At 42.5% G+C, this 72,089-nt stretch overlaps 1 protein-coding gene across 1 annotated transcript; it reads left to right on the top strand.

Moving 5' to 3' along the window:
- Positions 1 to 13,601: 13,601 nt before the first annotated feature.
- On the top strand, positions 13,602 to 71,642 carry SERINC5 (serine incorporator 5). Its single transcript, XM_075854889.1, has 12 exons — positions 13,602 to 13,853; positions 39,614 to 39,781; positions 44,845 to 45,023; positions 47,349 to 47,431; positions 49,762 to 49,855; positions 50,987 to 51,198; positions 56,836 to 56,931; positions 60,352 to 60,478; positions 60,821 to 60,887; positions 70,725 to 70,764; positions 70,974 to 71,118; positions 71,410 to 71,642. The coding sequence occupies exons 1-12, from the start codon at positions 13,827 to 13,829 to the stop codon at positions 71,555 to 71,557; spliced, it is 1,386 nt and encodes a 461-aa protein (XP_075711004.1). The 5' UTR covers positions 13,602 to 13,826; the 3' UTR covers positions 71,558 to 71,642.
- The last annotated feature ends 447 nt before the right edge of the window (positions 71,643 to 72,089 follow it).

Raw genomic sequence — 72,089 nt, 5'->3', positions numbered from 1 at the left:
GCAATTTCTCCCGAGTAAAACAATACCCCACATGTGGTAATAACCGGCTGTTTGGAAACACGGCAGGGCTTAGAAGTGAAAGAGCGCTATTTGGCTTTTGGAGATCACATTTAGCAGGAATGGTTTGTGGAGGCCATGTCACATTTGCAAAGCCCCTGAGGGGACAAAACAATGAAAACGCCCAAAAAGTTACTCCATTTAGGAAACTACACCTCTTGAGGAATTCATCTAGGGGTGTAGTAAGCATTTTGACCCCACAGATGTTTCATAGAATTTATTAGAATTGGGCAGTGAAAATAAAAACAATCCTTTTTCTTCAATAAGACGTAGCTTTAGCGCAAATTTTTTCATTTTCTCAACAAATAAAGGAAAAAAAGAACCCAACATTTGTAAAGCAATTTCTCCCGAGTACGGCAATACCCCATATGTGGTATAAACTGCTGTTTGTGCAAACGGCAGGGCTCAGAAGGGAAGGACCGCCATTTGGAGTGCAGATGTTGCTGGATTGGTTTCTGGGCGCCTGTGGGCCCAAAACAGTGGAAACCCCCCAGAAGTGACCCAATTTTGGAAACTACATCCCTCAATGCATTTACCTAGGGGTGTAGTAAGCATTTTAACCCTGCAGGTGTTTTGTAGAAATTAGTGTGCACTCGATGTTGCAGAGTGAAAATGTGATTTTTTTCCATAGATATGCCAATTTGTGGTGCCCAGCTTGTGCCACCATAACAAGACAGCTCTCTAATTATTATGCTGGGTTTCCTGGTTTTAGAAACACCCTACATGGGGCACTAATCTGGTGTTGTACTGGTATAATACGGGCACCGTCGCTTCCAGCGGATATGTTTCCTAATTTTAGGTCCTTGATAAATCGCCTCTTGGAACAGAAGAAATGTTCCCCTCGGACCTATACAACTGCATATTTTTTTATTTCCTGACTTATTGGAGCCTTAACTAATTTTATTTTTCATAGACGTAGTCAATGGTGGATTATAATATGGGCGGACACAATCTTAAAAAACTATGCTGCCGCGCTGCCCGCTTCCAACTGAATCTGCGTCCGCAGGACGCAGATTCAGGTGGGTTGAATGCTGGAGCCTCGCTCCAGCATTCACTCTGCCGTGAGCGGCTCGGTGCAGGCAGGCACGATGTAGTGGCTGTCTGCACGGAGTCACTCACGGGACAGTGCAGAGGAGCAGAAGCATCCCCCACCGTCGTGGGAACCGGGATAGGTAAGTAATTATGTTTTTTTTATTTATTAGGTACGTACATATGAAGACATTATACTGTGTCACATCTATGGGGCATTATACTGTGTCACATCTATGGGGCATTATACTGTGTCACATCTATGGGGCATTATACTGTGTCACATCTATGGGGCATTATACTGTGTCACATCTATGGGGCACTATACTGTGTCACATCTATGGGGCATTATACTGTGTAGCAGCTATGGAGGCATTATACTGTGTAGCAGCTATGGAGGCATTATACTGTGTAGCAGCTATGGAGGCATTATACTGTGTCACAGCTATGGAGGCATTATACTGTGTCACATCTATGGGGGCATTATACTGTGTCACAGCTATGGGGGCATTATACTGTGTCACATCTATGGGGGCATTATACTGTGTCACAGCTATAGGGCATTATACTGTGTCACAGCTATGGGGGCATTATACTGTGTCACATCTATGGGGGCATTATACTGTGTCACAGCAATGGGGGCATTATACTGTGTCACAGCTATGGGGGCATTATACTGTGTCACAGCTATGGGGGCATTATACTGTGTCACAGCAATGGGGGCATTATACTGTGTCACAGCTATGGGGGCATTATACTGTGTCACAGCTATGGGGGCATTATACTGTGTCACAGCTATGGGGGCATTATACTGTGTCACATCTATGGGGGCATTATACTGTGTCGCAGCTATGGAGGCATTATACTGTGTCACATCTATGGGGGCATTATACTGTGTCACAGCAATGGGGCATTATACTGTGTCACAGCTATGGGGGCATTATACTGTGTCACAGCTATGGGGGCATTATACTGTGTCACATCTATGGGGGCATTATACTGTGTTGCAGCTATGGAGGCATTATACTGTGTCACATCTATGGGGGCATTATACTGTGTTGCGGCTATGGAGGCATTATACTGTGTAGAGGCAGCTATGGAGGCATTATACTGTGTAGAGGCAGCTATGGAGGCATTATACTGTGTCACATCTATGGGGCATTATACTGTGTCACATCTATGGGGCATTATACTGTGTCACATCTATGGGGCATTATACTGTGTCACATCTATGGGGCATTATACTGTGTCACAGCTATGGGGGCATTATACTGTGTCACATCTATGGGGGCATTATACTGTGTCACAGCTATGGGGGCATTATACTGTGTTACAGTTATGGAGGCATTATACTGTGTAGCAGCTATGGAGGCATTATACTGTGTCACAGCTATGGAGGCATTATACTGTGTCACATCTATGGGGCATTATACTGTGTCACATCTATGGGGCATTATACTGTGTCACAGCTATGGGGGTATTATACTGTGTTGCAGCTATGGAGGCATTATACTGTGTCACAGCTATGGAGGCATTATACTGTGTAGCAGCTATGGAGGCATTATACTGTGTCACAGCTATAGGGGCATTATACTGTGTCACATCTATGGGGGCATTATACTGTGTCACATCTATGGGGGCATTATACTGTGTCACAGCTATGGGGCATTATACTGTGTCACAGCTATGGGGCATTATACTGTGTCACAGCTATGGGGGCATTATACTGTGTCACAGCTATGGGGGCATTATACTGTGTCACAGCAATGGGGGCATTATACTGTGTCACAGCTATGGGGGCATTATACTGTGTCACAGCTATGGGGGCATTATACTGTGTCACATCTATGGGGGCATTATACTGTGTCACAGCTATAGGGCATTATACTGTGTCACAGCTATGGAGGCATTATACTGTGTCACAGCTATGTAGGCATTATACTGTGTAGCAGCTATGGAGGCATTATACTGTGTCACATCTATGGGGGCATTATACTGTGTCACATCTATGGGGCATTATACTGTGTCACATCTATGGGGCATTATACTGTGTCACATCTATGGGGCATTATACCGTGTCACAGCTATGGGGGCATTATACCGTGTCGCAGCTATGGGGGCATTATACTGTGTCACATCTATGGGGGCATTATACTGTGTCACAGCTATGGAGGCATTATACTGTGTCACATCTATGGGGCATTATACTGTGTCACATCTATGGGGCATTATACTGTGTCACAGCTATGGGGGCATTATACTGTGTCACAGCTATGGAGGCATTATACTGTGTAGCAGCTATGGAGGCATTATACTGTGTCACAGCTATGGAGGCATTATACTGTGTCACAGCTATGGGGGCATTATACTGTGTCACATCTATGGGGGCATTATACTGTGTCACAGCTATGGGGGCATTATACTGTGTCACATCTATGGGGGCATTATACTGTGTCAAAGCAATGGGGGCATTATACTGTGTAGCAGCTATGGAGGCATTATACTGTGTCACAGCTATGGAGGCATTATACTGTGTCACAGCTATGGGGGCATTATACTGTGTCACATCTATGGGGGCATTATACTGTGTCACAGCTATAGGGCATTATGCTGTGTCACAGCTATGGGGGCATTATACTGTGTCACATCTATGGGGGCATTATACTGTGTCACAGCAATGGGGGCATTATACTGTGTCACAGCTATGGGGGCATTATACTGTGTCACAGCTATGGGGGCATTATACTGTGTCACAGCTATGGGGGCATTATACTGTGTCACAGCTATGGGGGCATTATACTGTGTCACATCTATGGGGGCATTATACTGTGTCACAGCTATAGGGCATTATACTGTGTCACAGCTATGGAGGCATTATACTGTGTCACAGCTATGTAGGCATTATACTGTGTAGCAGCTATGGAGGCATTATACTGTGTCACATCTATGGGGGCATTATACTGTGTCACATCTATGGGGCATTATACTGTGTCACATCTATGGGGCATTATACTGTGTCACATCTATGGGGCATTATACCGTGTCACAGCTATGGGGGCATTATACCGTGTCGCAGCTATGGGGGCATTATACTGTGTCACATCTATGGGGGCATTATACTGTGTCACAGCTATGGAGGCATTATACTGTGTCACATCTATGGGGCATTATACTGTGTCACATCTATGGGGCATTATACTGTGTCACAGCTATGGGGGCATTATACTGTGTCACAGCTATGGAGGCATTATACTGTGTAGCAGCTATGGAGGCATTATACTGTGTCACAGCTATGGAGGCATTATACTGTGTCACAGCTATGGGGGCATTATACTGTGTCACATCTATGGGGGCATTATACTGTGTCACAGCTATGGGGGCATTATACTGTGTCACATCTATGGGGGCATTATACTGTGTCACAGCAATGGGGGCATTATACTGTGTAGCAGCTATGGAGGCATTATACTGTGTCACAGCTATGGAGGCATTATACTGTGTCACAGCTATGGGGGCATTATACTGTGTTGCGGCTATGGAGGCATTATACTGTGTAGAGGCAGCTATGGAGGCATTATACTGTGTAGAGGCAGCTATGGAGGCATTATACTGTGTCACATCTATGGGGCATTATACTGTGTCACATCTATGGGGCATTATACTGTGTCACATCTATGGGGCATTATACTGTGTCACATCTATGGGGGCATTATACTGTGTCACATCTATGGGGCATTATACTGTGTCACATCTATGGGGCATTATACTGTGTCACAGCTATGGGGGCATTATACTGTGTCACATCTATGGGGGCATTATACTGTGTCACAGCTATGGGGGCATTATACTGTGTCACAGTTATGGAGGCATTATACTGTGTAGCAGCTATGGAGGCATTATACTGTGTCACAGCTATGGAGGCATTATACTGTGTCACATCTATGGGGCATTATACTGTGTCACATCTATGGGGCATTATACTGTGTCACAGCTATGGAGGCATTATACTGTGTCACAGCTATGGGGGCATTATACTGTGTCACATCTATGGGGGCATTATACTGTGTCACAGCTATAGGGCATTATACTGTGTCACAGCTATGGAGGCATTATACTGTGTCACAGCTATGTAGGCATTATACTGTGTAGCAGCTATGGAGGCATTATACTGTGTCACATCTATGGGGGCATTATACTGTGTCACATCTATGGGGCATTATACTGTGTCACATCTATGGGGCATTATACTGTGTCACATCTATGGGGCATTATACTGTGTCACAGCTATGGGGGCATTATACCGTGTCGCAGCTATGGGGGCATTATACTGTGTCACATCTATGGGGGCATTATACTGTGTCACAGCTATGGAGGCATTATACTGTGTCACATCTATGGGGCATTATACTGTGTCACAGCTATGGGGGCATTATACTGTGTCACAGCTATGGAGGCATTATACTGTGTAGCAGCTATGGAGGCATTATACTGTGTCACAGCTATGGAGGCATTATAGTGTCACAGCTATGGGGGCATTATACTGTGTCACATCTATGGGGGCATTATACTGTGTCACAGCTATGGGGGCATTATACTGTGTCACATCTATGGGGGCATTATACTGTGTCACAGCAATGGGGGCATTATACTGTGTCAGCTATGGGGGCATTATACTGTGTCACAGCTATGGGGGCATTATACTGTGTCACAGCTATGGGGGCATTATACTGTGTCACATCTATGGGGGCATTATACTGTGTCGCATCTATGGGGCATTATACTGTGTTGCAGCTATGGAGGCATTATACTGTGTCACATCTATGGGGGCATTATACTGTGTTGCGGCTATGGAGGCATTATACTGTGTAGAGGCAGCTATGGAGGCATTATACTGTGTCACATCTATGGGGGCATTACACTGTGTCACATCTATGGGGCATTATACTGTGTCACATCTATGGGGCATTATACTGTGTAGCAGCTATAGAGGCATTATACTGTGTCACATCTATGGGGGCATTATACTGTGTCACATCTATGGGGCATTATACTGTGTCACATCTATGGGGCATTATACTGTGTCACAGCTATGGGGGCATTATACTGTGTCACATCTATGGGGGCATTATACTGTGTCACAGCTATGGGGGCATTATACTGTGTCACAGTTATGGAGGCATTATACTGTGTAGCAGCTATGGAGGCATTATACTGTGTCACAGCTATGGAGGCATTATACTGTGTCACAGCTATGGAGGCATTATACTGTGTCACATCTATGGGGCATTATACTGTGTCACATCTATGGGGCATTATACTGTGTCACATCTATGGGGCATTATACTGTGTCACAGCTATGGGGGCATTATACTGTGTCACAGCTATGGGGGCATTATACTGTGTCACAGCTATGGAGGCATTATACTGTGTAGCAGCTATGGAGGCATTATACTGTGTCACAGCTATGGGGGCATTATACTGTGTCACATCTATGGGGGCATTATACTGTGTCACAGCTATGGGGCATTATACTGTGTCACAGCTATGGGGCATTATACTGTGTCACAGCTATGGGGGCATTATACTGTGTCACATCTATGGGGGCATTATACTGTGTCACAGCTATGGGGGCATTATACTGTGTCACATCTATGGGGGCATTATACTGTGTCACAGCTATTGGGGCATTATACTGTGTCACAGCTATGGGGGCATTATACTGTGTCACATCTATGGGGCATTATACTGTGTCCCATCTATGGGGCATTATACTGTGTTGCAGCTATGGAGACATTATACTGTGTCACATCTATGGGGGCATTATACTGTGTTGCGGCTATGGAGGCATTATACTGTGTAGAGGCAGCTATGGAGGCATTATACTGTGTGGAGGCAGCTATGAGGGACATTATACTGTGTAGAGGCAGCTATGGGGGCATTATACTGTGTCGCAGCTATGGGGACATTATACTGTGTTGTGGCTATGGAGGCATTATACTGTGTCACAGCTATGGGGGCATTATACTGTGTAACATCTATGGGGGCATTATACTGTGTTGCAGCTATGGGGGCATTATACTGTGTCACATCTATGGGGGCATTATACTGTGTTGCAGCTATGGGGGCATTATACTGTGTCACATCTATGGGGGCATTATACTGTGTTGCAGCTATGGGGGCATTATACTGTGTCACAGCTATGGGGGCATTATACTGTGTCACAGCTATGGGGGCATTATACTGTGTCACATCTATGGGGGCATTATACTGTGTCGCAGCTATGGGGGCATTATACTGTAGCAGCTATGGAGGCATTATACTGTGTTGCAGCTATAGGGGCATTATACTGTGTCATAGCTATAGAGGCATTATACTGTGTAGCATCTATGGGGGCATTATACTGTGTCACAGCTATGGGGCATTATACTCTGTCACAGCTATGGGGCATTATACTGTGTCACAGCTATGGGGGCATTATACTGTGTCACATCTATGGGGGCATTATACTGTGTCACAGCTATTGGGGCATTATACTGTGTCACAGCTATGGGGGCATTATACTGTGTCACATCTATGGGGCATTATACTGTGTCCCATCTATGGGGGTATTATACTGTGTCGCAGCTATGGAGGCATTATACTGTGTCACAGCTATGGGGGCATTATACTGTGTCACAGCTATGGGGGCATTATACTGTGTCACATCTATGGGGGCATTATACTGTGTCACAGCTATTGGGGCATTATACTGTGTCACAGCTATGGGGGCATTATACTGTGTCACATCTATGGGGCATTATACTGTGTCCCATCTATGGGGCATTATACTGTGTTGCAGCTATGGAGGCATTATACTGTGTCACATCTATGGGGGTATTATACTGTGTCGCAGCTATGGAGGCATTATACTGTGTCACATCTATGGGGGCATTATACTGTGTCACAGCTAAGGGGGCATTATACTGTGTCACATCTATGGGGGCATTATACTGTGTCACAGCAATGGGGGCATTATACTGTGTCACAGCTATGGGGGCATTATACTGTGTCACAGCTATGGGGGCATTATACTGTGTCACAGCTATGGGGGCATTATACTGTGTCACATCTATGGGGGCATTATACTGTGTCGCATCTATGGGGCATTATACTGTGTTGCAGCTATGGAGGCATTATACTGTGTCACATCTATGGGGGCATTATACTGTGTTGCGGCTATGGAGGCATTATACTGTGTAGAGGCAGCTATGGAGGCATTATACTGTGTCACATCTATGGGGGCATTACACTGTGTCACATCTCTGGGGCATTATACTGTGTCACATCTATGGGGCATTATACTGTGTAGCAGCTATAGAGGCATTATACTGTGTCACATCTATGGGGGCATTATACTGTGTCACATCTATGGGGCATTATACTGTGTCACATCTATGGGGCATTATACTGTGTCACAGCTATGGGGGCATTATACTGTGTCACATCTATGGGGGCATTATACTGTGTCACAGCTATGGGGGCATTATACTGTGTCACAGTTATGGAGGCATTATACTGTGTAGCAGCTATGGAGGCATTATACTGTGTCACAGCTATGGAGGCATTATACTGTGTCACAGCTATGGAGGCATTATACTGTGTCACATCTATGGGGCATTATACTGTGTCACATCTATGGGGCATTATACTGTGTCACATCTATGGGGCATTATACTGTGTCACAGCTATGGGGGCATTATACTGTGTCACAGCTATGGGGGCATTATACTGTGTCACAGCTATGGAGGCATTATACTGTGTAGCAGCTATGGAGGCATTATACTGTGTCACAGCTATGGGGGCATTATACTGTGTCACATCTATGGGGGCATTATACTGTGTCACAGCTATGGGGCATTATACTGTGTCACAGCTATGGGGCATTATACTGTGTCACAGCTATGGGGGCATTATACTGTGTCACATCTATGGGGGCATTATACTGTGTCACAGCTATGGGGGCATTATACTGTGTCACATCTATGGGGGCATTATACTGTGTCACAGCTATTGGGGCATTATACTGTGTCACAGCTATGGGGGCATTATACTGTGTCACATCTATGGGGCATTATACTGTGTCCCATCTATGGGGCATTATACTGTGTTGCAGCTATGGAGACATTATACTGTGTCACATCTATGGGGGCATTATACTGTGTTGCGGCTATGGAGGCATTATACTGTGTAGAGGCAGCTATGGAGGCATTATACTGTGTGGAGGCAGCTATGAGGGACATTATACTGTGTAGAGGCAGCTATGGGGGCATTATACTGTGTCGCAGCTATGGGGACATTATACTGTGTTGTGGCTATGGAGGCATTATACTGTGTCACAGCTATGGAGGCATTATACTGTGTTGCAGCTATGGGGACATTATACTGTGTTGTGGCTATGGAGGCATTATACTGTGTAACATCTATGGGGGCATTATACTGTGTTGCAGCTATGGGGGCATTATACTGTGTCACATCTATGGGGGCATTATACTGTGTTGCAGCTATGGGGGCATTATACTGTGTCACATCTATGGGGGCATTATACTGTGTCGCAGCTATGGGGGCATTATACTGTGTCACAGCTATGGGGGCATTATACTGTGTCACAGCTATGGGGGCATTATACTGTGTCATAGCTATGGAGGCATTATACTGTGTCACATCTATGGGGGCATTATACTGTGTCACAGCTATGGGGGCATTATACTGTGTCACATCTATGGGGGCATTATACTGTGTCGCAGCTATGGGGGCATTATACTGTAGCAGCTATGGAGGCATTATACTGTGTTGCAGCTATAGGGGCATTATACTGTGTCATAGCTATAGAGGCATTATACTGTGTAGCATCTATGGGGGCATTATACTGTGTCACAGCTATGGGGCATTATACTCTGTCACAGCTATGGGGCATTATACTGTGTCACAGCTATGGGGGCATTATACTGTGTCACATCTATGGGGGCATTATACTGTGTCACAGCTATTGGGGCATTATACTGTGTCACAGCTATGGGGGCATTATACTGTGTCACATCTATGGGGCATTATACTGTGTCCCATCTATGGGGCATTATACTGTGTTGCAGCTATGGAGGCATTATACTGTGTCACATCTATGGGGGTATTATACTGTGTCGCAGCTATGGAGGCATTATACTGTGTCACAGCTATGGGGGCATTATACTGTGTCACAGCTATGGGGGCATTATACTGTGTCGCAGCTATGAAGGGCATTATACTGTGGGGGCAGCTATGAAGGGCATTATACTGTGTAGCAGCTATGGGTGGCAATATACTGTGGGGGCAGCTACGGGGGACATTATACTGAGCAATTACAAGAGCTGCAGGTCCAAGGGGGGAGACGCTGTGTAGCACTACATACAAGGGGGGATTGTTGTATAGCACTATATAGAAGGGAGCGCTGTGTATCACTATATCTAAGGGGGATTGCTGTGTAGCACTATATACAAGAGGGGGAGGGCTATGTGACGCTATTTACAGAGGGGGAGGACTGTGTAGCGCTATTTACAGGGGGCTGTGTGTGGTGCTATCTACAGTGTTTGACACAATTATATTCAGGAGCGCAGTCTATGGTGCTATAATATTTAGGGGCACAGTGTTTGTACTATTTTATTCAGGGGCGCAGTGTTTGGTGCTATTATATTTAGGGGCACAGTGTGTGGCACCTTGATAATATTATCTTTGTTTATAGGTGTGGAAATGTTGGAAAAGTGAGGAGCCAAAGACATCTGAGTGGCAAATTCTGCAGAAATTGGTCATGGCCGGGAAAAGTAGTCATGAAGTCTGGACTGGATGGAGAAGAGGAAAAAACTACGTCGTCACCTGTGAGTCACTAGATTTATAGACAATCTGTCATCTCTACTGACATGTTTATTATAGGAAATCCTTGTATTTCACAAAGTCTTTGTGCAGTCCAGGACTGATAGACAAATAAGTGTTACTATTCTCCTTGTCAGGAAAATGTGTCCCTACACGGTGCGATACTGTCAGCGATGGTTGGAGACAGTCAGTTTGTGGGGACACAGCCTTTTGACAAGGGGAGTAGTAACACCCATTTGTTAATGTCTGGACAAAAAGGAAGTGTTAACAATAGTTACAGGGCGGCGGTGGAGATGGGGGGCCCAACTATGGGTAACAGCCTAGGGCCTATGGTCTACTTAATCCGCCACTGAACGTAGTGGTATGAGGGCTGGTTTGGGACGAGCTGTAGTTATTATTGGTACCATTTTGGGGTACATGCAACTTTTTGATCCTAGTTTTTGGGATGCCAGGTAAACAAAAAAACGCAATTCAGGCACAGCTTTTTTTGTTTTTTTTATACAGCGTTCACCAAGCGTTATAAATTACATGTTAACTTTATTCTGCGGGTCAGTATGATTCCGCCGATACCTAATTTATAGCACTTTTTTATGTTTTACAACTTTTTGCAGAATAAAGCTACTTTTGTAAAAAGAATGTATTTTTTTTTTTCGCCAAGTTGTGAGAACCATAACTTTTTAATTTTTTTGTCGACGGAGCTGTATGAGGGCTTGTTTTTTGCGGGACGAGCTATAGTTTTTATAGGTACCATTTTTGGATACGTGCGACTTGTTGATCACTTTTTATTCCACTATTTGTAGGGCAAAGTGACCAAAAAACAGAAACTCTGGTAAAGTTTTTACGTTTTTTTTTTTTTACCCTGTTCACCGCGTGCAATAAATAATATAATATTTTGATACCTCAGGTCGTTACGGTCGCGGCGATAGAAAATACGTATTGTTTATTATTATATTTCAATAATAAAGGACTTGATAAGAGTAAAAGGGGGATTGTGTTTTATTTTATTACTTGAAACTTTTATTGTTTTCAAACTTTTATTTTTTGCACTTTTTCTCAAGTACCACTAGGGGACTTGAAGGTCCAACTGTCAGATTTTTTTTTTTCTAATACATTGCACTACCTACGTAGTGCAATGTATTAGATCTGTCAGTCATTCACTGACAGCAAGCCGATTAGGCTTCGCCTCCCGGCGGGGCCTAAATCGGCTTCCGTAATGGCAGAGCAGCAAGCCATTGTGTCTCCTGTTGCCATAGCAGCAGTCGCCAGTCCTGATTGCCTGTCAGGGCTGGTGATCTGCTAGTAACCGCTACGATGCAGCAATCGCTTTCGATTGCTGCATCGAAGGGGTTAATGGCAGGGGTTGGAGAGAGCTCCGGTTCCTGCCGTTACAGGTGGATGTCAGCTGTAACATACAGCTGACTTCCACCACTGATGACGCCGGATCAGCTCCTGAGCCGGTGCCATCTTGCCGGCGGCTACGGAAGCCGATCAGGCTCCACCGCCGGGCGGATCTTGACCAGTTTCCGTGCTAGGCAGACCGGGAGGCCAGTATTAGGCCTCCGGTTGCCATTGCAGCCACCGGAACCCCGGCAATTTCATTGCTGTGGTTCCGATGAGCTGCAAACACCTTAAGTGCAGCACTCGCGTTTGAGCGCTGCACTTAAGGGGTTAATGGCGGGGATCTAAGCTAATTTCGGTCCCCGCCATTACAGCCGGATGTCAGCTGTCCGATACAGCTGAGATCCGTCGATTATGGCACCGACTCAGCTTCTGAGCCGGTGCCAAACATTTGTCGTAAGTATATATTTTGCGGTAAGCACTGGCTTTCCATGACGTATACTTACGACAAATGTCGGGAAGGGGTTAAAAATACCTGTTACCTATTGAAATCTGGAAAAAATGTCCGTCTACCCACTTTGATGCCCAGAACCTGTTTGGGCCAGGCCGATATCGAATGATTTTGATGCGGGGCATTCCTCTCGGTTGGCAGTGTGAAATGAGTGGCCCAAAGTCAATTAGTCCCTCAAAAACACCAGTTACTTATTCAAATATGGAAAAAGTGTCCGTCTACCCACTTTGATGCCATCTTTCATGCCCAAAAGCTGATCGGGCCAGGCTGAACTCTACTGAATTTGATGGGAGGAATTCCTCTCTGTATCTTGGCAGTGTGAAATGAGTGGCCCAAAGTTATTTAACCCTTTACAAATACCAGTTACTTATTCAAATTTGGAAAAAGTGTCCGTCTAACCACTGTGATGCCAGCTTTTATGTCCTGTTTGGGCCAGGCTGACCTTTTTTGCGGGGCATTATTGTCTGTATGTTGGCAGTGTGAAATGAGTGGCCCGCGGTCTTTTAACCCTATAAATCACACTTTGTAGTGCCCACTTTATGCCCATTTTTGTGCCAGCTATTTTTGTTTTTAGGCTGTTGTAAAGTGTTGTCACCTCTGGCAGCTCAGTGCAACATATTTTATTATTAATACAAGTTTTCCCTTTAATATATTCTTAAAAACACAAAAATACTGAAAATGCGAGTAAGAAACTGCTGAATACGAAACCAACTTGAGCATCGTCCACTGGCCCATCCTCCGATCCTCCTGCCTTGCTGACGACAGCGGAAACTGCTGCTGCTCATTAGCCGCCTGGCATTGGGGTCCTGGAGCCGCACACAGCCCGCGGGTCACCCCGGGACAGAGTCGGAGCTGCCACATTACACGGGGACACGGTGTATGTATCCGCCACTACACGACATCCCTCACTGCAGACACAAAGAGCAGGAGTCTCCCGAGGAGAAGGCTCCAGTCCCTGTGTCCGCTGCAGCCATTGTAGTGCTGAGAAGTGTTACTGTGTACCAGGACCATGTCTGCTGGATGCTGCGCCAGGCAGGTAAGATCTCCTACTAGTACTACTACTCCTAGCTATGTCAGAACATGATGGTGGATCTGGACTATCCTGCTGACTATACGTGGAACCGTCAACATGGAACCGTCAACATGTAGGTGAGACGTTTGGGTGATGATTACAGAAATCTAGATCTGATGTGTTCTATCCCTTCTGCCATAAAGATGCCCATCCATGTCAAGGTGACCCCCCTGAGATCGATACAAATGTGTTGGGGTTTGTTTTGTTTTTTGCCATCAGACAATGTGACAAACTTTCCCACAAGAATTTTCTCCATGGGAACATTGTGTCTTTGTATCCTCCCAATAACAATAATGTATTGTTATTGGAACATAAACCCTAGGACAATAGGATAAAGCGTGAATGATGAGAGTTCTACTTCATAATTCCCTGGTCGGAGTCATGGACACACTCTGGTTTACAAATGTTTGTCACTTTTTGTCTATAGAGGTGCCAAGCAGGGCATCCAGTATTAGTAGTTGTGCCCAAGTGTGTTAAATGTCCTCCCCAGGAGCTGACCTCGGGCTGCTGCTTGCGTGGAGGGCTTGTTTATGCCCTGTTGCCTGCATCTGCTTTTGAGAAAGGATATAACAATCTTTATATAGCGCCAAAATTCTGCAGCGCTTTACAATTTGATAAAGTAACTAACAAGTAAAATGGGGACCAGCCTCTTGTGTTGGCAAGGGGAATATAACTAATCCTGCATGTACCCGCCAGTGTCTGAGCCAACGCAAATATAAATTGCATCGTGATGTGACAAGAGTAGTTAGTGAGAGCATAGTGGTGTGAAGCGACAAGAGTAGTTACCGAAGGACATAGCAGAGTGGAGTGATGCGACAGGTGTAGCTAGTTTAGGACATAGCAGAGTGGAGTGATGCGACAGGTGTAGCTAGTTTAGGACATAGCAGAGTGGAGTGATGCGACAGGTGTATCTAGTTTAGGGCATAGTGGAGTGATGTGACAGGTGTAGCTAGTTTAGGACATAGCAGAGTGGAGTGATGCGACAGGTGCAGCTAGTTTAGGACATAGCAGAGTGGAGTGATGCGACAGGTGTAGCTAGTTTAGGACATAGCAGAGTGGAGTGATGCGACAGGTGTAGCTAGTTTAGGACATAGCAGAGTGGAGTGATGCGACAGGTGTAGCTAGTTTAGGACATAGCAGAGTGGAGTGATGTAACCAGTGTAGGAAGTTATGACGTGGTGGAGTAGATATATATATTTGTGACCAGGTTGGGTATATGCCATTGACTGGTTATACGGCATAAGTCTTTATGAAGAAACGTTTAAGGCACGCTTATAACTGTTAGGAGCGAGTCTGATGTGACGTAATGATCATTGTTTGTACGGTGGCACGAGGGATCCCAGCGGTCCCATATAACGGACCTATAAGCACTCCATGTGCTGCTGTATGTAGCCTTCATGAAGCACCAGGTTCTCCCCTAGACGCCATGTTTCTGGGGTAGAGCACCTCTGTAATGCAGCGTGTGATGGAACGTGCTACCAATATTTCTTTCTTATGAAGCATGTGCCTCCATATAAAACCAAAGGCACGCGACGGTCTATGGGCGACGTACTACAAATGCAAAGCTGTAACTTGAAGCTCCAAAGCAAAACTATATTTCCCCCTCCAGTAAATCCTACTTGTCTATCGGACGTCTCTATGGTTTATTTACTTCCATCAGAGCTAAAGTTTCTGCAGCATTTGCATTGGTGATGATATTGGTAGAAGTCTCTGGATGAGTCACATCTTCATTTTCTTGGACAATGTCCAGTTTTGTTTTGGCGTGAAGTGGAGGACTCCGCCTGAGATCACTCCCATTTTCTTTGTGAGGTGTGCTTCCCAGCGTCTCAGTGTTTGGTATCCCTGTACAATAAATTCTGCTCTCTTGTACTCCCATTGTAACCACTGTCCGGGTCTGAGATGAATTCTGCGTGAAAAATTTCTTGTATTTGTATGTATATATATTAAAGGGGCGCACAATATGAAGGTGCATTGTATATATATATATAGATCTCATGCACCTTCATATTGCGCACCCCTTTAATTTAGGTTTTCTTTTACATCCCTATATCCATGGTCTCCGATCTGTACCTCTCCAGCTTTTGTGGAGCGACGTCTAGTTGCAGGGTGTCTGGGCATGCTGGGAGTTGTAGTTTCATGAAACTGGAGAACTACAGGTTGTAGATGACTATACTGTATGTTCACCCCCCTTTATGAATCTACACAGACTTTTAAATAGGTTCATCTATTCTAACCTCTGATGATCAATGTTATTGCCAAAGGAAGCCGCATCTGGCCGCTGCAGGGGGAATGTAGTGTTACCACGGCCAATCGAATGCATGGACGGGCTGGCTCCACCAGAGAGATTTCCGTTTTGGCTCATAGAGGGGGTCCTCCATAACATCCATATGCCCTAGTAGAGCTTACGGACAGAGGTTTTCTTCATTGCACAACCCGCAAACTGCAGTTCAAATAATAATATCTGCGTATCATTCTACTGCCCTGTACCTCAGTGGATGGTTCTGGCGGCTGTACACCAATATACAGCACTTGTGGCAAAGTTATGTATAGACGGACACCATTTTTGTAAATATGTCTGATAATGCCCCATCTTTGGAAACCCGCCATCAAAACGTCTGCTCTTAAAATATGACACTGACTGTTTTATGGACATCCTGAAGTCTGGTGGCCTTTGATATGCTACAGACTGATGTAGTCTATGGCTTCTGATCCTCTATATGGCAACCAATGGGAATGTGAAACGTATGTGTCTTATCAGATCATTCCACTGCCAATGGGCCTGGTAGGGCGTAGCTATTGGGGTGCAGAGGTAGCAGTCGCACCTGGAGCCGGAGTAGACCCAAAAGCCCCTCAGCCGCACCAGTATTATAAATTATATATGGTAGGTGGGGGCCCTGTTATAGATTTTGCATTGGGGTCCAGAGCTTCAAGTTACACCCCTGGGGCCAGCATGTATGTTTAGTAATTGTTGAAAACCACTTGAAATTTCCTCCTCAATTATGTCCATTTTGCATAGGGATTTTTAGGGACTTAGATGCCGCCTGTTTAAACCTTATGACGCTGTGCTCAATAGTGGGCATCATAAAAAAAAATAAAGCATAACAGAATTATGTATACAGTTTTTTTTATCAAATTATAAAAAGTTAAATACATATTATATATCTTCTTAATCGTTACAACACATACAGTAAATTGAATAAAACATTTGGGGTGTTTTTAGAACAACGAAAAAAAACCCACACACATACAATTTCGGAGTTGTCATTTTTTTTGTAAACTTCTGCTAAAAAAATCTCCTTCTGATAGGCCATCAATATTAAGAGTGGGGGTCCTGCTCTCGGCACCCTCGCCGATCAGCTCTTTGAAGTGGCTGCGGCACTTGTACGATCGCTGCCGCCTCGGGTTGTTATAGACCATTTTATAATATTTGTGTGGAGCTGTTTACAAACTTCTGACAAATTCACAAGAAACCATGGGGAATTCCTCTGTATCCCTGTGTGTTAATATTAGATCACTACTAATAATAAATATATTACTAATCTGATGTAATGTATGTGTAGTTACTAAGTAACCTCCATATATACGATTGTGTGCAAATTGACACTTCCTCTTACCCCACCCCTAATGTCTTACATACAACGCTTGACTCGTATAGTATATTATTCCTAGAGCTTTAGGGCTCCCGTACATGTACACCAATATGTTGTGCCTAAAAAAAACGTCTTCAATAAATGAAGTCATTTTACCACTTATCTCATTGTGCGGTTTTCTAGACTATTTTTTTTATTACTGCTGAGGTAGGCCAAAAAAGTGTCTAAAAGATATAGTACATAAAGGGCGCTATATGTAGTGTGGATATTTGACAGGATACGTCTGGATATTTTATTTTTTTAAACGTATACTCCAACATCAATTGTATGACCAAAAGTGGTGTTAACTTGGCTCTTGCTGCTGCCGTCTTCTGGGCAACCTCTGACCAGGTTGCAGAGAACCCTAGTTGGGAAACACTGGTTAGACAGTACCCGAAACGGAGCAAACCCGGAACTGCTCCTTCCAATCGAGAGAACCTACTATAAAGTAATAACTTTATGACCTACCATGCTGCTTATAGCCCGTTTTCTGCAGTTAGCAACTTTCCATTAGTCTCGGCCAGATCACGCTGGTTGGAGAGGCTTGAGGCAAACCTTTTTTCCTCCTTTAAAGAAGTAGAAATGGTGTGTGTGTGCGTGCGGCAATTTCTATGACTGCTCAAAATCTGGGTTTAGCCTTCACTGCTGCATTGGATTGTACACATTGTAGGTCAATGCGTTCCTGTGACGTCAGATGCTACCGGTCATGGACCCTCGGTTTTTGTCACAGGTGTGTGCACAGGGTATTTTCAGGAACACCATTAGACTGGAGTTTAATGGGTTGTCTAACGACGACAACCCCTGTCCATACGCCCTGAACCAGGGGTACTCCACTACTTTCAGCAAAGGTCACTTACTGGTGTCTGTCGTCAGGTCAAGGTCCGTGTTGAACACCAGTAGTAAAGATGTTTTGCTAACATTTTACAAGCTCTGTCAAACTATTTACATCCAGATTTATTGTTTTAGGCTTCGTTCACATATGCGTCGGGACTCCGCTCATGGGTAACGTCGGACTTTTCTGTCAGGGGATACCGTGAACGGAATCCAAACAGAAACCATAGGTTTCCGTTTTCATTACCATTGATTTAAACGGATCCGGTGTAAATGGTTTCCGTTTGTCACCGTTGTGTAAGGGTTCCGTTTTTTTGACGGAATCAATAGCGCAGTCGACTACGGTTTGTTTCAGTTTGGATTCCGTTCATGGGTTCCCCTGACACAAAGGTCTGACGGAATCCATGAATGGAGTTCCGACGCAGATGTGAACGAAGCCTAAGGGTATGTGCACACACAAAATCAAAAACGTCTGAAAATAATGAGCTGTTTTCAAGGGAAAACTGCTCTTAATTTTCAGACGTTTTTTAAGGCACTCAAGATTTTCGCGGCTTTTTTTATGGCTGTTTTTCTATAGAGTCAATGAAAAATGGCTCCAAAAAGTGACATGCACTTCTTCTTTTTTTCGTGCCGTTTTTTGAAAACGAGGCATAAAAAAAACGGCCTGTCGGAACAGAACGCCGTACTTCCCATTGAAATCAATGGGCTGATATTTGGAGGCGTTCTGCTTCCGTTTTTTTCATGCGTTTTTCGGGGTTGAAAATGCCCCGAAATACGCCTGAAAACACTCCGTGTGAACATACCCTTAGTGTGAAAACTGGCATCTCTTCTGTTCTACCAGCCCTTCTTCATTAGGTACAAAGGGGGTGACTGCTATTTGCACTATAGAGTTAGATACAGCAGCTCAGCAGACCGCATCACACATGATGGTTTAGATGCATCGTACAGCAAACATTATCACACGTGATAGACTTAGATACAGGACCCCAACAGTCAGTATCGCACGTGATAGGCTTAGATACAGGGTCCCAGCAGTCAGTATCCTTGTGCTTACCCTCTGATGTGGATTTGGCATTTCTGGGGCCCCAAGCAAAATTATGACTGATCAAAAACACTTGTAGAGAGGGCCCCACACAGTTCCCCCATCTTCTGCAATTTTATAAAAAATATACAATCCGATCAAGGATTTTTTTTTATCAGTGTACTGTTGCGCTTTGTGGCTGATCCTCTGCAAGAGCCTGGAGTCTCTCCAATGCAGTGAATGTTGTGTTATGTGCCAGCCTATACCATGAAGGCACTATTATACTGGTACTTCACAGCTGCACGCAGCATCTTATCGCCCGTGTAGATTGGGTGCAGCCTTGAATTTCTGGTATCTCTCGTACAAAACAAAGAAGCCTGTTTATACCGAGGAGGGTGAAACCTGAGAACAAAAAGCACAGAAGTATCACAGCAAAAAACCAAACTAGTCCGTGTGAATAACAGGGAGACGACTAGGGCTCATGCACACATCGCTTATTTTCTTTATTGTGCTATTCGTTTTTTTCACGGATAGCACGCCTTTTTTTTTTTTTTTTTTTTGGATCCATGTGTCCTATCCGCAAAACTAAGAGCAGGCCCTATTTTTGTTTTTGCGGATCTCGCCCATTCTATTCAATGGTGTGTTAAAAAAAAAGGGCCGCACACGGAAGCCATCCGTGTGCAGTCCGTGTTCTGTGGATCCGTGTTTTGCGGCCATATAAATGATCATGGATGTGTGCATGGCAGCCACACGTTTTTCCCCTGCAGTTGCCGCCGCAGGGGAAATGTAGCATGCAATGCAAGAACACCCTGGTTCCGCCAAAACGACTCTCCTTTCCAGCACTAATAGAACATATGTAGAGGAGTTGTCCTGATGGGACAACCCCTTTAACATTTTCAAGTATAGAAGCTACTTACAGCGGATGTCTATGGTGAGATAACCCCTGTAAGTACTAAGATACTAATAAAAGTATAGCCCTGAACGTGCAGTACAGTTTAATTAACCAATAGTTGTTTGTAATAACCTGGGGCTGTTGTTGGGTTTAAGTTGATGTTTTTTTTGTAAAGAAAACAGATTTGTTTTGTTTTTAGTAATTCCCACCAATTTTAATGGCAACCTTTGATAATATAATGTAAATAGATTCTAGGAAAAAAGTTGGTTATAAGGTGCAGACAGCCGCATATCCCCACTTGCTCTATTATATTGAAACAACGTGTATGTTTAGCTTTCAGCTGCGTTTGTTTTTTTTTTCTTGGGATTTTGTTGTGTGAGGGTATGTTCACACGCTAGCTGTCATTTACGGCTGAAATGACAGCCTGTTTTCAGAAGAAAACAGCTGCGTCGTTTCAGCTGTAAATGCTCCTCCTCGTAATATACGAGGCGTCTGTGACGCTCGTATATCTTGAGCTGCTCTTCATTGAGTTCAATGAAGAACGGCTCAAATTAGCCGAGGCAGTCAATTTACGCGTCGTCGTTTGACAGCTGTCAAACGACGACGCGTAAATTACAGGTCGTCTGCACAATACGTCGGCAAACCCATTCAAATGAATGGACAGATGTTTGCCGACGTATTGTAGCCCTATTTTCAGGCATAAAACAAGGCATAATACGCCTCGTTTACGCCTGAAAATAGGTCGTGTGAACCCAGCCTGATAGTAATGTTGTTAATTGTATCACTATTGCCCAAGCTTCCCTTTGTATGAACCTAGCCTATTGTTCACATGTGCAAATCTTACATATGGTACTGCGCCTGTTTTATTTTTTTTCTATTTCTTGAAACCATTTCCAAAGCCAAGTGTAAACGGGTTCCTTGTATCTTACTCAAATTCCTTCACATCTTCTGTCCCCCTACATTGTTACCCTTATCTACAAATACTCCCAAACTGTCCTCTCCCTACTTGTATCCTCTACTCTTATCACATAAGAACATGATTTCTCCCGTGCTGCCCCCACTCTCTGGAATTCTCTCCCTCATCTTACTATAATTGCCCTTACCTTCAAAAAGTTTGACCACTTCTTTTATTACTGCCCACTTCCTATCTACCATAAATTACACATCGGGACACAAACAATTACTATTGCTTTTCTCCTTCTATATGCAGCGTGACTTATACGTTTTGTAAGCTTTTTGAGGCAAGGGGTCTCTTCTCCTCAGTGTTTCTCTCTCATATATATATATATATATATATATATATATATGTGTGTGTGTGCTGAAGTCTGTACCCCCATCATGCAAAGTACAATACTGTGTGATATGCTGGTGCTTTTAATGTGATGTTTCCCTGATGACTTGGTGAGGAGCAGCCTTCTCTGTGGTTGGTGGGAATAACGGACATTTCCGTGACCTAGATATAGCTTTTCTTCCCATGACCTCCTGCGGATGTACACAATCACATTATGCTTCAGCTTGTGCTCTGCTAATAGTTTATGGAAAGAGATTTCCCATTTTTGGCTGTCTATTTCTGCTGTTTCTGGAAAACGGGTCTTTATTATTTATAAGCATTGTAATAATCTTTGTCACTGTTGCTGTAACCCTTGTGTGAAGCTTATAGAGGCTTCACAATGACCTGGTCTATTCTCACCCATTGAATATGACCGTTCTATGATTAGATGCTAAGATGAGAAAATTAGGTAAGATTTGATTAAATTAAAGGGGTTGTCACACAAGGACAACCCTTTTTCGTATGCCCCTTTTATGGCATTTGGACTTCATAGAGGGAGGTCCACCACTCTGGCAGACCCGACGTGCCCATGGATTACATGGTTGGTCATTAGCAAGGCCAGGCTGGCCATCTGGCAGTTCTGGCAAATATAGGGGAAGTGTTACAAGAAGTTCGCTCACTACATATCCACTGCGTTTGAATGATGCAAGTTGCTATAAATGAATCCAAGTACTGCAGGTGCTCGTAGATATTCCCAAACTGGTCCTGTGTCGACAGCAGGTAATCAAGGCAATAGTGGTGTATAGTGTAGGTATATCCAGCACTCAAGATAAAAGTTATAAGGTTTATTAGGTCATGTTTAAAACAAAAAATCCGGGACCACGCTTACGCGTTTCAGACCAGTGGGGTCCTTAATCATAGCTTGCGCAAGGCGGATGTCCTGGCGGATGACCAGGCTGTATCACGGCGCACATCCACTTATTTAAAGGAACAGTGTCACGAAAAAAAAAATGTTTACATCAGTTTGATTTTAGTGTTTTATTAAAAACTTTTATATTTATTTGTGTGTTTTGTGTTTTACTTTTTATTTTTGAACTTTTTCTTCTCTATGGGGGCTGCCATTTTTTTTCCATTTCTGTATGTGTCGATTAACGACACATACAGACATGGAATACGGCACATACAGTCCCATAGTGAATGCGAACGGGGCCCGTTCCATCCACTATGCTGTACGCCGTCTGTGTGGGAACGGCGCATGCGCCGCTCCCACACAGTCCAAGTTGAACTGTGCGACGTCCGGCGCCATTTTCCTGTGGACCGGAAGTCACGGCCAGACAGTAAGATTACTACTTCCGGTCGCGGCTTCCGGACTTGTGCACTTGGAGCGGGAGGTAGCAGACGGAGCGGACGGACCGGAGGGAGCGGCGACGGCTGGAGCAGGTAAGTTATTTCTGTGTATGTAAGTGTTTTACTGTGTGTTTACTAGTGTATGTAAACCTACTACACTGTGTGTTAGCTCAAAAAATGGCGACACACAGTGTAGGAGGTTTGACCGTTCAATCCCCTCGTTTCTCCCGACACTAGCCAGGATAAAGGAGGGGGGGATTCTGAGAGCTCACTAGAGCGAGTGAGTTTTCTCAAATTTTGCAGCATAAAGCAATGTGGTTGCTTTACCACATGCAATGCTGCAATTTTGGGAATTGCTCCATCTAGTGACCAGTGCTGGGAAATATTATAAATTAGAATCTAATTTATAATATTTCCAGACTCGTGAAAAAAATTAAAAAAATTAGAACAATGTTTAATCACCTATACGCTAATTGTTTAACTAAAAAAATAAATAAATTTTTTTCTAGCGTCACATTCCCTTTACTTTTGTTTTTTCACTGTGTGTCTGTCACGTTTTGTCACAAGGATTTTGGGATGCGGTGCCCTTTTGGGACCCTCCTGAGGTTTAGGGGGAAAATGTGTGGCCATCTGGTTCCGTTTTCCCCTGCAACCCGGCCTCCCTTCTTCGGAGGGGAGGTGCAATGGTCAGCCTCCATACGATTGCGCCATCCACACAGGATCCTACATTGACTAAGTGCCTGAGGAAGGTCATGGTATTGAAGGAAAATTCACACTTTCATTGGCTATAAATATAATAAATTATTTATCTGCAAAAGAATTTCCACTTTGGTGTGCATAGTGCTTTTTCTCCATTGGATCGGGTTGGGACCCTACTTATGCACCCACGCCTTAACCTAGTGCTATCCGAACCTTGCTACATTGGTTGATGTAGTGTTAACCGTGTATGTCAATTGTATGAGTGAAATATGCAATTTGTGTGAGTTTTGGTTTTTCTAATGTATTAGTGGCATTTGTGTGCGTGTTTGTTTTCGGTGTGAGTAGTATGTGTGGTATAGGTCTAGTGTGTAAGTGTTATGTGAGGTATGTGTTTAGTGTGTGTGTGTGTGTGTGTGTGTGTGGTTCGTGTCTAGTGTGTGAATGGTATGTGAGTGGTGTGTGCAGCATCTGTACCAGGTGTGAGTAGTGTGTGTTCAACGTGTGTCCTTGGTGTGGGTAGACAACGTGCGGCATGTGTCTATCGTGTGAGTGGCAAGAGTGGAGAATATCTCCTAGGTGTGATGTGTGCGTGGGCATGTGTCCTAGGTCTCAGTGGTGCATGTGCATGTACGGGATGTGTTCTAGGTGTAAGTTGTGCACATGTGTCCTTAGGTGTGCGTGCGAGCGCATGTGTGAGAGGTGTGCGTGCGAGCGCATGTGTGAGAGGTGTGCGTGGTGTGCGTGCGCATGTGTCCCAGGTGCGAGTGGCGTGAATGCAGCATGTGTCCAGCTTGTGTGTTGCATCTGTGCTTCATGTGTCCAGCGTGTGTGTGTGTGTGTGTGTGTGTGTGTATATGGCTGAAACTGAAATTATACTATTTAGTTACAGTATGGTGATATTTTAGCATTGTACAATGGTATAATTTGCAATCTTTAGACGTCCGTATTAAGCCATGATCACGCAATCTGGATTTGATTAGGACTAAGTCCCTGATTCCACACCTAAATCCCTCTCAAATCCACTAACATTCTGCTTCCATAATAAGTGAATGGGCTATCTTATACCCTATTCACATGCAGCGGAAATAAGTCTGCTTGAATTTTTTCCCGCTCCGCAAAAAAACAAAAACCTCTAGAATAATGAGTATGTTCATTATTCTCGTGGAGAACCTGTGGATTTGTTGGAGTTGGAGCTATCAGGAACTATCCATCTTTTAATTTACACCTGATTTAATAAATCTCCCCATGTCTTGTATAGCTGAAAGGTGGTCCCATGTACTCCAGCCCAACACTGACGGCTGCGTATGGCCTGCGGTGGGCCTGTGTGCTTAAAAATGCCATGGCTGATTTTAAGTCCCAGTCCGGCCCTGGTCATTAGCATGTAATGATCCATTTCCCCTGCAGCAGCCGTCATGAGAACCCCTTTAACCCCTTCCCGCTCCTTGACGTACTATTACGTCATGGCAGCTGTATCGTTCGCGCTCCATGCCGTAATAGTACGTCTCGGGAGTAACGGCCGTTTCGGCCGTCCTCCCGACACATACAGGAGCTGTGACGCTGCTGTCTTGTTCAGCAGCTGTCACAGCTCCTACAGCGGGGACCGATCGCGGTGTCCCCGCTGATTAACCCCTTAAAAGCCGCGTTCTATAGAGATCGCTGCTTTTTAGGGGTTAAGCTGCCATCGCCGGCCTGCTACACGATAGCGGCCGGCGATGGTGACTATGGCAACCGGACACCAAACAATGGCGTCCGGCTATGCCATAGACGGAAGCCTAGTGGGTCCTGACAACGTCAGGACCCACTATGCTTGCTGTCAGTGAGTAGCTGACAGTTCTAATACACTGCACTATGCATGTAGTGCAGTGTATTAGAATAGCGATCAGGGCCTCCTGCCCTCATGTCCCCTAGTGGGACAAAGTAATAAAGTAAAAAAAAAGTTAAAAAAAGATGTGTAAAAATAAGAAAATAAAAGATTTCAAAGTATTAAAAGTAAAAATCCCCCTTTTTCCCTTATCAGTCCTTTATTATTAATAAAAATATATAAACAAACAAATAATCTATACATAATTGGTATCGCCGCGTCCGTAACGGCCTGAACTACAAAATTATTTCATTATTTATCCCGCACGGTGAACGCCGTAAAATAAAATAATAATAAACCGAACCACAATCACAATTCTTTGGTCACTTCACCTCCCAAAAAATGGAATAAAAAGAGATCAAAAAGTCGCATGTACCCAAAAATGGTACTGATCGAAACTACAGTTCGTTACGCAAAAAATAAGTCCTCGCACGGCTTTATTGATTGAAAAATAAAAAAAGTTCTGGCTCTTAGAATAAGGTAACACAAAAAGTGAATGATTGATTACAAAACGTATTTTATTGTGCAAACGCCATAAGACATAAAAAAAACTATAAACATCTGGTATCGCCGTAATCGTATCGCCCCGCAGAATAAAGTGAATATGTCATTTATAGCGCACGGTGCACGCTGTAAAAAAAAAAAGAAAAAAAAACCAATCGTACAATTGCTGTTTTTTAGTCACCACGCCACCTAAAAATAGAATAAAAACTGATCAAAAAGCCGCATGCACCCCAAGAAAACTGCAATGGATTCCTCAAGGGGTCTAGTTTCCAAATTGGGGTCACTTTTGGGGGGTTCCTAATGTTTTGGCACCACAAGACATCTTCAAACCGGACATGGTGCCTAATAAAAAAGAGGCTTCAAAATCCACTAGGTGCTCCTTTGCTTCGGAGGCCGGCGCTTCAGTCCATTACCGCCCGAGGGCCACATGTGGGATATTTCTCAAAACTGCAGAATCTGGGCAATACGTATTAAGTTGCGTTTCACTGATAAATCCTTTTGTGTTATAAAAAAAATGGTATAAAGAGCATTTTCTGTCAAAAAAAAAATGTAAATTTCACCTCTACTTTGCTCTAAATTTTTGTGAAACACCTAAAGGGTTCATAAACTTTCTAAATGCTGTTGTGAAGACTTTGAGGGGTCTAGTTTCTAAAATGGGGTATTTGATAGGGGTTTCTAATATATGGGCCCCTCAAAGCAACTTCAGAACTGAACTGGAACCTAAAAAAATAAATAAATGAGGCAATACTTCGCTTCTTACATTATACTGATAATGAGCCGTGCCCACCCCGAGATGACCCCAGTTTCGACCGTTTGTATAAACGGAGACCCCTATTAGACCGTTCCAGTGCCCGGTTTTCCCAAGGATACACCCCCGAGAAGTGTATTTCTATTGAGTCCCTGGTACTTTTTAAAGGGAGGGTTCAATTCCGCCAGTACCTGCCGGGTAAGAGGGCAAGGTATGGCGTGAAGATGTATAAGCTGCGAGAGTGCATCAGGGTATACCTACAGGTTTAGGATATATGAAGGAAAGGGCACCCCCAAACCAGACTGCATCCTGGACTACAATAGGTACATGGGAGGGATGGACTTGTAAGATCAAGCCCTGAAGCCCTACAGCGCCATGCGGTGTGGTATAAGAAGCTGGCCGGGCACATCATACAGATGGCATTGTACAATGCGTACATGCTACGTCGATGTGCAGGCCAGACGGGAACTTTCCTGGAATTTCAAGAGGTGATTATTAAGAACCTAATCTTTAGGGACCAAGAAGGGGGGCACCCAGTACTTCTGGAAGCGAGCCCACACGCATCGTACCAGGGCAACACTTCCCAGGAGAAGTTCCCCAAACTGGCAAGAAGGGAAAAAGTCAAAAGAGGTGCAAAGTCTGCTATAAGAGGGCGATAATGGATGACACAATATATCAATGTGACACGTGTCCCGAATAACCAGAGCTCTGTATGAAAGAGTGTTTTAAAATTTATCATACATCCCTTGGTTTATAATTTACCCCAATTTTACTTACCCTGATGCACTCCACACAGCTTATCCCCCCTCGTCTTTCCCCTCTGATCCCTGCTGTGTACCCAGGCAGCTGATAACAGCCACATGTAGGGTATTGCCATACCCGGGAGAACCCACATTACAGTTTATGGGGTGTAGGTCTCACTACACCTCTAGATGAATGCCTTAAGGGTGTAGTTTTTAAAACGGGGTCACTTCTTGCGGGTTCCAACTGTACTGGTACCTCAGGGGCTTCTGCATACATGACTTCGTACTAGAAAATCCCCAGTATGCCAAATGGTGGTCCTTTCCTTCTGAGCCCTCCCATGGGCCCAAACGGCAGTTTATCCCAACAAATGGGGTATTGCGGCACTCAGAACAAATTGCGCAACAGAATGGGGTATTTTGTTTCTTGTGAAAATAAGAAATTTTCAGCCAAAACTACATATTATTTGAAAAAAATAATTTTGTTTTCATTCCCAGCCCAATTCAAATAAGTTCTGTGAAAAAACTATGGAGTCAAAATGGTCACAACACCCATAAATGAATTCCTTGAGTGGTGTAGTTTCCAAAATGGGGTCATTTGTGGTGGGTTTCTATTGCTTTGACACCTCTGGGGCTCTGCAAATGCGACATGGCACCCGAAAACCAATCCAGCAAAATCTGTACTCCAACAAACACACAGCGCTCCTTTCCTTCTGAGCCCTCCCATGGGCCCAAACGGCAGTTTATCACCACAAATGGGGTATTGCCGCACTCAGGACAAATTGGGCAAAAAAATGGAGTATTTTATTTCTTGTGAAAATAAGAATTTTTGAGCTAAAATTACATATTCTTGGAAAAAATATATATATTTTTAATTCCCAGCCCAATTCAAATAAGTTCTGTGAAGAAACTATGGAGTCTAAATGGTCACATTACCCATAAATGAATTCCTTGAGGGGTGTAGTTTCCAAAATGGGGTCACTTTTGGTGGGTTTCCATTGCTTTGATACCTCTGAGGCTCTGCAAATGCGACATGGCACCCGAAAACCAATCCAACAAAATCTGGACTCCAACAAACATATAGCGCTCCTTTCCTTCTGAGCCCTCCCATGGGCCCAAACGGCAGTTTATCACCACAAATGAGGTATTGCCACACTAAGGACAAATTGGGCAACAAAATGGGGTATTTTGTTCCCTGTGAAAATAAGAAATTTTGATCACAAATGACATTTTATTTGAAAAAATGACATTTTTTTCATTTCAGAGCCCAATTCAAATACGTGCTGTGAAAAAACTGTGCGGTCAAAATGGTAACAACAACCCTAAATGAATTCCTTGAGGGGTGTAGTTTCCAAAATGGGGTCACTATTGGGGGATTCCTACTGTTTTGACACCTCAACACCTCTTCAAACCTGGCATGCTGCCTAAAATATATTCTAATAAAAAAGAGGACTCAAAATGCACTAGGTGCTTCTTTTGATTCTAGGGCTTGTGTTTTAGTCCACGAGCGCAGTAGGGCCACATGTGGGACATTTCTAAAAACTGCAGAATCTGGACAATACATATTTAGTAGTGTTTCTATGGTAAAACCTTCTTTGTTACAGAAAAAAAAATGAATAAAATTGAAATTCAGCAAGAAAAATGAAATTTGCAAATTTCACCTCCACTTTGCTTTAATTCCTGTGAAATGCCTGAAGGGTTAAAAAACTTTCTAACTGCTGTTTTGAATACTTTGAGGGGTCTAGTTTTTAATATGGGGTGTTTTATCAGGGTTTCTAATACATAGACCCCACAAAGCCACTTCAGAACTCAAGAGGTACCTTAAAAAAAAGGCTTTTGAAATTTTCTTAAAAATATGAGAAATTGCTGTTTATGTTCTAAGCCTTGTAACGTCCAAGAAAAATAAAAGAATGTTCAAAAAACTATGCCAATCTAAAGTAGACATATGGGAAATGTGAACTAGTAACTATTTTGGGTGGTATAACCGTCTGTTTTACAAGCAGATGCATTTAAATTCTGAAAAATGCAATTTTTTCAAAATTTTCTCTACATTTTGCAATTTTTCACCAATAAACACTGAATATATCGACCAAATTTTACCACGAACATGAAGCCCAATGTGTCACGAGAAAACAATCTCAGAATCGCTTGGGTAGGTTTAAGCATTCCGACGTTATTACCACATAAAGTGAAATATGTCAGATTTGAAAAATGGGCTCTGAGCCTTAAGGCCAAAACTAGGCTGCGTCCTTAAGGGGTTAAAGACTTTTCCAATACGTTTCTCATGACAGCACCACAAGAGGTTGCCCTCTTGACCTCTATAGGAACAGGAAGACAGAGTGGTTAAAAGGCCCGTCCCTCCACTCACTTGCCAGTGTTCTTCCTGTCCCTACAGGTGCAGAGAGAGTTCGCTCCTGGAAAATTCAGGCAGGGGGCAAGATCGGGGAGTCCGTGAACTTCTCCTTCTATTCCCCCTATGTGCCTAGGCTAACGCCTCTCATATGACAGGTCCCTTAGCTCTCCGAACAAAAGCTCTAACCTTTATGGATCCTAAGCTGGATTCTTGTTGCGTACAGGTTCGGGACTCCCAAGTACGGCTTTGAGCTGAAAGCTGTGAGATCACACGTGGCGACCGGAAGCTCCATATATTTGGAGCACCGGAAGTAACCTTGGCCGCTTCACCGGAAGTGACATCACTGGAAACGCGCCACTTGGGACGCAGCCGCATCTCGGGATTAGCCGCGTCACCGGAAATGACGTCCGGCTGCTTCCGGTCCACGGCCGTCTTGGAAGGTGGGAAAATTCAAAACGCCCATGTATAAAGGGACACGCACAGGTATGTGTTGGAGCTAATACCTCTAACGTGGATATTTACAGCTTATATCATATATCTTTTGTGTTGGATATTGGATTGTATGCTTGGTGCGGGGATGGAACAACCTCGTTCTGATGGAATTCCAGATATTTCCCAGGGTCATGTGAGTCTCACCCTTAGGGTTAAGGGCATGACTCCGTATGTAAGTAAGGTTTGCTTTATCTGCCTTTGTTTCTGAAGGATAATCCTCCCAGAGACAAACATACCTTAAAAAGAAAGTTAAAAAATGTGCGACCTGTGGGAACAAATTGCTAGAATCCCATAAGAAACAGTTGTGTCAGGATTGTATCACAAAACTACTGAAAGAACAACCCACGTTTATGTCTGATCTGAGGGCTATTATTCGTGAGGAAGTGAATCAGTCTTTAGCCTCCATCGCCCCTCCTCAAGAAATTCCGTCGCACTCCCGTGCAAAGAAACCACGGATAGAAGTAGAGCAAAAATAGTGCCCCTTCTTCTTAGGGTTCTGGCTCTGAACAAGAATGTTATTATTTATCGGAAGGTGAATTGGAAGAAGGGGAAGAACTGTTACCTTCAATCTCATCCACACAGGAGAAGAAATTGTACTTCTCTTCTGATATTTCCAAAACCTTAATCCATGCAATTAGGGAAACCATGGATATCCCAGAAGAAAACCTACCCCATACCATCATTTTTGATCTAGAAGACACAAAACCTTGGGATGAAGTCCCAAAAGTTGACGTCCCGGTGGCTAGAGTTGCTTAAAAAAAAAAACACCATTCCCTTCAAAGATTCCTCTGTTACAAGATCCCATGGACCGAAAAGCAGATGGGCTGCTGCCTTCATCCGCTTTAATTTCTACAAACGTCGCCGCTACGTCTGTCGCAAGATCGATGTTTATTTGGTTGAGCCAACTCGAGGCCCATTTAATGATAACTTCAAGAGAAGATATATTGGAATCTCTACTGTTACTAAAAATGTCAACGGGGTTTTTGGTAGACGCATCAGTCGAATCGGTCAGATTTGCTGCTAGGAATGGGGCTCTATTCAACGCTGCTAGAAGAGCATTGTGGCTCAAGATGTGGTCAGGAGACACGAAATCTAAAAATAAGCTTTGCTCCATTCCCTTCACATGATCTTTGATGTTTGGGCCTCTCCTAGACAATATGTTGGAAAGCGCAACAGATAGGAAGAAGGGGTTTCCAGAAGAAAAACCCCAAAAGACTCCTCAATTTCGTAGGTTTCGCAAACAGCCGAACTACAGAAGTAGGGATTAATAGGAGACTGTCAGAATCGCGATATACTGCAATACATTAGTATTACAGTATATCGTGCAAGCGATCTAGCGATCGCTGGTTAAAGTCGCGTAGGGGGACAAGCAAAAAACTGTAAAACAAATAACAAATAAAAAAAAATTAAAAGCGAAAAAATTTCCCTCAAGCACAATGTAAAAAAAATAAAAAGCTAACATAACTGGTATTGACGCGTCCGTAAAAGTGTGAGCAATTACAATATATCATTATTTAGTCCGCACGGTGAACGCCGTAAAAAGTAAAAAATTAAAAACCTCAGAATTGCTGTTTTTTGGTCCCTTCTCCCATAAAAAATGATCAAAAAGTCTCACGTACGCCAAAATGATACCGTTATAAACTGCAGCTCGCCCCGCAAAAAATAAGCCCTCACACAGCTAAATCGACAAAAAAATAAAAACGTTATGGCTCTCAGAATGTGGCGACAAAACTATATAAATTTGGTATCGCTGTAATTGTATTGTCCCGCAGAATAAAGTTAAAATGCTGTTTTTACCGTACGGTGAACGCCGTAAAAACAAAACCACCCAAAAGTTTGAGTAATCGTTGTTTTTTTCCCATTCTACCCCACATTTTTTTTTCTCGTTTCCCACTACATTATATGGTGCAAAAAATGGTGCTGTGAAAATCTACAACTCGTCCCGCAAAAAACAAGCCCTCATACGGCAATATTGATGGAAAACTAAAAACAAGACCAAATACATGTACGTTGGAAGAGGAATAGAGAAACTCTATTACTGACAGCAGAGGGCTCTGTGGGGGAAATAATCCCTCCATAGAGTCCTCAGTAGCTACCATACTGAAAGGGAGGGTCTACGCATCTGACTGACTGCAGTGGGCATTATGGGAGCACGGGGGGTGCCCCCATAATGCCCACTGCAGTCAGTCAGATATTGCAGTATATTGCAGCCCTCAGCATTCAGTCACAGTCAGATGCTCAGCCCCCTGCAGTATAATCCCCACCATAGAGCCCTCAGTAGTTATTATACTGTTAAGGGAGGGGGCCAGAGCATCTGACTGGCTCTGTGGGGGGAGTTATCCCCCCATACAGTTCTCAGACCCCCCTTTCAGTATAATTTCACCCATAACACCCTCAGTAGTTATTATACTGCAAGCGGGAGGGGTAGTCTGACTGCTTCAACTGTAACTAAAGTTTTAAAAAATATTTGACACGTCACACTGACATGTCAGAAGTTTAGATCGGTGGAGGGTCCGAGCACTGGAATCCCTACTGATCGCTAAAATGAAGCGTCAGATTTGCTCGTGTTCGCGCTGTGCCACTTCGGCTTTTCTCGGATCGGTTTACGGGCTCAAAGACTCCCAGCGCACTTCTGCCTCTTCATTTTAGCGATCAATGGGGGTCTCCGTGCTTGGACATTCACCGACCAAAACTTCTGACATTTTAAATTGTCACCTCCGGCAGCAGAAAAGCTAGAATCGGCTGTGTGTGTATGTATGTATGTATGTGTGTATGTGTGCATATATATCTGTTTACAGTTACGTTAACATCTCTAGCTCTAATCGAGTTTGTAGAACCTATTTCCTGAGACATTATCCTTTTGATCCTTTACAAGAGTGTTTGAATTTCTTAGGTCTGCACACTAGATCTTTGCATAGTTTCGGACGCCCACAGTCCTATTGTACTTTTCCTGCCTTTTCTTTTTGATATGTCTTTTCAGTATAATTGATCTGGTGGCAAATTCGCATCTGCGTTTCATAGGCGGAAGATTGTAAACCGGTTATGGTGAGTCTACATTTTGGAACAAAGTATGAAAGATCAGCAGGATAAACTTTGTCTCCTAGTCAGTGCAGGTTGCAATACATTATAATGTTAATGGATTAAATATCATTTAAAATCAGCAGAGAGATTTCTGATTCATATTCACTGTCTAAATATAAATTTTTCAGGCTAAGGTCTCATATACATTGCGCTATTTATGGCTACGTACAACCTCCAAGTTGCAAAGAGCTATTATATGGCATCCATATGCTTCTATTCAGCCTTGGGGTCCTCTTAGATGGCCCGACATGGGCTGTGTGAAGTAGAGTTGATCAATGAGACAGCTCGGTGCTTGTTTGCGCCTTTCACAAGGAGCTATGTATGGGGACGAGTGCTCGTTACTACGACCGCTATGCCATATATATTTCTATCATATCGGCAGGGAGATGTGCTGCCCATGCTATAATATTTCTGGCAGCATAAACGATACAATCAGCCGATAACATCAACAGATCGTTGCCCTTTTCTGTGACTGCTCATTTGCCCAATAATTGGCCCGTGTAAAAGGGCCTTTACCGTATCGCCGTATGTCTTAAATTTCATATTGCGACATAGAGGTTGATAAATCTCACCCAATGTGTAACACTATTTACTACAACGGTTTACACGTTTTATCGATATTAAGTTGGCTATACACATTGAAGAACTGCACACCGAGCATGTGTGTTTTATTTCATTGGGGAGTGGGGAATAAGCCACTGCCTTATACCTCTGGCAGCAACTTTTTGTCCTTGGGAACAAAGGATCGTACATGCTGGAGAGTCGGGTGGCCCTTATACACATTAGATCGTTGGCCAAAATCGTCGGGTTTGGTTAAGTTCTGTCTAATATATGTATGGTAACCGTTAAAAAAAAAAAAAAACATGTCGCCTCTCCTGATATGTCTGTTTTAGTAAATAACTATTCCCTGTGAAATAATTCTGGAGCATATTTTCTCAGGGCTGTACATTGTACTGTTCCTCTCTTATTCCTCCTACAAATTTATGAAAATGACGACAAGGTGTTACCAGTTGGGGCAGTCCTTGCATAGTCTGAGGCTGTCAGGACTGATTGGATATTGTCAGACTGTAAGGACACGCCCCTTTGACAAGGGTAATAACACCCAGTTGTCAATTTATTTATTAATTTCTAAGAGGAATAACAGGAACAACACAACCCAGAGTTCTAAGAAAAGATGCGTTAGAATTGTATTATGGTGAATACAATAGTTCACTAAAACAGGCCTGGCCTTTTTAAGCCCTTGTTATGTGACAAATTGGTCAGATTATCGGTGATTCTATTCCATATAACGGATAGGATAATTTATATTAAACCTGCAGAATACTGAACTAGAACGACAACACATGGATATGAGATTCTTGCGTATAGTCGCACTGCCTGCCCGTCATCCTGTAAAACACCGGAAACCTTCCGTGGTCCGTTATGCTAAGAAAGGAGAGGTGTGTTTGTGGTGTATTTTTATAATCCCGAAGGATATAGTTGTAATGTACGGTTTTGCAAAACCAAGTGCTCTGTTGTCTTGTCGCGGCCTTTAATTGTGGTTTTCTAAGATGTTAACCCCACCAACCGAGAAACAGAGGTTCCTCACACAGAGCTCTATCACTTGCCATAGACCACCTACTGTATACACACCATTTATTTTTATTTTTTTAAATGAAACAGATGAAATAGAAGCCTGCATGCTGGTGACCAACGTGGTCATCTTGTCTACAGATTTAGCTTATTACTGGTTCTCTGTTTATTTCTAGCTAGGCATGCTATTCGGGGAATACAGCGTAAACTGATGTTAGGAGCCCTGTGATTTGGATGGGAACACAGTACTAGACTTTTTTTATTTTTTTTAATTTTTAATTTGATCTCCAGTTCTGATATGTGATCGTATTGAGTAGATACATTGCTATGTAATGTTGAAGCCATGGCTTTGTAACAGTATAGCACTGTGGATTATGCTCTGTGGGCAAAGAATTGCATCTACTATGGAGGCTCTGTATAGGTATAGCACTGTGTGGACACTGGCTCTGTATGAGTAAAATATGGCTTTCTTTGGGCACTGTTGACAATAGGGTTCAGTGGATATTCTATTGCTCTATGTTGGAAAAGTATGACACGATGTGAGCACAGTATGGCGCTATTATCTATAATAGCAGCTGCTAGGCGTTATGTGGGCACTTTATGACACTATCTGGGCAGGTTAGTATGCACTATGTATCTGGACAATTTATATCCGTAACTGAGCACTGGATGCACTATGGCAGTATATTTTATATACATATATAAATAAATACAAAATTTACTAAGGCAGAGCCACAGTTTAAAATAAATGCTGTGCCGGTTTCCTCTCTAAGTAACTTGGAAGTTATGTTTCCTTTTTCCGTTTAAAGTTTGTGTGGTTGGGGCTGATATCTAGTATTGTTGCTGTCACTTTTATGTTACTGGTAGTCATTGGCATGTAATGTGTTTGTTTATTTTTTTGTGTATATCTGTGTGAACCCTTGCTGTTAACAAATTCCTTCATATACCCGTGTCTCCTAATGCTGGGTTGACCATGTACACCAGTTACTCCTTCAACAGATTTCTTTGTTGCATGGATTGAACAAGGTCCTTGATGGGTTTCCACTTGGGGATTTTGCTATTGATTTGCTGCGTTTTTGAACTGGAGTAAAAACCGCATCAGGGAAAAAACACGCAGGTTTTCAATTGTGTTGTTGTTGTTTTTTTTAGAGGTGTGTCAACATTAAACATCTGTAAACTATATATCCAGCGCGACAAAGCGGCCAGGGGATAAACAAGCAGAACTGCGCATGAACGGGGCACAAAACTCAACCAATTAAGGTACTGATTGCCCAAAGAAAAGGCTGTATTCACACCGGATGGAAATGCTGCAGATTTTCTGTGCAAAATTGCCATGTGAAAAATCCTCAGCGGAGTACGGTCCCGGCCATGTGGATGAGATTTGAATCTGTTCCGGATGTTCACTGCAGATTTCACACTTCTCAATGTAGAAGGACTGAAAGCTGCAGAAACTCTGCATCATTCTCGTCCCGTGTGAATCTTGCCTTAGAAAACGACAGACCAACATTAGCCATTGTTTTGCTGCGGTTCCACATAAATAAACGCTGATTTCTCTGTCTAGAGTTTTCCTGTTACTGAGCCCCTGTAGTCTTTCTAGTTCCACTAAAGACATGAAGCTCTCCCTAGGAGTCCGTGGCTATGTTGGATACTGAACCCTCTGGAATGGGAACTCTAGACTCTACTGCTCAAAAACATTCATAGTCTCCTGTACATTCCGGGGCTTGTGAGTCCTCCGTATTGCTGACCCAACCCTTCTGAAAATGTAGAGATGTTTTACAGAAATTATTTTAATAAAAGTTCTACATGAAAGAAAATTGCTAATAAAGTGTGCAGTCATCTTTGATCTATCCACACTAATATGAATAACTGTATGACTAGCCATGCCGTATCCCGTTCACATCCATACACCGTACGCCAATCTGGGTATTGTGTAACATAATATATTCGGCGCATGCGCAGTAAAGCCGATTGACCCCGTGACATTTCGGTGCAGTACTGCGCATGCGCAGATTCAGGACCTCCGGCACCCTCAGGATCTGCCTGGCCCGTTAAGTCAGGGAAGGGAGGGACAGACTGGGGAGAGAAGGTAGAGCTGTTTGAAGCAACGGTGATGCCCTCGTTGCGCCAAACAACTCGTTTGCATACAAATAATGTATATTTCTGTAATGGAGCCACACATCTGAAAAAGGACAATAACATTATATTCAGGTGAAGCTACACTATCTTACTGTGCTGCTTTTATAGCCCAATTTCTGGTGACAGACTCCCTATAAATACAAGGGCGAACATAGAATATGTGCGACCTGTGCAGCTGCACAGAGACCCAGTAGGCAAGGGGCCCACTGGACCCCCTGAAAGCAGCTTCTTACTGTTTATTATATTGCATGTAAGGGACTGGGCTAATACATTTTACGTCACAATTGCTGGTTGATTGTTCGAGACATATTAGGGGGGTGCTCTATAATGCGCTATAGGATAGGCCCGTATACTGTTCCCACATGAGAGCCCTCTACTATCTGTTTCTGCCATTGCATGAATATATAGAACTAATTTAGAAACCAAATTCCTTTTAATCTGGTAAATTTTACAATTATATCAATACCAGATTATTGTATATTTATCTTTTGTATGTATGTTAAGATGTGTTCATTTTGAGGTTATTTTTTATTACACCAGTCACCACAGTATGACTAACACCACAGGCCCATTCTGCCTCCACTCACCCGGTTACCGGAAGCCCAGTCCTCATTTACATGACCACGGCGGTCACTGCCTTATACAAGACCATTTCCTAGTGCTGTGTCTGATAATCTAATAATTTACAAATGATTGTCTCGCTGAGGATGATGTATTACTATAATTATTGTTATTATGTTATTTTGATTCATTTGCACTTGTGCTGACAAATATTTGATATATTCAATCAGTCCGACACACCCAGAAGAAAACCAGAATAGCACAAACAAAATGCTGCAAAAACCCATGTGGTTTATGGTGTGATTGTGCATCTTATATAAGAAATGTTTCTATAATTGTTTCCATAGAAAACTGCAGTTGTGATGTCAAGTGTGTGTTTTGTTTTTACTGTTTTGCATATTTGCTCATGAAAGGGGTTTTCCTGGCAATTTAATTGATAGTCTATCCTTTTGCATAGACCATCAATATGTGATTGTTGGGAGGTCTGACCTCCACCGATTTACAGATTTAAGGGTTAGCGACGCTCACCGGAGCATCGTGGTCCTATCACTACAGTAACCAACACAGCGACATCCATATGATTGTGGCTCTGCTTGGTACTGCAGTTGAGCTCATTCAAGTAAATCCGGTACAGTCATTGTATGGACATCACTGTCTCATGTACTACGTTGATGAGGCCACCACTTCTTCGTTCTGCTGATCCATGAGAGTCCCAGGGGTCGGACCCCAATTTTTATGAACTGATGGCCTAGCCTAAAAAATTCTCTCTAAAGTTATTGTGAATTAAAGACCAAAATATGTGAAATAGTGATTTAAAACCAAAACCATTGTAAAATCATAGCAGAAAAAAAAAAAGACATTTTATAAATTTGCGTTTGCTAGCATTGCACATATAGCCGATGAGGTAAAATACTTCAATATTCAATCTGCAAGGCTAATGTCCTGTGTGAACATGGCCTTATGTGTTTGTATATCATAATAAGAAAGAGGTGTGAATGAGTGGGATACATACATGTGTACACTTCATACACTGTGTGAGTACATATATACATATATATAGATATATAGGAACTTATGCACACAGGGCCAAATATGTATGTGACATATAAATCTTGACAGAAAACAAATTGTGGCATTCCCCACCAGACACAACATATGATCCCGCATAGTAGGCACTCCATGTGCGGCCATTATAAGTCTTGAGGAAATTTAGGGAGATTCTACCGCTTCTTTAGGTATTCTTGATTACTAATTTTTTTATACGATTATACAATTTTTCCAATTTAAATTAGTTTCTATACCTTCTGTTTAGTTTTCGCAGTAGCAGCCATGGGCTGCAGGGTATTTTTAGGTTTCACACCATCAGCAGACCGGTTTACAGCAGCCTTCTTTTTATAGACTTCGGACTGCCAAAAACAGTGTCTGGTGAAGCATCGGAAATGTTAGGGTATGTGCACACGATAACTGCATTTACATCCGAAATTACGGAGCTGTTTTCAGGAGAAAGCAGCTCCTGAATTTCAGACGTAATTGCATGTACTCGCGTTTTGCGGGGCGTCCATTACGGACGTAATTTGGAGCTGTTCTTCATTGGATTCAATGAAAAACAGCTCCAATTACGTCCCAAGAAGTGTCCTGCACTTCTATGACGAGGCTGTTATTTTACGCGCCGTCTTTTGACAGCGACGCGTAAAATGACAGGTTGTCTGCACAGTACATCGGCAAACCCATTGAAATGAATGGGCAGATGTTTGCCGACATATTGGAGCCGTGTTTTCAGGCGTAATTCGAGGCGTAAAACGCCTCCATTACGCCTGAAAATAGGTCGTGTGAACCCAGCCTTAAATTCTTTGCATCCTTCTATGTCAAGATCAGCACTCTCAAAGCTAAATTTCTATTTATACAATTATTATGATGTATTCTTTATTGTGTTCTAGACTGCAGATTAATTAAAATCAATATAATCTGACTTTTTTTTCCCCCCCAGATAGCCTGTTGCTGCGGAGCTGCCGCCTGTGCCCTATGCTGTACATGCTGCCCAAAGATTAAGCAGTCTACAAGCACCCGCATTATGTATGCCTTGTTCTTCATTCTGGTCACCATTGTTTGCGCTACCATGATGTCCACGACTGTGGCTAAACTAATGGAAGAACATGTGAGTTTAAAACCTGAAGACATGGAAACAATCATAAGATGCCCTATTGATGCCCCCCTATAGAACAGCCGTAATGATCATGTGTGGTCACTTTCTACCTATGGCAGAGCTTAGCTGTCACATGACTGTGTGAACCTGCTAATTAACTGTGTAAGGAAAGGTAATTACCATACAGCCGACACGTTTGCTTTGTACGATCGGGTACATACACACGGGATGTTAAAGAATTGCGCCATTATTACCCTGGTGAAAAACTGCATGTAAACAGATGCAATCTTTGCAGCGGTTCCCCAAAACCATTACCTGTAAATCTGTGGTGCAAATGAATGTATTTACATGCGGCTCTGCTGTGTTGTGGTAATGTTGCAGCTCTCGGTATCGCCGTTACCGCCCGGTTTGAATGTACCCGCTCTCATGTACGTTATAGGCACAAGCTGCTACAATGTAGAAACCATACTGTAATACGAATACAGGAGAACACTTTCAAACACGATGTGACAGATCTTTTTCTGAATGGAGTAATTTTTAATTTATTTATTTTTAACTAATAATGGCTGTAAGTATATTTCTGCCTCCACAGCTGGTTGCCATGTGCAGATATTTGTCTGTCATGAAACACATCCATTACGTAACCTTCTGGCCCTAGATATCAATGTGCCGTTTTGTGTTTTCCCCCATTTTCTTTTACCATAGGGAACAGATGGATCATGTGTGATTGGGAGATATAGAAGGTTGAGGTCCTACAATGTTTTTTGTAAAAATATGACACTGCTTTCATTGATCTTGCACTGTGCGCAGATATTTTGAGGACACTCTGTGCCTTCTGTACCCCTGGGGTTATAAACAAACAGGACCAAAGAAACCCTAGTCAAGGCAATGGAAAGGAAAATGAATACTATAAGCATAGGACATGGGCAGCTTGGCATTGTAGTAACTTGATCCGCTTTTATTCTTTTTTTCTAACCTAAACCTAACACCGAAGAGAGAACAACTCCCTTCTACCAAAACATGAGATTAATAAACCCTGACAGATGACAGCTGTTTTTTTGACCTGCCGGGGGAGATGTAAAATAGTGATATACAATATGTGGGGTTGTCGCACATTACGTACATATCTGCAGCCTTTATTAAAGGGAAATTACACATAAAACTTATCTTCTGACTAGTCCAGCTCTAACCCTGCAATATATTGTATACTCGGGCAATGTTGACATACGTGCAATAGGTTATTTAATTTCGAAAATCAGCAGCGACGTACAGTACAATGCATGTGAATGGAATTTATAAAACCCTGTTTATATACAGTAAGAAAAAAAAAATCTTTAGGGGATTTGAGAGCATGTACACTATTCTGCCGCAGATTTGCATTGAATTCCATTTTTTGCTATGTAAACGGTAGAATTTGGAGAAAAATCTTGATCGAAACATTTTTCATCACCTCCCTTTTGCATACGTCTACAATTAGGTATAACGTATTCGTGTGGGTAACACTTTTTTCACATTGGCATCTTTTCAACCTTGAACGGTTTTTCATGGTGATGACCTATCCACAGGTCATCCATACGTGATCGGTGCGGGTCTGACAACCGGACAACGCATCGATCAGATGTTCCGGCTGCCTCCAAGCACTGGTTGTTATGCAGTGTTCAGTGCTGGAAGCAGATGTCTCCGTACACTGCATAGTGGCCGTGCTGCAGAACTGCAACTCTGCTCCTATCAACTTTAAATAGGAGCAGAGCTGCGGCACAGACATTCGGTGCCTGAGCAGCTGATTGCTGCGGGGTCCGGTTGTAGGACCCCCACCAATCATGTATTGATCTATCCTGTGGATAGGTCATCGGTATGAGAAACCACCCCATGCCCAGACAACTTCATATCTATTTATATACCTTTTTAAAGTTGCTATGTCAGGTCTCCTATCTGAGGGCAGCATAAAGTGGAGGAGCGGATGCTGATCTCTGGGTTATATAGCTTTTCATTACTTGATCCAGTATTTTCAAGAAGGTGTTTTAAAGGTTATGTCCACTTTCACAGTCAATTCTTTTTTTTTTTTTATTGTTCCAATACATTTGAATGAAATGAAGCAACTTTGCAAACGGACTTGATAATACAATTTCCCGTTTTTGCATCTACAGTAAGTAGTCAGATTTATGCATCTAACCAACTACAAACAAACACGGTGTGGTTTGATCCTGCCGTCATACTCTCTCCCATCTGTCCGTGATTACTTGCTAACCTAACAAACTTATGTTGCAAAGAAGTAGTGGACAGATGGAAGAGAGTATGACTGTAGGATCAGACTGCACAGAGTTTGTAGTCTGTTACCATGGAGAAACATTACTGTAAACACAAAATGGTATGACATTTTTAATCAAGACCATTTGCAAAATTCATTCATTCTTTATTTCAGTTGTTTGAGAAATAAAAAAAAAGGTTTAGAATGTGGACATAGCGTTTAAATGCTTCTTTCCCCGTCTGCAGAAAGTGTTTGACAACTTTACCTGTAATACTGAAGGACTAAACTATCTCAACGTCTCCCGCTCTATCCTATGCTGCCCTCAGATTGTGAAGCATATGAAACCTGACAGACGCTTTAAATACACTTCCAGTATGTGCCAAGTTCATCAACAATGTGAGTTACTGCAATGTTTTTGTGCGTATCCATATTTTTTACTGTCCTGAGTGACGTATTATAAGCCCTTTTTGCACTCAGTCCTTCCAGTTGTCGATGTCTCTCAGCCTTTGAGTTTCTCTCCCGTTCTTACATTTAGAAGTAATTATCGGCATACTTTTCTCAGCCGCAGTGGCTCCTCTCACAGCGGCAGATGGAAAATCTGAGACAGAAGCCATGAGCAGAAATGAATTGGAAGCACATAGCAGATCATTATCCTCAAATAAACCCAGATGCTATTTTCTATTAATAAATGTATTATTACAAGCGTAGATTTAGTTTTAAGTGTACAAAACTATGCAGCCGGAATGAGCGACACATCAGTCTCTTCTGGTTGGCTCAGCCTCGCTTATTTGTATATCTCTCACCCACTGGTTGGGGGAATAGGTACAGATCATGGACCCGCTAACTTTTCTTTATTACAGCGTCTTATAGATGCTCAAAAATCAAATGGCCTTGTCATAGCTTTATTCTATTATATGTTTATTATATTTCTCAGCAAAACATGCCTGATACTTTTTTTACTTTCATCGAAGGATTGTCAGCAGGGCCCCTTATACATATAGAGGATCCTGCCAAAATCTGCAGGATCCACCAATACAGACCCATGCAATTCAATGGGGCTGTTTACACGTCCGTTGTTTTTAACGGACCTTGTGAAGGGCGCGTGAAAAAATAGGACTTGTCCTATTTTTGTTCGTTTTCATGGAACCCTCAATAGACTCAAGACTATGAGGGATCCGTGAAAACCGATTCCACACGGGTGCAACTCGATGGGAAAAACTGTACTTTTTCACGTCCGAGTTTACTTGTTCGTCTGAATAAGCCGTTAATCTAATGTGTATGGGAAGGAAGTTCTTCAAAAAAGTGTAACTGGCCTGCCTGTATATAACAAATTAATAATATTTGCAGTTAGAATTTGTACAGATTCTGAACCTCCGGTATGAAAACTAAAGCAGACCAAAAAGTTTCACATTATAACCAATGAGATTCCAAAATAAAGGAACATTACCGGCTAAATATATACACTGTCATGCAGTTTTATCCATAGCGTTCACTTAGGCTCTGGTCACACTTAGTTTTTCCTTCTGTTGGAGGTATACATCAGGAGAATTCCCTAATGCATACGTCCAACAGAAGGCTGCGACTTATACCACTGTATAGTCCCCAATAGGCTCTCATTGTAAAACATGTATACGTATTTTTACTGGATGTCTCTGTATAGGAACGCATACTGGCACAGCGTATGCCAAAAGGACACTCTTTTGGCATATGCTGAGTGCATGATGCCCTATGGATACATGCGGTGTATGCGCCAGGAGCTTTCCCAGCGCATACGCTAGATATAATTAAAAAACAAAATGTAATAAAAGATAATTTAATAAGTGATGTGCAGAATTATATCTATATGGGTAACAATCACACCTGGTCCTTCAGGGAACCTAAAGGTCAATCTACCACATAAGACACCAGTATTCTCCATGACACGTAGTTGGTGGGCGGCTCTGTTACAGATTTTGCTTTGGGACCCAGGAGCTTTAAAGGAAAACGTGTGTGTGTGTGTGTTGTGGAGCTTTGTAATTACATTTTATTAAAAATTATTTTTATTTTTTTAAGATACAGCTACTTTGTATCCTGTATACAGAGCAACTGTATTTTACGCTGCGACCTAAGTCCGTCAGGTCAGCGGCACAGACTGGTTCAGTCATGCAGGATCCAACTGTTGTCGATCACCTCTAAGTTATAATAAACCTGTATCTCTGACGGATAGAGGTTTGAGCACTAGATACATCTGCTCTGTTTACAGGATACAAAGAATCTGCATAGGAAAAAGTAATAGTAATAATAATTAAAAAAAAAAATTTAATTACTAAGTTGCACCGAACACACTGATACACATTATATATATATATATATATATATATATATATATATATATATATATATAAAAAAAGATCATTTTCAAAGGTGTACATAGCCTTTAAGTTACGCCTCGGGAGATCTGATTGGTTCTTCAACATTTGTGCCTGTGCTAATTTGTGTAGGTTAGGCCTTGTGTATTTTTGAAAGACAGAACGGCAAAATAGAGCAATTGCGTTAGTGTGGTTTTTTTTTTTAACTTTTTTTTTTTTTTTTTTTAAATTGCCTCACACGTAGATCAGCAGTTGGTACAACCAGCAGGATTTATTTTGCTCTGTTGCCTGTCATTTATAGTAGCATTTTATAGCTTGTTTTAGTTACACTGACCTAAATAGCCCGCTAGGAATGTATGGAATGTTCATGGCTGATGTGTACAATGTTACTTTATACTTCAAAGTAAGTCTTGTTGTAGGTGTACCCGTATGACTATGTCTGAGAACTGACGTGTTTTATATATGTGTTATTATTCTAGATTCCATTTTATGGAGACATCTGTGGGCATCTGCAGGCTGGTATGAACTGCGAGAAGTTGGTCGGGTACTCGGCTGTGTACAGAGTCTGTTTTGGCATGGCCTGCTTCTTCTTCCTACTCTTCATCCTTACAATAAACATTAAGAACAGCAGAGGCTGCCGAGCCTACCTTCACAACGGGTAAATAAAATAAAATAAAAAAAATGACCTAGGAGTTTTGTTTTGTTGTTTCACTTTTGATCATTACAATTATGTACATTACTTAACCCCTTAGTGACCACTAATACGCCTTTTTACGTTGGTCACTAAGGGGCCTTAGGCTAGGCTGACGCCTTTTCACGTTCGCCTAGCCTAAGTCCTGCACGGGTCTCCCGTGCAGGCTGGAGCCGGGGCTCAGCTGTCTGATGAGAGCTGAGCTCCTGCTCCAACGCCCGCGATCGAAGTTTACTTCGATCGCGGCCGTTTAACCCGTTAAATGCCGCCGTCAATAGCGACTGCGGCATTTAACTTTGTTTACAGAGGGAGTGAGCTCCCTCTGTCACCCATCGGCGGCCCGCGAATGCAATCGCGGGTCTCTGTTGGGGTGTCATGGCAGCCGGGGGCTTGATAAAATCCCCCAGGTCTGCCCTGGACATATGCCTAACGGATTGCCTGTCAGATTTACACTGACAGGCAATAATGCTCTGGTAAAAAAAAATAAAAGTACACATATAAGGTATCGCCGTGACCGTAATGACTCCATTAATAAAGTTAATGTCATTTAAACCGCAAGGGGAACACCGTAAAAAAAAACGCAAAAAACAATGACGAAATTGCAATTTTTTTCCATTCCCCCCAAAAAAGTAATAATAAAAATGAATCAATAAGTCCCATGCACCCCAAAACAGTACCAATCAAAACTATGTCTCGTCCCGCAGAAAACAAGCCCAGAAAATCACTACATTGATGGAAAAATAAAAAAGTTACGGCTCTTGGAAAGCGACGATGCAAAAACAAATGATTTTAGTTCAAAAGTGTTTTTATTGTGCAAAAGTCGTAAAACATAAAAAACCTCTGCATATGTGGCATCGCCGTAATCGTACCGACCCATAGAATAAAGTTAACATGTTATTTACGTCGCATAGTGAACGGCGTCAATTTAAAAACGCATAGAACAATGGTGGAATTTCAGTTTTTTTTTTATAATCCCCCCCCCCCCCAAAAGTTAATAAAAGTTAATAAAACAATTATATGTACCCAAAAATGATGCTATTAAAAAGTACAACTAATCCCGCAAAAAACAAGTCCTCATACAGCTATGTAGACGAAAAAATAAAAAAGTTATAGCTCTTTGAATGCGACTATAGAAAAACGAATAAAATAGCTTAGTCATTAGGGCCTAAAATGGGCTGGTCACTAAAGGGTTAAAGGGGGTATTCCCATCAAAGACGCTTATAGCATATCCACAGGATATGCCATAAATGACGAATAGATGTGGGCCCTTTCTCTTGGACCTGCATTTATCTCCAGAACAGGGGTCATGTGACCCCCGTCCCGCCAGACTGGGAACAAATGGAGAGGTGGCCGAACAAGCGGGTTCAGCAGGTTTCCATAGCTCCTAAAGGAATCAATGGAGAGAGTCACGCACAGGCGTGGCCACCTCTCCATTGATTTTACTGGCTCGTGGCCGCCTCACCAGGTGGGACAGGGGTCATCTATCAGACATTTATGGCATATCCCATGTATATGCCATAAATGTTTTAGTAGGAATACCCCTTTAATGCATACCTCAAGTGTAAAATAAAATCTTTCCAGTGGGCTTAGATACTCATGTAGAGTACAATAGTGGAGATTTTCCCCTTCAAATCTCATCTGTTTATGCTGCAGACTACTCCTTGTTGATTCAATAACAGCAAGGGTTTATCATTGTCCGCCATGTTACAGATACAGTTAAGCTGCTGCTCGGTCCCGTTTATATGAAACTGCTAGCTCACATTACACATATACAGGTAGTAGCTATCAAACATCTGAGAAATGGGCTGTTAGGAGAAAAATTATTTTTCCAGCCTTGGGCATTTGTCCAAAGAGCAAACACCACCGCTAGGCTGCCCAATTCGAGGACCTAAGCTCCTCTCAAGGCAAGTGACTTTTGCCCAATCCGCTCAAACCATGCAGAGGGCATGTGACCACAAGTCCATCTTTGAACCCGTTGTCCTAAAAGGGCCGACAGTCAAGGGACACCTGGTGATCTGTCTACTGAAACGGTAACTGGTGCCTAAGGTACTGTTTAGTGTTTGTGGTTTTTTTGCTTCCTATCCCTGTGTTATAATACAATGTTCCTCCAGTCTTACAAAAATGTTACTTTATATAGCCAGGTATACCCTATATACTAAACCTTTGTTACTGTTGGTTAATGGAATAGGTCAAACTACCATTAGAAAAGGCAGGATGTCATTTATTACAATTATATTCCTTCCATAACATATTTGAAGGGTGATGTAAACCATCTCATTTTTATTTTTTCAGCTTCTGGTTTATCAAGTTTTTGCTCCTAATAGGGATGTGCTCCGGAGCTTTCTTCATTCCAGATCAAGACACTTTTCTCTATGGTAATTTTCTTATTATGTTCTATGTATACTGTTGTATGGCAACTTGAGGTTCCACAAGTCTGAGCAGTCATAGTTTATTTAAACACAGGGTCAGACTACACAAGGTTTGTTTGTAGTCTGTTACCATAGAGATGTGTAGGTTTGCACAGGATTTGTTTACAAATAAGATATTACATTTTGAATCAAGAATTTTGACAAACTGTCTTTTGTATTTTATTTCTGATGCTTTGGGACAATTAAAAAAATAAAAAAATGGTTGTGAAGTTGTACCTAGGTTTAAAATGAAACTTTTATTTTACGTTTACTGGAGAGAGAGAGAGAAGTTAAAATTGTCTGTGATCATATTTCGTTTTCCATCTGGGATATAAGGTGAATGGATCACAATAAAACACAAAGTACCAATTCGTGGAACAATCGCAATGAGCCAGTAGGTGCCTGACATATAAGGGCAGCAATGGAAGCTCAGAAACCATAATGCGAGTGAGCCAAGTAAAATATGTTTTTATACGACTTTATAACTAGACAAATATTAGTATTTCCAGCCAAACCCAAAATTTGTGCAGAATATAAAAAAGGGGCACTAATTCTAAATGTATTTATTTTTATCTTTTTTTTTTTTTGCCATTCCCCAACTATGTAGCTATGACAGGTTTGTTATTTTACATTACATCTGTTATGGTGTAACAAAATGCATGCTGGCTACAATACACAACTATTGTATAACCGAGAACAGCATTTTACTAACCGCACCTTCATCTGATAATAGTCATGTGTATACATGTGATACTAGCATGATAACTGTAAGATCTCTGTATTGCATTATTCTAACCACACAGACCGTTTTGGGCTACCATGGAAGTGGGTGATAGTCTGTCGTTTATATCTATTGTGTCCAGATTTTAAAAATAACTAGAGCTGAGTTTCTATTCCTCTTTTTATTACAGCATATGTTATTTGACTTTTATTGCTTTTGTATGTTTTTAACACACAATGAAACCCCGAGACAGCCTGCTGAATTAAATGCATTACTTGTCTGCATTTTTATCATCTCTGCAAATACGGCGACGTAGACATAGTTTATAATTGGCCTGATGTATGCGAAAAGATACTTTCGTCCCTCATTGACCAGTTAGTCTGGAAGTGCACCTATCCTTCAAGCATTGGAAAAGCTCAGGAGTGACTCAACACTTCAAACATCACGCAGTCCAACCTTATACATCTGTATGATCGCCCTTCACAATCAGATCCTTATTGCCCTGAGGAGGCGCTGCAGGGGAATTGAACATTGCTGGGGATGATCCTCTCATCAGTTTATTTTTATGGGGTTGGTGGGTTCTAACAAAAAGATTGTCCAATAATATACCAATGTCTCCCGTTTCTACTTCCCTATTACTTGAGACATGACAAAATAGTTCATTACTTTATATCTCTAGAAATATTGATGATAATAGAAACATTTACTTTCTATTGTCAGCCTCTGACTATAGCCAATTCCTTTAGGAAAGCCTGTAGCATTCAGGGTCGTGAATTTTTATTTCTTAGGCCCAGTTCACACGGCAGTTTTTGACGCGAAAACCAAAAGCGCCCTAACTCTCCCTCCATTGATTTAAACAAGAGGTAGAGACGTTTTTTCCCCTGGGCGTTTCTGGTCTGCTTTTGGAAATAAAAGCTTGGAGTGTGCGTTCATTTGTAGCGGTTTTTGCTTTTGCTAAATTATAAAACGGCCTAAAATAATGCGCCAATAATGCTTGCATTTTAAAATCTGCCTCAAAAATACAGAAGGAATTTTGAAGATTTTTTTTTTTTTCCGCTAGGCAAAAACACAGCGTGCACATACCCTTACGATTTGTCTTGTAATTTGGAGATTTCCTTACTTTGAGTTAACATCAGAGATATGACTTGCCCAGTGGGTTCCCATGTCGCCGTTTAAATGTGTTTAAACCGTGACGTGAGAACCCAGCCTTTAGGTCATTTAGTGCACAATGTGAGCACACATGCTAAAAAGGCCAGATTCCAGTAGTTAGTCTAAAACACCATTTTCTTGTCTAAGTTCACACTACAGAAAGGAGACAAACGAAATCCAACTGAAACAAAAGAAATACCATTGAAATCAATGGTTATTCAAACGGAAACTATGCTTACCGTTTGGATTTCTGGTCATCTCTTCCTCTGACGGAAGAGACCTAAACGAGTGACAATGGTAGTGTGAACTTAGTCTAATTCTGTGGTATTGTGAGTGTAACTGGAACTCTGAAAGTAGCAATTATTAATAAACCTGTCAATGCAATTACTTTGATATATGACAACAATGCATGATTCCTGTCTTACAGTGTGGCGCTACATCGGAGCAATATTTGGCTTTGTCTTTTTGCTCATCCAGCTCATGCTTTTGGTGGAATTTGCTCACAAATGGAATAAAAATTGGTATGTTGTTATTCACTGGTTACAGTACTCTTTGGCTTCTGATTAAAAGGACCATAACCGTTATGATAGAACCGTTGTGTAACCGTTCCTCACAGATCCGATTGGCTTCTAATGGGCCCTTCAGGTTTCTATTACAGAAAATAACACTGCACTGTTTTTCCCATCATAAAACCATAGAAAACTGACACCTTGAACCCTAATAGTTGTGTGATCAGAAAGAAGGGGCAGTGACGCTCCAGTCGTGGCACCTTCACTGCAGTACCTGCCGCAATGTGGTCCATATGCAAGTAATGGTGCCTGGCACTGCTACTGCGAAAAAGCCATATTGTAAAATCCCGGGAAGCTCCTTTTTCTAAATTGGCTTCCTTCTTAGATATTTCATTGTCTTATTTCTAGTATGTGGACTCAAATTTTGTAATTTCCTAGTTAATTATTATTTTTTTTAAAGTTTTTGAAATGCGTTTTGAATGCTTTTAACAGCGTTGTTGGTTTGTCATAGGAATTAAATGTGCCCTATTGAAAACTGTGCCTGTTCATCCTAGGGTTGAAACCTTCCCAGTTTGTTCTTTGAAGGCAACACATAAGTTCCTCTAGGCTATAACCTCTGGCCACAGTATTCATTCCACACTGTGACCTAGTTGTGAAAAAAAGGTTCCTCATATAATTTTTTTTGAACTTTTCCAGGTCCTTTTGATGTTTAAAAAAACTTCAAAATCAAAGACTTTTTTTTATTTATTTTTTTAAAGTAGTTTTTTTTTGCTCTGATAAATGGCTTTGGCATATAAAATATGAAATTGTAAAGGTCTCCCTACAAAGAGATTGGTTATGCTGACCAGATGTGGTTTGACAATATAAGCCCAATCTAGCCAAAAATGTTAGCCCTTAGGTTGTAGACAACGAGTCCTTTGAGTTCTCATTCACAGATGTCAATGCTGTGACATCTTTCTACGTTCTCCTATAATAATGTGGTTGTGATACACAAAGTAGTCTAGGATGGTGAGGCATCGTGATGATCTGTCCATCTGTGACTGTCCTTGTGATGTTTTACTTATCTATATCACTTTTTATTTTTTTCATTTTTTCCCCTGTGTATTATTTTGTTAACATACCGGTATGCTTTTCTTTTATTAGGACTGCTGGAGCACAGCATAATAAGCTCTGGAATGGAGCCTTGGCAATCGTCATCCTAATATTGTACACTGTAGCTCTTGGAGCCCTTGCCCTATTAATATGGCTTTATACACATCCTGAACACTGCCTGCTCAACAAAATATTGCTCGGTGTCAATGGTTGTCTGTGCGCTCTCTTAGCCATTGTTTCTATATTGCCCTGTGTACTAAAAAGTAAGTATGAATGAAACCAGATCTCTCAAAGTAATCTTTGTATCTTTTATTGAGCTCATCTTGTCATAGTATCATACAATATGCACAGTATATGAATGTACTGTATGTCGTTTTTAGTCTCTGTCACCAGATTAGAAGTGCCCTATCTCCTACATAATCTGATCGGCGCTGTAATGTAGATAACAGCAGTGGTTTTTATTTTGAAAACTTTTTTGAGCAAGTTATAGATTTATGCGAATTAGTTTCATAATAGACAACTGGGCGTGTTTTTACCAACTGGGCTTTGTGAAGAGAAGTGTATGACGCTGACCAATCAGTGACCAATCCGCGTCATACACTTCTCATTGATCCAGCCCATTGTTACAGTGTGATTGTGCAGTGACACATGCTGGGCTGGAACAATGAGACGTGTATGACGCTGATTGATCACTGATTGGTCAGCGTCATACACTCCTCTGTAAAACACGCCCAGGTGGTCATTAAGAAATTAATTAGCATAAATCTAAAATTGTTTATAACTTGCTAAAAAATTATCGTTTTTCAAATTAAATACCACTGCTGTTATCTACATTACAGCGCCAATCAGATTATGTAGGAGATAGGGCACTTATACTCAGCTTAAAGAGGCTCTGTCACCAAACGTAAGATATAGCCTACAAAAAACAACTTTTACTTAGTCCACACAGTCTATTCCCATAGAGTGCTTGACATCGAATATAGTGTAGTTTGTTATAGGTGATGTCCAAATAGACGTTTATGTGGTTTCTCCTAGTTGTTTAGGCTGACACTGGCATTGTGTATTTATCGGTATAGGAGCATTGCCCTAAAGGCTCCCTACTGGCTGGAAAATTGTTCTCTTTTCATGGGGCAGTACACGCAACATCTCACATAACCAGAACCCTACACTGTACTGATGAGGAGCAACAACTCCGCAACCGTTCTGTCTACAGATAATAATAATAATAATAATCTTTATTTATATAGCGCCAACATATTACGCAGCACTTTACAATTTAGAGGGAACATGAAACAAACAATATCAGACATTACATAGTGACAAAGTTCATTTACAATTCAAACCTAGGGAGTGAGGACCCTGCTCGCAAGAGCTTACAATCTATGAGGACATAAGGGAGACACAAAGTGTAATAGTGTTTGTTCTGTACAATGGTCCGGCCATTTTTATACACATGCGGTGGTAACATAAAGCTGCATGAGCCGGTCACCAGCCAGTATCCGTGTATGACGGACATGAAGAGAAGGAGTGTGAGGGAATCTTATTCTGATGACCAATCTAAATGGAGGGCCATGGAAAGGAGTCAGATTAGGGAATGTTATAGGCCTGTCTAAATAGATGTGTTTTCAGGGCACGTTTAAAACTGTGGATATTGGGAATTAATCTGATTTGTCTGGGGTAGCACATTCCAGAGGACGGGTGCAGCACGAGAGAAATCCTGGAGACGGTAGTGGGAGGTTCGGATTATGGAGGATTTTAATCTAAGGTCGTTGGCAGAACGTAGAGCCCGAGTAGGGTGGTAGACAGAGATGAGGGAGGAGATGTAAGGAGGTGCAGCACTGTGGAGAGCTTTGTGGGTGAGAGTAATAAGTTTGAATTTTATTCGGAAGGGGATGGGCAACCAGTGCAGTGACTGGCACAGATTAGAGGCGTTGGTGTAGCGGTTGGTCATAAAGATGAGCCTGGCTGCTGCATTGAGGATAGATTGGAGAGGGGAGAGTTTAGTGAGGGGAAGACCGACTAGTAATGAGTTACAGTAGTCAAGACGAGAGTGAATCAGAGCAACAATGAGAGTTTTGGCAGTTTCCTCCGTAAGAAAAGAGCGGATTCTGGAGATGTTTTTGAGGTGAAAATGACAGGAGCGTGAAAGTGATTGTATGTGAGGAGTAAAGGAAAGATCTGAGTCAAAAATAACCCCGAGACAGCGGGCGTGCTGCTTAGGAGTTATGATAGTGCCACACACAGAGATGGAGACATCAGGTTTAGGGAGGTTAGTAGATGGTGGGAACACAAGGAGCTCAGTTTTAGAAAGATTCAGTTTCAGATAGAGAGAGGACATGATGTTAGAGACAGCGGACAGACAATCACTGGTGTTCTGTATTAGAGCAGGGGTGATGTCACGGGAAGAGGTATATAATTGGGTGTCATCAGCGTAGAGATGGTACTGGAAGCCAAATCTGCTGATGGTTTGTCCAATAGGAGCTGTGTAGAGAGAAAAGAGGAGTGGACCTAGGACTGATCCCTGAGGAACCCCGATATCAAGGGGAAGAGGAGAAGAAGTGGAACCAGCAAATGACACACTGAATGAGCGGTCAGAGAGATAGGAGGAAAACCAAGAGAGAGCCGCGTCCTTGAGGCCAATAGAGTGGAGCATGTTAAGTAGGAGTTTGTGGTCTACAGTGTCAAAGGCTGCAGAGAGATCCAAAAGAATCAGGAGAGAGGATTTACCGTCCGATTTAGCCGCCAAGAGATCATTTGAGACTTTAGTAAGGGCAGTTTCTGTGGAGTGTAGAGTGCGGAAACCAGATTGTAAGGGGTCAAGAATGGAGTTAGCAGAGAGATAGCGGATAAGGCGAGAGTAGACCAAGCGTTCCAGGAGTTTGGAGATGAAGGGCAGATTAGAGACTGGTCGGTAGTTGGCAGCGCTGGATGGGTCAAGTGTTGGTTTTTTCAATAATGGGTTTATAATGGCATGTTTAAAAGCGGAGGGAAAGATACCAGAGGAAAGAGAGAGGTTAAATATTTTAGTCAGGTGACTAGTGACAGCTGGGGAGAGGGACTGGAGGAGGTGTGAGGGGACAGGATCACTAGGGCAGGTAGTAGGACGAGAAGAAGAGAGGAGCCTCGAGACTTCTTCTTCAGTTATTGGGTCAAATGCTGAGAGTGAAGAAGAGGGAGTGCGGGGGGGAAGGGGATCGATGTTACTAGGGGACTGGGAGTTAATCTCATGCCGGATGTTGTCAATTTTAACTTTAAAATAATTGGCCAGGTCTTCAGCACTGAGATCTGTGATTGGCGTCTGCACTTTAGGACTAAGGAGGGAGTGAAAAGTATCAAAGAGGCGTTTTGGATTATTAGATAGTGTGGAGATGAGAGAAGTGAAGTAGACTTGTTTGGCGCGGTGAAGGGCAGAGTTGTAAGTTTTGAGCATAAATTTGTAATGGAGGAAATCTGCATCCAAATGCGATTTTCTCCACAGTCGTTCGGCACATCTCAAGCACCGCTGAAGAAAGCGGGATTGAGGCGTGTGCCAGGGTTGTCGTCGTCTTTGTCGGGTGGTTCGGAGTGTAGTGGGGGCTGCTTCATCCAATGCATTTTTGAGAGTGTTATTATAAAGTTTGGCAGCCAGATTGGGACAGGAGAGGGAAGAGATAGGGGACAATGAGGACTGTAGACTGTCTATGAGTTTCACAGTGTTAATGGCATGTCGATTTCTGTATGTCTGATACGTAGGGATGACCTGAGGAGGCAGAGAATATTTGATAGTAAAGCAGAGAAGATTGTGGTCAGAAAGCGGGAGAGGAGAGTTAATAAAGTCAGAAACTGAGCAGAGCCGGAAGAAGACCAGGTCAAGTGAATGCCCGTCTTCATGTGTAGGAGAGTTAGTAAGTTGTGACAGACCGAGGGACGAGGTTAAAGATAGAAACTGGGAGGCAGATGAGGAGATTGGGTTATCAATGGGGATGTTGAAGTCACCCATGATGAGAGTGGGTGTTTCAGAGGATAGAAATTGTGGAAGCCAGGCAGCAAAATGATCCAGGAATTGGCGGGGTGAGCCCGGTGGGCGGTAGACAACTGCCACTCGGAGGGAAAAAGGGTGAAAGAGTCTGAGGGTTTGGACTTCAAAAGAGGGAAATGTGAGTGAGGGGACCGGGGGAATGACCTGGAAAGTGCAGTGTGGGGAAAGAAGTATACCTACTCCTCCACCCTGCCTGTTCTCAGGTCTGGGGGCATGAGAGAACTGGAGACCACCATAAGATAGAGCAGCAGGGGAAGCAGTGTCAGACAGGTGTAGCCATGTTTCTGTAAGAGCCAGAAGGTTGAGAGAGTTAGAAAGGAATAAGTCATGAATAAAGGTGAGTTTGTTGCACACGGACCGAGAGTTCCAGAGAGCACAGTTAAAAGAGACAGGAGAAGACATACAAGGAATGGCAAGAAGATTTGCAGGGTTTCTATGTGTGGCAGGTAAGTGGTTGAGCTTGGCAGAAGAAAAGGGAGGCCCAGGGTTGGGAGAGATGTCCCCTGCAGCGAGTAGCAGGAGAATGGAGAGAGACAGCAGATGGTTCTGTGATTTATGAGAGCGTTTTTTATGTTGGGCAGTGGGAGGAGATGGGTTAAGTTGACTGAGGAAAGTGAATAGTGAATGGGAGCTGTACATGGGCGAGGCAAGGAGAGAGGGACTGATGTAGACTGTTTTTGGGCAAGTCTTAAATGGGCGATAGGATTGAAAACCAAGTGCAGCTATAATGATGAGAGCGGTGGCAAACATGTTTGTTTACAGATAGTTAGAAATCTAATATTGAGAGCGTGGGCTAGTTTGTCTGGTTTGGTAATGCAGCTTACCTGTCACTGACCCTGTGCAACTGCCATGTATAACTGCCAGGACACTTAGACAGAGATGACTTCTGCCGTCGTGCCCCCCTGCACGAGTGCCTTCCCCATATGCTACATCTAAATTTATAGGGGAGTAGGTGCTCAGATCTAGGCCTAATTAAGCTCGTTCAGCTATTAATCAAATCAACTAGACACATGAGGTGAAAAGCTATGCAGAGATAAACAAACAAACAAACAGATATGTTTTTGGTCTCTGGCTCTATGACAAAAATGATATTGCCCCATGATAATTTGTCAGCTATCGGTGTTAACATCAACATTTCTACAGAATAATTTATATGGTTATAATCTACCTTATTGTACCATTGTTATGTATGTACATTTTATATTTGTAGAATTGTAGCATCATTCCGATAGAAGAATGTGTCAAAGGGACTCGCATCTCTCCCTGCAGAAGCAATCTGTCTCCGTTGTTCCTCCTCCTTTGCCAAGCTGTGGCACAGGAAGCTGCATGCTAGCAGGCAATAACTGCCAGTTCACATGTAACTATGAGGAGGAGCGGAGCTGAGGGTGAATGTTTGAATGGCACTGAAGGAGGCATTTGTGGCCGACACTGTTATGGGGGCACGAAGTCTGACCTTTTTTTGGGTGTTTGTGGTTGGCACTGTAATACACGCTCACGCTGCAGCCCATGTTTTGGGGAGATTCATGTTAAATCAGTGCTTGACATGAACTCACACAATATAATGATCTGCAGCAGCTGAGGTGTGCATTATAACAGATGACAAGCTGTCTTCTATATACTAAGAATCTCAGAAGTCACCTTGGAGAACCTTGTACAAAAAGTTGTCTTCTGCCTTTTATGCGACCATCCACGGAAAGTATCTGACATCTAAGATTTTTATACATAGTCCAAGTATTACGTAGTTAATAGGACTTTTATTACCACAGTCTATTCCCCCTTTTAAGAATTTTCTTTTTTTTCCCTTTTACAAAGGATCCTATACTGTGGCAGAATACGAGATTAGTGACTATTACTAACGCCTCCGTTTTTAATTGATTTTCAGATCACCCTCAGTCTGGATTGCTGCAGTCTGGAGTCATCAGCTGCTATGTCATGTATCTCACCTTCTCTTCCTTTTCAAACAAGCCACCAGAAACCAGTATGTTATACCATCATTTCCTAAATGGGACAAAACCAGTAGAACTTCTGTAGTCCTTCATACATCAGTGTTGTGAGCTCATGCTCACTATATGTCCTTGTATGCCTGCAAAGTTTCAATTATTGACATTGTAGACCGGGAATTAAGGGGTCCAAGGTTTTCAAGAAATATATAATATATTCATTGCTGATCTTAGATAACCCGATTCGAGGAGGGGAGAGCAGCTGTTTACTTACACAGAAATCATTCCATAGATATGTACAGTGTGCATGTGTATGTATCCTCTCCATATGGACAAGTGGATATAAGCTATCACTTCCCCATGCAGCTCATGAGATCAGGTTCCAATTTTTTATATTGTGTCTTGGGCTAGAACACCATGGCGACTTCCCGATCGGAATACTTTGAATTGCATGCAACCAAGGGCACGCCAGTGGACTACAGCTGTCACTCCTTAGGTAAATTTGGACAGTCACGCTTCGAGAAGTCGCCATGGAGCCCCAGCTTTAAAAAGCATTTCCGTTAATTACATACAGCAAGGTATTTTTTCATATTTTTGTGGGGAGGAAATATTCTGCAGATATTCATGACAATATAACCTATAAAGAGGGAAAGACACACATAGTCAAAGGTGTAGCTATAGGGGGTGCACAGCTAGCAATCACACCTGTACCCAAAGGTCTCTCATATTAAGACACTGGTATTCTGAATGGCACATGGTAAGTGGCAGAGGTTAGCAGTTGATGTTGAGCAGAGAGGTGTATTGCCTGTTGTCAAGTCCAGTTATAATTTTTCATTTACACTTCTATTTAGCCCATTTTATATATATATATATATATATATATATATGTGTAGCCTGTCAAATCCTTGATAAGAAGAAGAGGTTTATGAATACAAATGGTGGACATTTTAAGATTCAGGAACACATTACGTCTGCCACAAAAGGGGTAATCTACATTCTAAGATGTACATGCAATCTGCATTACGTAGGAAAGACCAAAAGGGAGCTCAAAATCAGAATAAGGGAACCTATAGGCAGCATAAAAAATTATGATAAACTGGAAGCAGAGAGCAAGAGACAAGATAAACTATTCCAACCGCCTCCGGTTGCTCGACACTTCAAACGTCACCATAATCTTAATTTGAAGGAACTATCAGGATGGGCTATCTGTCACCTCACAACAGGAATAAGAGGTGGCGATATAGATTCCATCTTGCTAAAAGAGGAAAGCAAGTGGATCTAGAAAATGAATTTAGTGAGCCCTAATGGACTCAATGAGTCCTTTAATTTTGGTTGCTTCCTTTGAAAAGTATGGTCCTTGATGCAGATTTCTGAATGAACTATGAGCAAATGGGAATCTTTTGAGCTAATTGAGAGAGGAAGTATCTATAGTTGATTTTAATTTTAGTGTCAATTTGGATGCTAATAATTTCTCTCCGTCTATGAGATATATGGTCCTTTTTGCTCCTCTATGCAAGAAGCAGTTCTTTGGTGCATGATGCATAGAACACCTGGAATATGGACCTGCAATGTTGATAGTCTATGCAATAATTAATTTTCTCCTTATAATGAATTCTATCAAAATAATAAAAATGACTATAAATAAAAATAAACATAATATTGATAAGGTTTCACGGAATATAGACTACGATATCAACACTGACTTAAAAAAAAAAGGGCAAAAAATCCCTTCTTATAGTCCATATCAGAAGGGCATATTATGAGTGTTTGATAAAAGACATAATAAGAGACTTTACAATTTGTCTAAATGTTGAATCACAAGACATTACTCTGTTGCTAATGTCTTGCTACTATGAACAAGTAAATTCACACTGCTATGAGAAAATGTAGCGAAACCTATTTTACCTGTGATATACTGACTGGCTAAAATAGCTGTCAGTCAACGTTTGGCCTATAAAAAGGGCCATAAACAAAAGGTTCCCGCCCCCGGAAGAAGCTGACTTAGATTAGCGAAACGTACGTCGGGAATATATCGACTCTGGTGATAGGGAAAGATAAATAGAGGGAGAGATTTAGTGTAGAATTCCAGTCCTACCTTTTGAGATTGTCCTTAGCCACAGCGAATACAAACGAGGAACGGCGTGGACATTGCTTGCTCACGCTGTGTGAGCGGCGAGTCTTGATGACGTCAGTCATCTACCGCCCAAACACTAGCCGCTGTTTGTTAGTGACTCGGGACGGACTTGAGGCTTCACTCCCGCTGCTGGGGAGTTGGCATCAGCACAGCGACGCGGTGAGACATCACTGCTGTTTGTGTTGTGGATCGGGTCTCGTTGCCGGGGAACAAATCTCTGTGTAACGACACTGTGATATCGCTGCAGTTGTTTATTTGCATCTAGGTCTGAGCAACGATCTCGGTCCTTGGATGTTGGTTATTACTGCAGCGAGACACCCTATCTATACGTTTATATGACACATGAATAAAGGTCATACTAGGCAATCCTGATGTGGGCTTGGTGAATAAAAATACAAATACACTATCCTAGCTCAAAGAGCACTCCATCTTTAGTCCTGGTGATACGGACACAACCTGCCATACAGGAGGGTGTCTCAAATCACTGGGAATTGAAAACACAATATAATAATACTGACAAAAAAACGACATTAAATATACATAAAAAATAAGCAACAAAAAATAAAGAAAAAAACTTTGATAAAAAATAATAATTAAGATATTTTTCTAGTGCAATTGAAAGGGGACATTGCATTGGTATTTCCTTCCCTATCAAATTGTCGGTATCAATACTTACACTAATTGAAGGCGACCTAACACATAAACAGTCTTGCCCCTTTTTCCTCTTTCCCCATACCTACAACTTTATGAGAAGTTGTTTTAATTGTCGTTTTTTTATTTTTTTATTTTATTATAAAGCTCTATTAGTACTTCAGATGAGGCATCGGTGGTCTGCAACAAGTGGCTCTCCTTCAGGTGTGATACGTGATACTATAACTCCTACCATTCTGTATCAGGGAATGTTGGGAGCTGTAGATTCTCTTAACTGCTGGAAAGCCGCCGTTTGCAGACCACTGTATTTAGGGTATGCCCGGGTTTAACTTAATTTCTTAACAGAGTTTCAACCAATGTCTACATTTCTAGCCTACACATATGCAAATGAAAAGGTTTGCCCAAGATTAGAAAAAGCCTAAGTAACTCCGTTCATCCCAAATGGGATGAGCTGCAACACCAAACACTGCCTATGGATAAGAGTGGCGCTGTTTCTAGAAACAGAAACCTTTTTTTTTTCTAATCCAGGAGAACCGTCTTCAGCTGTTGCAGAAATTCAATAATCCGTTAACATTAGTTATATGATGTCAACATATTAAGCTACTGCTGTTTGTATCTTTTTTATTATACGCTCCTTTTTAATCATGTCCATTCTGTTTTGTCTTATCTAAAGTTCTGGATGATACTGGAAAGAACATCACAGTCTGTGTACCCAGTTTCACTAACGGTATAAACCAGGATGAGCGGTGGGTGTCCTTGCTGGGCGCTGTCATTCTCCTTGGCTGCATACTATACTCTTGGTGAGTGAGTTTTTTTTCCTAATAATGGTACCGTGTTGGATGGCAGTGCTTTTATTTCAGTGGGAAGACATTTAGAGATTCGGCTAGTGGTCACTTGCATACAAACTCATGGGCCACCACTAATGACATTTTCTAAAATACAGACCCATTGCCATAATTTTCTACAGGCCCCAGAAAAGTTCAAAGGGACAAGTTCATGTTATCCTACGGTCAACACTTATTATCTGAATGTTAACACACCACAGTCACAGCCAAAGTCCATCCAAAGTGTTACAAAAATAAAGTGTAAAAAGACTCACAAATGTGTTCTCAGCCTAAAACCGAAATAATTTCTTGATACAGCCTCACCTCCACAACGCGATCAAGCTGTGATGCACTAATGGGAAGATATGGACCACCCGAAGAAGAAGTAAGTTCTTGAGCATCAAACCTGGCTTTAAGCTAGGGCTACACAGCGACTTAGGCCGCGATCAGAGAACGTTGTCGCCCTGCCTGCATCAGTTAATGAAATGAATGTGGCCACTTTGCAACCCTCAGGTTGCCGCATATATGACCTGACTAGTCGCAAGAAATACGAACCTGCTGGATTCTGCGACTGTCGTGTCGTGGTGTTGACAACTTGGGGTTCGCAGCACTGCCATGTTCTCTCTCATTAACTGTGATACAGGCAGCACGATACAGCTGCATCTTTGGTTGTGCAATCTGTGTTGCAACCAAAGTTGTTGTGTAGCCATAGTCTTACACTTTAAGAAAAAAAAAATGTTTTTCTAAAAAAAATGAAGTCTTTATTAAGGGGATCCCTAAATGTTATCAATATCTGAATCAGTCAGGATTGGGACACATTACTTTTACATGAATTTTGATTACTGTTACTTTATTATTCACACTACAGTATACATCTTTTCCAAGATACATAAATGGTTTGCAGTTGCAGACAAATACATAGGAAGGAATAGTAGATGGGGAGCATAATGATAAAATGTCTGTATTGATTCGTATTAAAACTAGTTTTGTTGTTTAGTCATTCAGACATCTTTCATCTATTGGACTCTAAACAGTTAACAGGTATCCTGTAACCGGCCCCTGTTGTCACATACCTCAATTCACCCTTTCTGGACTTGGCTTGGTTATATTACTATGATTTCCACTATTTGTTTCCTGAAATGGCTGGATCAGTGATTTACAAAAAAAATCTACATATACTTGTCTTTGTGGCCATGTAACCGTAGTTGGTTAGACCACTCTGCCATATGGGTCTTTGAAGTGTCTCCACACAGCAGTATGTATGTATGTATGTATGTATGTATGTACACTCGCTGAACTTGCAACAGTTTCTACAATAACATTGCTGTGTGACATATAGGAAACATCTGCTAAACATTGTAGTATTTATTAAAGGGATGCACAGGGCACTGCCGGAAGCATAAAACACCCTCAGACCTCTTTGACGTGGCTATAAGACAGCCATATCTTTGCATCTGCATTACAACCGCAACACCAGAACCTCCCGCAGTTCAACTGATCTGGACTTGCATCACCAAAGGTTTTACCAAGAGAGGTCCCGGCATTGCTGGGGTAATAAGAGCACTGAATTGAAAGTGGCCTTACTGGCATTTATTGAAATACGTCGAAACCAGAATACTAGATTGTTAATTGGATTATCTAGTAAATGTCATGTTACCTACTTGGCAGTAAATTATCTGAACATTCCAACAATATCGGGAATGTTAAGTACTGGATTATTACATGACGACTGGTCCATCCTGTAATTATTTGAGAAGTACTTTCCTTTGAGACATGAGTTTGTCCTTGAAGTGAGCTGCCTCGTTCTTCTTTCTTCTAATAGCGTGATCAAAACTTGCAAGACTAAAAAATGAGCCAATAGTCCTCCTGTTTTTGCAGCTGCTCTTTAACCCCTTCCCGATGCTTGCATTCTGGGCCCTAATGGCCAAGCCATTTTTTACATTTTTCCATTGTCTCATTCGAAGAGCTATAACTTTTTTTTTATTTTTGCGTCGACATAGCTGTATAAGGTCTTGTTTTCTGCGGGACGACTTGTAGTTTTTATTGGTACCATTTGAGAGTAGATGCGACTTTTTGATCACTTTTTATCACATTTTTTTTTAAGCCAGGATTAACAGAAAACCGCAATTTTTCCATTGTTTTGTATTTTTTATTTTTTACGGCGTTGACAGTGCGGGTTAAATAATGTAACCGCTTTATAGTCGGGGTCGTTACGGACGCAGCGATTCCAAATATGTGTAACTTTTTTTTTTTCTTTTATTGTGGGTTTTTTAATAGTAAAGCATTTTGTAAGGGGAAAAAGTGGGTTTTTCTTTTTCATTTATTTTTTTTCACATTTTTTTTTAATTAACTTTATTCAACTTTTTTTTACTTTTTTACTAGTCCCACTAGGGGACTTTAAAATGCGATTCTCCGATCACTTTTATAATACACTGCAATACTTTTGTATTGCAGTGTATTACTGCCTGTCCGTTTAAAACGGACAGGCATCTGCTAGGTCATGCCTCTGGCATAGCCTAGCAGGCATTCACTACAGGCAGACCTGGGGGCCTTTATTAGGGCCCGGCTGCCATCGGAGACACAGACACTCGGTGATCTTATCGCCGGGTGTCAGTGGGATGAGAGGGAGCTCCCTCCCTCTCTACAAAACCACTCAGATGCGGTGCACGCTATTGAGCACCGCATCTGAGGGGTTAAACGGGTGAGATTGATACTTATATCGATCTCACACGTTCAAGCAGGGACGCCCCCAGCCCTCAGCTACCTCTGAGAGCAGGGAGATTTAACGGCTCCCTCCTCTGTTTACTTATTCTGATGCAGCGCCGTGAAATGGCAGCGCTGTAGAATAAAGCCCACTAATGACCGCTGTGAAAAGGCTTATCGGCGGTCATTAAGGGGTTAAGAGCCTCTTCAGGTTTCATTATTTGAGATTGTCTTAGAGATGTTTTATTGCGCCTATAGAAAATTATTGGTTAGAAACATCCTCTAGTAGTGTGTAGCTAACATGTAGCTTCACTTTCTCATTTATGTTCCACAAAATATCCAGTCAAGAGCTCTGGAAATCAAATAAGTAGCGGACCCCATAGATACATTACTAATTCAACCTGGACTGGGTCAGATTCTTTTTTCATTTACATCCATTCTCTCATTTTCGCTCTCACACTCACTCTCTTTCGTCTGATCTTCTGTAATTGACAACCTGTTATTAAATTAAGGGGGCACTTACCTGGGTGATGTAGGTATTTGATAACTTTGCCCCTTTGTAATAAAACAATTTACCTAATGTTTAGACTTGACATCCATCCTTCAATAGGATCCTATAACTGCGACTATCAAATTATCACTTGACCAAGTCTCGGTTGACTTAGTAGCGTGCCTATGTGGCCGCCACCTTATTTGATTTCCAGCGTACACCTATGAGTGAGTGAAGAGGCACTGTAGTTACTGTATATAGTAATATATTTTTTGCAATGTATTTCCAAGTCCTTTGTAGAAGAAGCAGATTGACAACCTTTCTGGTCCCCAGTTATTGCCACCCATTTTTAAAAGCTGCGGTATACCCATTCTGCAATGTAAAGCATCTCTTTGCTCTAATAATAAAACATACATTTGCTAGTGATCGTTCTGATTTTATTAATCTGCACAGTATTTCATTGTAGCAGCAGCAGTTTGTGCTCCAGAGCTGCTCTTCTGATTGTAAGTGGAGATAGCTATCTACTCACTGGATGTGCAGTCTGGTAGAAACACCTATTAAATAGGGGGACATAGGGCGCATGCGCGAAGCTCCACGAACAGGACGCACCTGATGTGAGCTCCGCTCCGGCAGCACTGATTAAGCCGTATTAGCGCTGTTTTACACAGCTCCTTCGCAGCCAAAAAGTCCGGTAATGTGCAGTATGACCCGGACCAATAAGTCAAAGCCTCGGGGACCGGCGACTCCAGCTCCTTCACAAACTATACCGGAGATCTTCCGCACCACGAGGCAATCCATCATGGCCGACCCGGCCGCAGCTCAGGTCAGTGAGAGTTCGTCAGCGGCGGATACATCCCTGCCGCCCTCACCTTCAGCAACCACAAATCACACTGACACTGATGATTTATTCAGGAATATTGCAGCATTGTTCCGAACGGAACTAATACAGGCGGCCAAATTTTCCCGCCAAATACATGAAGTGGGCCAACGAGTCTCTGACATAGAGACTCGAGCTGATGACATGGCGGATGCTCTAGAGACGGACCGCAGGGATATTGACACACACGCAGCACAGTTGGAGGCACTGGAATTGAAATTAGAAGATCTTGAGAATAGGTCCCGGAGAGGGAATCTGCGGGTCAGAGGCCTACCAGAAACCGTTACAGAACTGGAACCCACTCTCACCACACTGTTTCGTACTCTCGTAGCTCAGGCTGCCATTGATTTATTCCGGATGGATAGGGTTCACAGAGCCCTGACGAGACCACGCAACCCGGGTCTACCACGTGATGTGATCTTGAAGTTTCATTATCCAGAGGCAAGAGACCAGATCCTAATGGGCGGCACGGAATCTCTCACCCCTACCGGCTATGCTACCCTCAGTTCACTTGTATGCGGACTTGGCACCCTCCACACTCCAACGTCGGAGAGAAATGCGAGACATCACTCAAGCTCTACAGACGGCCCAGGTCCGTTACCGATGGGGATTCCCCTTTTCGCTTAACTTCCAGGTGAACAACAGAACCTATGTGGTTAAATCGCCGGCAGAGGGTCGAGATGCCTTGCGTTGTGCTGGACTCCCAGTGGTCCCTGCCTCAGCCCTCCCGCCCAGACCTCAACGACCAACTAGGACCTGGACGCCTGGGCCGAGAACCTCGATCCCTACTACTAGGCTGCCCGATCCCCGGGGGCTAGGAGGACACCATGTATAAGGATCCTCTTCTTCCGCTTGGCATCCAGATGAGTATTATGCCCTATGGGGAACTACATTATTTCTGTATGCTCCGCCTTCTCTAGGCTATAATTGCTATTTCTTGTACCAAGGAACTTTCTGGCTAGATCCTATCAACAGGCTTAGTGCTGCTGGCCACCATGCTGGCCTTTTTTGTGAGCATTGCTGTAGCAGAGATGTGCACCCCGGGAGGCACTACCTGTCTGCGGAATACTCCACAGAATAGTTGGACAATTGTCCGTTGTTTTTTGTTTAATTTGTTTATTTCGCGCTCTCTGCCATATATGAGCTTATGTGCGAAAAGTACCAGTCACTTACTCCTGCTTCACTGTATGCCTAGTAATTCTCTGCTCTGTGTAACTGCCAGGCGTATGCCACTCCCTTCCTTGTACTATGTGTAGAGTACTAAGTCATAATGTGAGGGGATTCAATTCACCGCAGAAAAGGAGAAAAGCATTTCTCTCCTATGTTAAAGAGGCTCTGTCACCAGATTTTGCAACCCCTATCTGCTATTGCAGCAGATAGGCGCTGCAATGTAGATTACAGTAACATTTTTATTTTTAAAAAACGAGCATTTTTGGCCAAGTTATGACCATTTTTGTAGTTATGCAAATGAGGCTGGCAAAAGTCCAAGTGGGCGTGTATTAGGTGCGTACATCGGGGCGTTTTTAATACTTTTACTAGCTGGGCGTTCTGATGAGAAGTATCATCCACTTCTCTTCAGAACGCCCAGCTTCTGGCAGTGCAGACACAGCGTGTTCTCGAGAGATCACGCTGTGACGTCACTCACAGGTCCTGCATCGTGTCAGACGAGCGAGGACACCGGCACCAGAGGCTTCAGTTGATTCTGCAGCAGCATCGGCGTTAGCAGGTAAGTCGATGTAGCTACTTACCTGCAAACGCTGATGCTGCTGCAGAATCAACTGTAGCCTCTGGTGCCGGTGTCCTCGCTCGTCTGACACGATGCAGGACCTGTGAGTGACGTCACATATCTGCACTGTCAGAAGCTGGGCGTTCTGAAGAGAAGAGGATGTTACTTCTCTTCAGAGCGCCCAGCTAGTAAAAGTATTAAAAACGCCCCGATGTACGCACATCATACACGCCCACTTGGACTTTTACTTTTAAACACACCCACTTGGACTTTTGCAAGCCTCATTTGCATAACTACAAAAATGGTCATAACTTGGCCAAAAATGCTCGTTTTTAAAAAATAAAAACGTTACTCTTATCTACATTGCAGCGCCTATCTGCTGCAATAGCAGATAGGGGTTGCAAAATCTGGTGACAGAGCCTCTTTAAGCATAACCCCGATGTTATTTGTTTGCAGGAATCCCATTTCACACCTATGTCTCATCCTAAATTCTTTCATCCCCGGTATACTACATTTTACTCTGCTACATTTCCCTCTAAATCACGTGGAGTGATCACCTTAATTAAGAATAGTTTTCCTATCCAGATCACTGAGACTATAGTAGACCCCCAGGGCAGATTTGTGATCATACTAGGTGTGTTATATGATAAAGTCCTATGTATAGTGAATTCTTACGTTCCAAATGAAGACTCGCTTCAGTTTTTTGACAGGTTACATGATACCTTACTCACTCTACAGTACCAACACTTAATATGGAGTGGGGATTTTAATTTTGTGATGAACACTACACTAAACTGTTCCTCGCCCGCTCCCTGTAGACGCACGCCATCCTCAATACTATACATTCAGCCAACGCCACTAAATCCAAGATGGTCCTTCTAGCATTAGACATCGAAAAGGCTTTTGATAGCCTTTCCTGGGAATACCTATTTAAAGTATTAGAAAAGGTGGGGATTGGGGGTCCCTTTCTTCGAGCTGTCAGGACAATATATCACAACCCTGAGGCACACCTTAAACTACCAGCTACCACACTTCATCCTATACGCATTCGGAGAGGTACTAGACAGGGCTGTCCCCTATCGCCAGCTTTATTTGCACTTGCTATGGAACCGTTAGCGGAGCTTATTAGATGTAATCCAAATATTACGGGACTGAATGTTGGTAACAGGGAACAAAAGTTAAGTCTCTTTGCTGATGACGTCATCCTCACTCTCACTAAGCCGTTAACTCCCCCCCCCCCCCCGAATCTCTCGGCTCCTTCTCCGCAGTCTCAGGATTACGTGTGAATCAATCTAAATCGGAGGCCCTGTATTGTAACGTCCCACCTTCCCTGAAAAAACTGATAGAAATAAATTTTGGCTTCCACACCCAAACGCAATACCTCCCCTACTTGGGCATAGCTTTGACCCCCTCCCTTGATACACTGTACAAATACAATTACCCACCGTTCTTTAAGACCATTAGGGCTGATATGGCAAAGTGGACTAAACTTCCGATTTCTTCGGTGGGTAGAATTAATACGATCTAAATGGTGACCCTTCCCGGATTACTCTATTTATTTAGAACCCTTCCTATCCCCCTTCAGAAGGGTGATCTGCAACTCCTCCAGAAAGACCTTTTTAAATTTATTTGGAACAATAAACGCCCAAGGATATCGACACGTGTCATGATGTATCATAAAAGAGTGGGGGGGCTCTTGGTTCCCAATATGCTAAACTACTACAAGGCGGCTAGGGTGGCTCAACTGTTGCTAACACATCTCCCGCCAGACATGGCACCGGTGTGGGTCTCATTGGAGGCGGCTCAAATTACACCTTATTCATGGGGCGCATTGTTGTGGATGGTATCACCCCTACCGACCACGTTAAAGAATATCTCCCTCCTTTCATATCATTCCCTAATCCTATGGCGATAAGTTAGATTCCGACATGGGCTGCAATCCCGATGCTCCCCGCTGCTTTCTATATTTGGAAATCCGGGGTTTCCCTCGGGTCTTCAGAGCTCAAACTATCGCTGGTGGTATTCCAAAAACCTAACAAAAATTAATGACTTCATTAGGGCTGACCATCTGATTTCATATGCATAATTCAATGAGGCCCATACCCCCCCTGCCCCTGAGCGTTATAGGGCTATCCAGATGTTTTCTTTTATGTTCAAACTACTTCCCGCCCAAACGAATATGTCTTACACCCTTTTGGAAAAAATATTACTCTTCTCACCCTCTCCACTGGGTTTGTTATCTATGGTATATAGTATTTTTAATACTCCACACCCCGATACTAAATTACCGTATATGTTGAAGTGGGAGGGGGACATGGGTACCGCGCTCTCACCTGCACAGTGGAGACAATGCTGTGACACTATTAGTAAGGGTAGCTGGCAGGTATCCTTGGTTGAGACGTCTACGAAATTGCTACATAGAGCATACTACGTCCTGGCAAAGCTCCACGCCATATATCCAACGGTTTCGGCCGGGTGTTTTAGAGGATGTACCTTGGATGGTACTATGTACCATATATGGTGGTCTTGCCCACGAGTCTCAACTTTTTGGTCGGGTGTCTGTACTTTGATCTCTAATATCTGCCAGTTTACCGTCCAAAAACGGCTTCCTACATGTCTACTGGGAGCCATTCCTCCCAGAATGTCGAATTCTAAATTTAAGCTTGCCCGGTTTATATTCCTAGCGGCTCGAATCCATATAGCGTCCTAGTGGCGTACAGCTGATCTTGATATCTCTATGGTTATTAATCGAGTCAATCGCATAGCTATTTTTGAAAAACTTGAGGCTGTGAGAACGGATTCACTCGACCTCTATAGTGCGGTGTGGAACCCATGGCTTTCCTCCCCTCATTCACCCGACTTTCGGTATACTATTACCCTATAATTTGTGATCCAGTACTGTGACACTAGGCTCGCTCTACAGACATATGACTGATATGTGTAATTTTATGGCTCAGTTGGTTGGTTTATATTTTTCCATCCTATGTCCCTCCAAATCCCTTATTTCCCTATAAATGTCTCCCTGTTTGATACAAGCACTTTCTATTGTATCCTCCTGCGCGAGGGTTGGTTAAATGTAATTGTGTATCACATTTCTGAACCGATATACCAATAAATACCTTTTGAAATTAAATAGGAGGACATAGAATTCTCAATAAATAGCTGTGAATAGTGTAGCAACGGAGTCCGATTTCTTGCAGCGTAACAGCTGTTGTGTGGCAGTTTTAGGAATACATTGAGTCGCATCCGCAGGATATTTTCTTGCGATTTTTACACTAGAAAATTTCAAGAAGAAAGACGCACACAAGTCACATGCAGCTTCATTGCGTCGTCATGGTGTAAATCCGAGCCAGTATACGTTTCCTGCTCCATCCAGTCTACATGATTTCTTTTTGTTCTGAGCGTCTGCCAATTGTACAGCGATCCAGTTTCCTGTGCAGTCATTCTATTTACAGTTTCAACAAGGGAAATCTCAGACAGCCCATGACGTGGTGTTTGCTTTGCTGCAAGGACATATTCACCAGAACAGAGGCTGTATTCTCACATAGTGCAACTAGCTCCCTAGTACTACAACTGTTGTATTAATGTGCGAAGCTTCATGCCAACCCCATTGACAAAGGCATTGGCCGACATAGCGCCAACATGTTCTGCAGCACTCTACACAGATTCAGTCCCTGTCTGCAATGGGGCTCACAATCTGATCACCCTATCTCTAAAACATACTGGCTTCTTATGAAATTGTCCCCGGTTTTTTAATATAGAAGAAAATCTGAGTACCCGGAGAAAAAAATGCCCATCAGATCAGGACCCAAGTTCTGTAAGACAACAGAACTAACCATTTAGCCACTGTGTTTCTCTATGATCTAGTAGTGTGCCCAGCTCAGATCTTTTGCGTAGCGAACAGCCCTGCATTGAATGCCAGAATTGATGTAAAATGCAAGTAGGGGCTGATGCACGGTACCGTATTATTCATTGTATACGGAGCTGTGGCACAGTAACCAATGACTTCTATAAGACCCTACTGTGCCAACTTGTATCTTAAATTTTATACAGAGGCTTCATAAGGTTTTTTTCTGTCGCATTCCATCAGATAAAAAATGGTGCTAGGTTACATCGGATGCCGTATTACAGAGGTATCCTCACTTAGAAGCATTGATTCTAGTGGAGAACATCTCTGGAATATATTGCCGTATGGAGGTACCATATACTGTATCCGCATAGTACCGAAGACTCCTTAGTCCTGAGTGGCAGGGACTTTGTTCCTCCATACAGCCTCCTTGAATCCTTATGCCAAAAAGATAAAGCACAAAAAATGACGACTATTACGACCTTCAGCATTTCAAAGGACACGCTCAGACATAGCAGGTGGAAGAACATGTACAATAACCTCAGTAGAGACTAATATACTGCATTTGTTTGTTTATAGGTGGCACGTTGTTGTTTTTGCTGCGGAAACAGTCATGACGGTAAATATCTTTATTACATATGTCCTTGTATAGCTGCATGTTATTAAGTACGTTATGCCATCCCTCTGGAGCACTGTACAGTCTCAGCAATGCATGTGGGCAAGTCTCCCCATTATACCGCTAATGGATCTAACCATTTTGTTATTTTAACAATTTTTATGTTATGAGTTTGAGTTTGTAGTCACATTAAATTTCTTTGTACTTAACAGACCAAGAAGAAAGAGTCGAAGCAAAGGGAGGACAGATGGTGGCCTATGATGAGGAGATAAAGACCGCGTACAGCTATGCCGGCTTCCACTTTATCTTCTTCCTTGGTACTTTCTACATGATGATGACAATCACTAACTGGTTCCAGTGAGTAGCAGGACATTATCTTCATCTTCTCAGCCTTTCTGTTCTATGATATGCTGTTTTGTGATGTACCCTAGCTAAACTTATTGTACAAAAATGCATGGACGGTCGAAAGAGGTCTGCTGCTTCCACATCCATCCCGCTTGTATCTCTACTGTCCTGTTGATTTGAAGGAAAACCACTAATTGGGGCAGATGCATCAGAAGAGAGAAGTCTTCACTTTCTTTAGTACTACTACTACTGGTCATGTTTGTATTCCACATGTTGTGTAAGATTATTTTTCTTTTTCAACAGTTACAACTACGCTGACATAGAAAAGTTATTTGTTGGAAGCTGGTCCCCATTCTGGATCAAGATGGCATCCTGCTGGGTGTGTGTAGCGGTCTACCTCTGGACTCTACTGGCTCCTGTGTGCTGCTCAAGTGGAGGATATGTAGTATAAATATATGATCTGGCATAATGACTTCCTATCGATTACATGTTCTTAATCCAGATGTGGTGAAGAACTTCATTTTTATATCTTTTTTTTTTTTTAATTCTTTTACCTTTTATTTTTTTTTTATTTTACTTTTTCTCTAAAGCCTATTGTGCAGGACACAAACTTTTTGAGTCATCATTAAATAGATTTTTAGAGCAGTGTTCTGTTAGCGTGTGAAAGAACAGAAGTGTTACTACTGTTGTGAGAGTCCCTGTTCTCGCAACGTGCTTGTATTTTTTTTTTTTTTTTTTATATCTCCAGTAGAATATTTCAGAGTGTCTTATGATTGTTCCTGGTAATTGCGTTGTTTTTTTAAATTTGTTTTTTACTACTAAACCTATTTCTTTGTGAATAGGGCTAGTTGTAGATATAAGGCACTACTTCCTAAAACAAATATTCAAACTTAGGGTATGTTCACACGATGAGAGGCATTTACGTGTGAAAAGACAGACTGTTAAAGCTGCCTCGTTTCACACGTAAATGCTCCTCCTCGCAT

The sequence above is a fragment of the Rhinoderma darwinii genome, chromosome 1 (assembly GCF_050947455.1).
Source record: "Rhinoderma darwinii isolate aRhiDar2 chromosome 1, aRhiDar2.hap1, whole genome shotgun sequence".
Taxonomy (NCBI): Eukaryota; Metazoa; Chordata; class Amphibia; order Anura; family Rhinodermatidae; genus Rhinoderma; species Rhinoderma darwinii.
Note: the sequence above shows the minus strand (reverse complement) of the source record. Positions and strands in the feature narration are given on the sequence as shown.

What these genes read in the sequence shown, in the direction of transcription:
- SERINC5 (XM_075854889.1), top strand. Translation starts at nt 13,827, where the DNA reads ATGTCTGCTGGATGCTGCGCCAGGCAG. An exon ending in CTGGATGCTGCGCCAGGCAG is followed by an intron (nt 13,854 to 39,613) that starts GTAAGATCTCCT and finishes TTTCCCCCCCAG; the next exon opens with ATAGCCTGTTGCTGCGGAGC. An exon ending in ATTGCCCTGTGTACTAAAAA is followed by an intron (nt 51,199 to 56,835) that starts GTAAGTATGAAT and finishes ATTGATTTTCAG; the next exon opens with ATCACCCTCAGTCTGGATTG.